Source organism: Schistocerca piceifrons, chromosome 2 (genome assembly GCF_021461385.2).
Source record: "Schistocerca piceifrons isolate TAMUIC-IGC-003096 chromosome 2, iqSchPice1.1, whole genome shotgun sequence".
NCBI classification, from domain to species: Eukaryota; Metazoa; Arthropoda; class Insecta; order Orthoptera; family Acrididae; genus Schistocerca; species Schistocerca piceifrons.
The window spans coordinates 270,469,963-270,542,051 of record NC_060139.1 but is presented as its reverse complement, the minus strand read 5'-3'; the positions used below and the strand labels follow the sequence as shown (position 1 = coordinate 270,542,051).

The following is a 72,089-nucleotide window of genomic DNA, read 5'->3' as shown; positions in this document are numbered from 1 at the left end:
ACTACTTAAACCTAACTAACAAGGAAATCACACACACTCATGCCCCAGGCAGGATTCGAACCTGCCACCGTAGCGGACGCGTGGTTCCACACTGTAGCGTCTAAAACACACATGAAGATCAAGTCTATGTTACCATTGACTCGGAAGAGTGGGGGCTCTACTATAAGACTGAAAGTCCAGAAAAGTTAGTCAGAATTAACCAAGACCGCGCAAGATCATATGTCCCTTCGTAGCCCCTACAAGTACACATGTACATATTAAAGAATATAAATAAAAGCAAATTACCACACTTAATATCTAATATGTATACAACAGAAAGTTGTTTTCTAACCCAGTCCAGCCGGCCGGTGTGGCCGAGCGGTTCTAGGCGCTTCAGTCCGGAACCGCGCGACCTCTACGGTCGCAGGCATGGATGTGTGTAATGTCCTTAGGTTAGTTAGGTTTAATTAGTTTTAAGTTCTACGGGACTGATGACCTCAGATGTTAAGTCCCATAGTGCTCAGAGCCATTTGAACCATTTCTAACCCAGTATATTTTTTTAAAAATTTCCGTTTTCTTTCACACGTAAGACATATTCCACAAACGGCTTAATGTGGAATACATGGTGAATACCAATGGATTTCTTGCCCTTCAAAGTCAGCAGTTCGTACTCATTCTGGTGGGCGATTCTTTTAATCCTGTCGGGCCCATTGTACACTGAGAAAAACTTTTGTCATTTCTGTTTTTGTTTATTCGAAAGCCGAAGAGATTACACCAACACTTTTTGCCCTACACAAAAACTACGTTCTCGCGCTTCTAATATTTCAACATATGTACACGGCTCTGTCCGAGTATTTGTGCGGGTTTTCCGCGAGCCGAATCCGTACGGTCCTTGTTTCAATCTTCCCCTTCTTTTCTGTTTAGGTGATTGGAACTCGGGTTAGAACCACGTATTTCGATTGACTCATCCAGCTGTTCATCAGAATCTCTGTGCCTCCAGCTCGTGTTGTACTGGTGGGTATCGTTTTGTCCCTGCAAATCACTCTGCCGTCCTGAATTTTGTCTCCCATAGTCCGGCCTCCCGGATATTCTATCATGCTCATTACTCCTGTCATTGACATCTTCAACTTTTATAGTTCTGTCTTCCTCAGTTGCGTGTAATATTACGGTATATTGATAATTTTTACTTATGGACCGTCTGACAGCAACTGAATAAAACACAATTTTAGTGCCATACGCGTTTCGTCTTTATTTTCTGCAAGGCATCATCAGTGGCAGGTTGCGTGGACAGTTTCTTACATATTACGCTCCTGTTGCATTTTTGGTGTTGTTCTTCATCTTATGAACGCCAATTTGCGGTTTTTTCCACATTCTACAGCACTATGCACTGAACGCTTGTTTTGGTTTCTGTTGCCGACAGTCGGCAAAGATCCCGAAAGCCCTGCGCCGGTGCAATGCACGTGCGAAGCCAACATTGCTCAACCCCCTACTACCCTTGAAAACCGTGAATCAGCATTCAGTGCCGATTCCAAAATTCCCCCACACTGTCTCAAAACATCATTCGTGCTAATAGAAACCGTTCCCTCCAATTTCGATCAGGGCTTTATGACGTCAACTAGTCTCAGTTTAAGTTGACCAATCGTGCCTCTGCTGTTCAGCTGAGGGCACTGAACTTGCCATTTGACCAGCCATGAAAACAGCATGCCTAGACCACTGATCATCCAGCGCCAGACAGTCGCGCGCAGCAGGGAATGTTCCACAAGTATTCTCAGAATCATGAGGACAAGGCAGTCAGTTGGTGCCAGCATTCTTCATTCCGGACCCACCGGCATAGTACATACATAAATTGCGGTGACAATCATACGTCTCGCAGGTCGCTTCGCCCTGCATACAATAGGCGAAACTCGACTGACGTCAGTCGTTCCGCGGGACGCTTCAGCCTATTGATGTATGACCCTCTCAGTATTCACAGAAATGCAGTCCCCCACTGGAAACACAATGTGACGCGTCTTCCGGCGCTCTCCTTGTACAGGTCACACAGGGAAGTAACCCAACATGCACAGGAATGAAGTGAAAGGTATTTTGAGCTCTCAGTACAAATACTCTCATTACAATAACCTTATTTGGCTGTTACCACACTAATAAAATTGATGAATATGAGAGGGGGACATTCAAAAGAGTGGATGGAGCCTCTCAACTATCCCAGAAAATTTAGACTGAAACTAGATTTAGGGGAACACACTAACTGGCAGTAAATAGCTAATCACACATCAATTCTTACCACACTCGGCGATTGCATGGAAAGGAAAGGGACTGTGCTTGGTAATAATCTCTGAGGAAAGTGGCAACACACGTGCCCTAGAAGTTTTAACTATTACAAGTTATCATTAAAGTTATTCATACTTTGTGAAAGAAATGTTGCTGAGAAAGGCCTCTACTTCACTATACTTGTCAGTTAAGTGTAACCATGTTGTAGCTGTGTGGACGACGAAGAATGTAGCCGACTACAATGCTGAGCTGCCATTGTTGGTGCTGCTGCTGTTCGATGAGAAGAACCCCAAGTCGTCTACAGAGCCACAGATAATTGTGGGACAGGTAAAAGTTGGAACTGCAGCTTCCTCCTCCTGTCCACTCCTACCGCGCTCTCAATACTCATGCGTTAACGAATCAGGCGCGTCTGCACTGGCGCGAGCATAGCTGCAAAACGCGTCGACGGGAGCGCCCAACAAACTCTTCCACACTCTTCCATATCATAGGCTGCTCTGCGTCCTCTCTGCTCGCAACATAACAGAGACTCTCCACACGCAAATATAAACAAGGGCACAGCTACTACCATTTTGTCGTTGCTATCTATACATTTCAGTGAAGTTCCTTTGGCTAATAGTCAGCAGTTTACAATATTTTAGTTATGAGTACAATCAACTATATGCAGTCAAAAAGAAATAGGATAGTACACCGATTATGTACTAAACATAGTTTCCGTAATACAGCATACAGCTTCAGAATAAAAAGTACGGTGCAAGTTATCAACGGATATTAAACGGCGAAAATTTTGGATGGTGCAGAATGTATCTTATCTGTATTTTCGGTGTTACAAGCTTATTAAAATTATAAAAGTCTTATACAAAAGCTTTTCTATCTAAACTGCAATTTACATTAGACAGTTAGGACTAGTTTTTGTTGTGAACAACAACCATCTTCAAATCGTTCAGGTCGTAAATGCAGGTTAGCAGTGAACATTATAAATAGTGAACATCATGGAAAAACGTGCAGACTAAGACAATACTGAAACTGAAAGTATCGCCCAGGGCGAACCAGTCCGTAAACGCATAGTCTTGCGAGACGCTGGCAAAGAAGAGGGGAGGGGAGGGGGGGGGGACGTTGCATAAACAGAATTACATCTGTCATTCATTATAAGCTTTTGTAGAACGTAATACAGCGAGAATGCTTTACGCAACACCATTAAGAATTAAAAACACTTCCACTCCCTGACTGACATGAGAGTAGTCCATCATTTTTTGTATAGTTTTTTTTTAATTTTAATAAATGACATTAATACTGCTGCCTCCTTCCCTTATGAACCTAGGCTTCACAAAAATTTTGGGTGATTCCAGCCCACACGAAGGCTTATCAGCAGTCATTCTCCAGAGAATTACACGCAACTGGAACAGGGAAAGAGGACAGTGACTCTGGTGCACAAAGCACCCTCCGTCACACACCATAAGGGGACCTGCAGAGTATAGCTGTAGACAGACTCATGCAAGGAAATGTTCCGTGATCAGCAGTTGCTAAACAAAGTTTGGAAATAGCACGGAGTAGAAAAAATAGATAGTAAGCTTGTCGAAGGATGTACCTAATTTACACCTGTGGCTGATTTTGGAAGGCAGTCGTTAGACACACACAAGGTAAAACAAAAGCTGAAGTGCACATACGATTTAAACGACAACACAATCTGATGTATCGTATTCCTTAACCTAAAAATAACATGTAGGTATGTGTTTCAGGAAAACAATAAAAAACTCGCTGAGGATGCAGCAACTGTGGTGAAACATGTTTGAATGATAAAATAAAACAACAATTTGTGTACGTGAAGAAAAAGGGACCCATCCTTCATTCATTATTATTTAACAGATGATTTTAAGTGTTAGGAAATAGATTCTGAAAACGTTTCAGTTTTTAAATCCGGTCAATACGAATCAATGAAAATCAAATATTTGTTGCCCCTGGATGCCGTTATCTTCGTAAGTTGTACACTGGGATTGGATGACCGGGCCACTATTTCATCCATTTTGTAATACGGATAAGTTATTGCTATTTTCCTTCAGCTACATAACTGCTGACATTTACAGCTTATGTTTTTTGCCACAAATAATTAAAACACTATACGCTACGACTGCAGTGTTCAGCAGAGCTTCAGGGAGCAGTACAGGGTTCGAATAAATCAGAACAGTTTTGAGGCGCCATGTCACGGACTACGCGGCCGCTCCCGCCGGACGTTCGAGTCCTTCCTCGCGCATGGGTTCAAATCAAATGGCTCTGAGCGCTATGAGACTTAACATTTGAGGTCACCAGTCCCATAGACTTAGAACTACTTAAACCAAACTAACCTATGGACATCACACACATCCGTGCCCGAGGCAGGATTCGAACCTGCGACCGTAGCAGCAGCGCGTTTCCGACCTGAAGCGCCTAGAACCGCTCGGGCATGGGTGTGTGTGCTGATCTTAGCATAAGTTAGTTTAAGTACTGTGTAAGTCTACGGGCCGATGACCTCAGCAGTTTCGGCCCTTAGGTATTCACACACATTTGAACATTTAGAAGAGTTTTAAAATTAATTTCATGTTTTTTCGCACGTTTTTCTCACTATTGATTACAATATAGTATACGCTTTAGACATATGGATATAGGTCTATTGGGAAATTCCTTATACTGAAAATAATTGGAAGTATATTCCACTATTGCCCTCCACGTTAGTTACAAAATAGTTAAATAAAATGTCCTTCACCCAGTTATGGCTTATGCTACTGACTATGAAATGAACTGTGCAACTACACAATCCTATCCTCCTGTCCTTCTACGAAAGTACACTTAAGAGTATGTACTCGTTTTCCTGTGAGTTGTGGTTCCTGCACTGGGCAGGGTGGATGTCTGCAGCGTCTATTTATGTCACTTGCAGACCCACCACAGATTTTCGGAAACGACCAGCCAAGGGCAGTATATAGGTGGAGGCGGATTTCCGGAACCACCAAGGACACTTAACAGTCCTCCCTAGGGGAAGCCAGCAGAGGCTGCGCAGCAAATGCTGCCTCAGGGGAGACAAGCCCGGCTCAGTGATCAGAATTTCATACAGTCAAAGATCAAAAAGTAATAGCAAAGGTAAACGGAGTGGGAGAGGGTGGAGGGAAAAGGGCAGCCTTTAATTGGCTGGCGCATCTTAAGAAGTGCTGACCTAACAGAACGTGCAACGTGTAATGTCCACAGGATTCTCGCTCAGTTCTCTGGTAGTGGTGGTGAAGCTCACTTCTAGTGGAGACTTTGTTGTATTGACTTCTTATGTAGACTTACTGAGCTGAAAGGAGACTGGTACTCCGTCTTGTGAGTCGGCAGATGAAACTCACTTCTACCCATAAATCGATAAACACATTTATGTTTCTGTTATACTTGTGAAGTACTTGAGGAGAGAATTACTAGGAGCCGCATATGTTAAAAGCAGAGTTTATTAGATGTCCTGGTATTTGCCTCTTAAGGACTTAAATAACGTGTATGTAATAATGTACTTAATCACGCATTTTACTGAAGTGTTTACACTCCTAGGGACCAGATAAATACGTGTTGCAATGTAATTTTCATATTTTCAGCCAACTTCCTCTCGCTGCCTGTCGGTCGTTGAATATAGGTCCGACATAGATACAATCAGATGAAATAAGGATATTCTCCTACACGTAAAGTTCGTTTACAAAATAATAGGTCTTTATTTAAAAATTCACCGAAACACCCTGTTCTTAATTCTGAATAATCGTCTGCTTTACTTCAAATACATTACCTTTACAGAAATTTGTTGATTATGTAGCAAAACAGTAGCGTTGGTATCTTCCCCTAAATATGAGCTTCGTCACACCCATGAAAAAGTCTATTGGGAACCAGTTACAACTATCTGACCGAAGCAGTCGTTACAGTGCGGAATATTCAGGTGTGTATGAGAAGGTGGTGCGGGGAGGGAGTTTTGTCTTTGTGTCGGTTCCTATTTCACCTCGTAACATAAGGTAAAAAATTTTTGGTTTCGCCAGAATCAGCAGTCATTTCTATGGTCATTCGAACTTCTGCCTTATTGTAGCTATATTAGAGTATTTAAGATAGGTTTGAACGACGACCTCGAACTGACGCTAGCGCAAATTGTGTGAATCGATTAGTTCCTTTTGCAAAAGATTTTAATTCTTCTGAAATTAAAGCTCACCGATTGGGCCTCATTTGCATGAGCTCTGTTCAGATAATAGTCGAGGGGCATGAAAGCGAAACATTGGTTGAGAAGGGAGTGAGACAGGGTTATAACTGATCTGCGATATTATTCAATCTGTACCTTGAGCAAGCGGTACAGGGAAAAAAATGTAGTAGGAATTAAAATCCATGGAGAAGAAACAAAAACTTTGAGGTTTTCCGACGACATTGTAATTCTGTCAGAGACAGCAAAGGACCTGGAAGAGCAATTGAACGAACGGAATGGACAGTGTCTTAAAAGGAGGATATAAGATGAACATCAACAAAACCAAATGAGAATAATGGAATGCAGTCGAATTAAATTAGGTGATGCTGATGAAATCAGATTAGGAAATGAGACACTTAAAGTAATAGATATCTTTTGCTATTTGGAGAGCAAAATAACTGATGATGGCCGAAGTAAAGAGATTATAAAATGTAGACTGGCAATGGCAAGAGAAGCGTTTCTGCAAAAGAGAAATTTGTTAACATCGAGTATAGATTTAAGTGACAGGAAGTCTTTTCTGAAAGTATTTGTATGGAGTGTAGCCATATAAGGAAGTGAAACATGGACGATAAATAGCTTAGACAAGAAGAGAATAGAAGCTTTCGAAATTTGGTGCTACAGAAAAATGCTGAAGATTAGATGAGTAGATCACGTAACTAATGAGGAGGCATTGACTATAATTGGGTAGAAGAGGAATTTGTGGCACTTCACTAGAAGAAGGGATCGGTTGGTAGGACCCGTTCTGAGGCATCAAGGGATCACCAATTTAGTACTGGAGGGAAGCGTGGAGCGTAAAAATTGTGGAGGTGGATCAAGAGATGAATACGCTATGTAGATTCACAAGGCTGTAGGTTGCAGTAGTTATTCGGAGATGAGGAGGCTTGTACAGGACAGAGTAGCGTAGAGAGCTGCATGAAATCAGTCTCTGGACTGAAGACCACAACAAAGATAGTTCGGATTTTAAGTGTAAAAACAGTCACCATCAAAATAATTTAGTACTGATGCAAGACGGATAAATTTTGGTCCACCGGTGAACCAGACCTTGCCTTACAATAATTTTTTATCGTTTGGAAAAATATTGCTTCATATGCATTTTACTTGCAAAAAATACATTTTTCCGAGTGCCATTTCTGTATTTCAAATTTGTAGGAGTCAGTTCATGCTTTCCACGAAGGTAGATAAATAGGTAAAGTCAAAACAATTATTTTTTATCCACTTACCTTTATCCGTTGTCAGGGTAGGATAGTTTAAAGTCGAGCTATACGTGGCACGTCAAATTTGTTATTGTGTGAGTTGAGTGTGCGGAAACCGTTGAAAGTGTGTCAAACAAAAACAAAAATGCAGTATTACGATAAAATTAAGAACTATCTATTCAAAAATCTAGATTTGTTCAGATTTTATCTGCACAAAGCACTTTTTATGAGTCTTTACGCAGGCCAGTTCTGTGTCTCAAGCTTGGGGGAATCGGTACAAATTTTATAAGAAGGTACACATACATATGTAACTAATGAAGGCCACTATGTAGCTGCCTGAAGTTGCAAGGCACGTAAAATCCTGTTCCACGCGAATTCCAAGAGCTGGGACGATTTAAAATGATTTACATGAAAATAAAAAGAATGTGTTCTCACCGTAAGTATAAGAGCCTTTTGCAAATATCTTCGATCGTTCGTGTTTCACTTGGTAAAAAACGCGCGCTTGAACGTGAAACTGTATGTCGTAGAAATACATTTCTTTTAAACTCTGCGTTTGGGTGTTAATTTAAAAAACTGGTTATTACAGTTCATTACAATTTCGTTGTTTACACGTAATAGTTTTTATGCACCAGTGACTTAAAGTCATCGAAAAATATTAGGACACAAATCAATGCATGTATCGAACCATAACTATGGCCAGCCCTGCTTTAGTAGAAGTACTTCAGTGGCGTTGAGCTTGATTTGTTACCGGTGTGTTCCAACAGCACTTGAGTATTACGTGGATGCTGCTTAAACTCAAATGGGACTCTCTGAAAGGAAAACGTTGTTGTTTTCGAGGAATGCTATGTATAGTATTTAAAGAATTTGTATTTGAAGTTGCCTGCAGATCGATTCTACTGCAGCCAACATAAATTTCGCGTAAGGACCGCGAAGAGAAGATACGAGAAACTGGGGTGCAAACAGAGGCATATAGACAGTGGATTTGCCCTCGGTCTGTTTTCGAGTGGGATAGGAAACGAACTGACCAGTAGTGATATGGGCTACTCCCTGCAGCGCACCATGCGGTGGCTTGCAGAGTATGTATGTGGATGTAGGTACTGCTCGGTCGAGCATTTAAGGCTTCATCGATGACCATGCAGAAAATTAACCTCACACCAGAATCGCTGTACAAAATAATTTTCACAAGAAAGGTCAACTTAAGACTTCCTGGCAGATTAATACTGTGTGCCGCACCGAGACTCGATGTCGGGACCTTCGCCTTTCTCGCGCAAGGTTCGCAGGAAAGCTTCTGTAAAGTTTGGAAGGTTGGAGATGAGCTGTGAGGACGGGGCGTGAGTCGTGCTTGGGTAGCTCACAGGCAGCCGACACGGTAGCTCAGCGTGTTCGGTCAGAGGGTTTAGCTACCTTCTGTAATAAAAAAAACTGAGTGAACGGATCAACGAACAACTTGAACGGGTGTCATCGGACGTCCGCCACGAACAAATTCAACAAACAATATAGAACAAATTGAGATAAAAAAAAGAAAGAGGTAGAGCACTTGCCCGCGAAAGGCATAGGTCCCGAGTTCGAGTTCTCGGACCGGCACACAGTTTTAATCTGCCAGGAAGTTTCATATCAGCTCACACTCCGCTGCAGAGTGTAATTCTCATTCAAGGTCAACTTATTTTAATTGTTACAAACCATTCAACAGCCAAGTTTGCATAAAGTATTTATTTATTTAAGACAACCGGTTTCAACAGACTTTGATGGCATCTGCAGGTCTTAAAAATCTTTTTGTTTTAAAACTTTTTCGCTTTGCGCTGAACCTCCCGCACAAGATGTCAAATGGAGAAAAACCTTGTGCGTGAGTATCGGCGTGAAATGAACACGTTTTACAACAAAAAGGTTTTTAAGAGCTGAACATGACAGCAAAGTCTGTTAAAACCGGGTGTCTTAAATAAAGAAATATATTTTATGCTGTCTTGGCTTCTGAACGGTTTTCAAGAATTAAAACAGATCAGCCTTCTGTACTCTGAAAATGAGCAAATTCTAACTTATTTGCGATTAACAAAAATTGTTTCACTACTTATTCTTAAAAGAAACTGCTATGCTACCTTGTAGAACATCTATTTTCGTGCAAAATAGCCTGAAGTTCCAAAATTTTCGTACAAGATTGGAAAGTCGATAGCGTTATGTCGTGCATACATTGTTTCGCAGTTCTTCTGCTTACTTCAGCCCGTCACACTAAATTTCGATTCGTGGCAAAACAGTTTTTCTAACACCGGTTACTAAATTGTAAATTTTTATTATTGCATTCTTTAAATAGGTAAAGACAAGAATTTTAAGATGGTAGATAATAAGAAGATGGACGCTTTTTGATAGTTTATCATTTGTTGCGCGAATCGTTCACCGTTCACGTAGTCCATGGTTCAATACACGGCCACCTTTTCTCCTGTTTCATCTCAGATGCAACATTCCATTTACCACATCACTCAGAAAATTTTCAAGTTTCGAATCGACAGGTAAGTTAGATTTAACCACTGATTGGTTGAGTTCTCTGTGAGAAGGTCATGTTTTGAGCCATCAGTTTGTTGGTCAACAGACTGAAACCTCAACTAGTTAAATGATCAAATGAATATGTCAGTTATCAAATTAATTAAAATGTCAATTGGTTCCATTTTTGTCTTAGACACTTCCTGCTGAACGTCAGATCTTCGTATGTTGAAGAGCCAGCCTACCCTAGCGCACTGCTGCCTGAACTTCGTGATTCATTATAAAGATGCTTTCGCATGTTACACTCCTGGAAATTGAAATAAGAACACCGTGAATTCATAGTCCCAGGAAGGGGAAACTTTATTGACACATTCCTGGGGTCAGATACATCACATGATCACACTGACAGAACCACAGGCACATAGACACAGGCAACAGAGCATGCACAATGTCGGCACTAGTACAGTGTATATCCACCTTTCGCAGCAATGCAGGCTGCTATTCTCCCATGGAGACGATCGTAGAGATGCTGGATGTGATCCTGTGGAACGGCTTGCCATGCCATTTCCACCTGGCGCCTCAGTTGGACCAGCGTTCGTGCCGGACGTGCAGACCGCGTGAGACGACGCTTCATCCAGTCCCAAACATGCTCAATGGGGGACAGATCCGGAGATCTTGCTGGCCAGGGTAGTTGACTTACACCTTCTAGAGCACGTTGGGTGGCACGGGATACATGCGGACGTGCATTGTCCTGTTGGAACAGCAAGTTCCCTTGCCGGTCTAGGAATGGTAGAACGATGGGTTCGATGACGGTTTGGATGTACCGTGCACTATTCAGTGTCCCCTCGACGATCACCAGTGGTGTACGGCCAGGTTAGGAGATCGGCCCCACACCAATATGCCGGGTGTTGGCCCTGTGTGCCTAGGTCGTATGCAGTCCTGATTGTGGCGCTCACCTGCACGGCGCCAAACACGCATACGACCATCATTGGCACCAAGGCAGAAGCGACTCTCATCGCTGAAGACGACACGTCTCCATTGGTCCCTCCATTCACGCCTGTCGCGACACCACTGGAGGCGGGCTGCACGATGTTGGGGTGTGAGCGGAAGACGGCCTAACGGTGTGCGGGACCGTAGCCCAGCTTCATGGAGACGGTTGCGAATGGTCCTCGCCGATACCCCAGGAGCAACAGTGTCCCTAATTTGCTGGGAAGTGGCGGTGCGGTCCCCTACGGCACTGCGTAGGATCCTACGGTCTTGGCGTGCATCCGTGCGTCGCTGCGGTCCGGTCCCAGGTCGACGGGCACGTGCACCTTCCGCCGGCCACTGGCGACAACATCGATGTACTGTGGAGACCTCACGCCCCACGTGTTGAGCAATTCGGCGGTACGTCCACCCGGCCTTCCGCATGCCCACTATACGCCCTCGCTCAAAGTCCGTCAACTGCACATACGGTTCACGTCCACGCTGTCGCGGCATGCTACCAGTGTTAAAGACTGCGATGGAGCTCCGTATGCCACGGCAAACTGGCTGACACTGACGGCGGCGGTGCACAAATGCTGCGCAGCTGGCGCCATTCGACGGCCAACACCGCGGTTCCTGGTGTGTCCGCTGTACCGTGCGTGTGATCATTGCTTGTACAGCCCTCTCGCAGTGTCCGGAGCAAGTATGGTGGGTCTGACACACCGGTGTCAATGTGTTCTTTTTTCCATTTCCAGGAGTGTATAATAGCGGAATGAAAATTTGACTTTGTATTATTTCATACTATTTCATCACGTGGTTGGTCACCTGGCTTCTTTTAAGAAGCACAATAATTATACATCTATAAAACGCATGTTTGACCATTACCTGCTTTTATTTTAAACCCAATCAACAACCGGTTTCAGTTTTGGACCACATTCACGGATACTATCCCAAGGTACAAATAATTTTATGTAGTATATAGAAAATGTTAACAGTTCTTTGTCAAAGAAGTGCAAAATAACATCAACACGTACAGAATTAAAATGGTTTAAGCCACCAAATTACATTTGTTATTACCTAAATAATGTGTAGAGCATGTCATGAACATACTACACAGGACTGTGTCCTATATTGGTATTCGTAACATGCTCTACACATTATTTAAGTAATGACAAATCTAACGTGGTGGCTTAAACCATTTTAATTCAGTAAGTATTCAAGTTATTTTGCACTTCTTTGAAAAAGAACTGTTAACGTTTCCTATATATTACATATAATTTTTGTATCTTTCGGTAGTATTGTTCAAGACTTAAACCGGTTGAAACTTGGGTTTAAAATAAAAACAGCTGATGGTCAAGCATGCACTTTATACACTACACGATGCCTGTTGGTAGTCACCTTCCACAAGTGTTTAAAATAATTATACAGTGTCATGTTGCTTCTAAATTGGCGAAAGTCTTATGCTGTCCAAACACCATTTGACGAATAGCTTTTTGTTTCTAACAGTAGTGTATCGATACGGAGAGTTTCGCACCATTTCCTAAGTTTCGAAGATGCTGCTTAATATGAACCAAGTGGCAACATCTTTTTCTTGAATAACCATTCTATTTTTTTCCATCGGCTGTTTACCTATGTAATACAGTCATGTCGTAAGTTTATCTACGTAATATAAACTATTTACGTACATTATTAGCATAAATTTCACGCAGTAAAAATATTTCGTTCGGACTCGTACTTATGTTTGCTGCTGTTTTGTGCACTGTTCCGAAAATTTATGTTTGTTTTTCACTTATCTGTGTATGCAGCCTCATCACATAAGAATAAAATGTGTGTAAATGTAAAACAAAAATAAGAAACCATGAAATATTAAACAAAATAAAAAATTAAAAGTATGTAACAAAATTATAAATACACCAAAAACAAAAAAATGAAAAGAAATTTAAAAAAATAAGAAACTAAGCAAAACGCTTCAAACGTGTATGCGTCCTTGACGTGGTTGGGAGGCTTGTGTGGTCTGAAGACACAGCAGGCTATATTGGACAGATTTAAACACACCAAACAGTTAACCACAGAGGAGCAACACTAACATTGCCCAAATCAAGCAGCATAGTTCGATAGACAATGAAAAAACCTATACCGGATCAGTCGTCTCCAAATCAACAAATATCTACATCGGTCATCAAGCTACGGAAGCTTACTGTCAAAAATATGGTAGAGTAAAAGTTGGCAACCAGAATGAAAAATGCTCCTACCATAGCACAAAAAAGGTGAACATCTCCTCTGCAGTGTTAGGGATATAACATAAGGGAATTAGTTTTACGACGTGTCTGGCAGCTTCAAAGACATTTAAATCAAATCATCTTGACATATTCGCCCTTTTTCACTAGTTTAATCTACTTCCCCAACCCAGTGAGCTCTCTTAACTGCGAGATGGTGGCACCCATGCATCTCGTAACTTACAGCTAAAGTCTCTGATCCTGTGCCCAAAATCCAGAGGATTCGGCAGCCATGGCAAACAGTGTATAATGTTTTATGGCTGAAGAGCTTACATGCAAGAGCTAAAAAGAGTTTTTCTGTTGGGATGAAATTCCTGGCGGTGGATTTGTTCTTGGGGGGATGATGAAACAATTTTTGGGTTTCTGGGTGAGGGGGGTTGATATTTCTCGCAGAGGGGGCTATTTCTCCCTCCCCCCCTCCCCGTCTCAATATCACTCCTATTACATGCATGGTGAGGGGTGTAACAATAAATGGACATAAGCGTATCTCTTTCAAGAGAGTGGGATGCATCTACAATAGGAATTATTCGAGATTGGGGGTGCATCTGTTATAAGAAATACCCCAAACGGGGGATACGTGCATTCTAAACTTTAAAGACACGTTTACTCACGCTGCACGACATGACAGGTACCATGTTTGATGACATGATGGCGTGTGTGTGTCATATTATACGGTATGGCAGCATGTATAATGTTACTTTACTTGCCACCATACATTGTGCCACAAGACAAGGGTACTAACTACAACAAGAAAAAAAAAGCGCATATACTTCAAGATACTTTTGACTTAAATTTCTCCGAATTGCCAGATAAATCGGAAAGCTAATATTCTTCTTACATATTCCTAACACTGCCCGGGACATAATCGCCTTTTTCTGCTGGATAGGAGTATTTTACATTCCGATAACTATTTCACTCATTTCGCTGGTGCTGTAACCATGATGACTGATGTTTTGCGACTTTTTGGCGGGTAGTGCTTTTTCAAGTTCTGGGGATGCGAAGGCACCTGGGTGCCGCTGCTGCAGTCTGCTGATTGCGGACCAGGTGGCGTTTCCACGTTACAGCTCCCCTGATCCACCTGCTCTCGTTCGTCTGTGCTCTCCCTTCCCGATAGTGTAGTACCTTTTCGCTTTTTTTTTTACTTGAAACATTACAAAACAATCGAGTGGTAGTAAACATTTGTATTACAAAAATTTTCAGATGACTGTTTCAATCATAAACAACAATCTACTATATCCACAATACATTATATATTATCATTTGGTAGCTCGTTGCTCAATACCAAGACAGTTAAAGTAATGTTATTAAAATAAGGGCGTTACAGGACCTTTCTTCCTTTATCATAATTCTATCCTGTGTGTGTGGGTAATGTGTCCCGAAAGACTTGCAAAATATTATTCCTCGGTCCTGGATTAATATTTTCTTCATTGGAAATTTTCTGTTCAAAGCGTCATAAATTTGAAATTAGGGAAAACAGGTAAGGGTGTGAAAGAGAAGCAGAGAAATACAGTGCTCCCACTATTTGGGTGGGTATTATACCTAATTGCTCGATGTGGAACAGTTTCACACTTCCAAATAAATCGCAAACTAATTACTGTGTTTTGACAGCTGCTGTAGGGAAACTGGCAAGTGGCGGAAAGAGAATATGGTCAGAGGAGAAGGCACTCTGGTATTAAGGCGATATTTCACGGCAAACAGCCAGCGCTGAAATGAATTATGTTTCTGCGCAGGAGCAGGGATATCAGGACGCATTTACACATCCCATTCGTGCCCTCTACTATTCCTGGTCAGAATATTCGTTCTTCCGACGACAGCTGCTAAAATATCGCAACGTTCGTGATTTAAAAATGTACCATGAAAACGTGTTCCATCTCGTGCACTAAATAATCGGTGTCCGTTTCGTTCTATAAATCTCCTGCCAGCTATTCTGTGACAAGGTTTGTCAACGATGCCAACCGCCTCAGATATATTTCTACCATTTTCTATCTTTATAAGAGATGAAATCTGTTGTGCTGACTATATACTCGAAACAGCCAATTAACTATAACTTTTGAAACAGCCATACACACCTTGATATCACATCCAGTTACAAATTATTATCCTTACGTACCACGACTGGTATTGTAAATTAGATCGTATTTATCACTGGAATTATTTCCATAAAGTACAAAAATTGTTCAAATTGGTCTGAGTACTATGGGACTTAACTTCTGAGGTCATCAGTCCCCTAGAACGTAAAACTACTTAAACCTAACTAAACGAAGGACACCACACTCATCCGAGGCAGGATTCGAACCTGCGACCGTAGCAGTCGCGCGGTTCCGGACTGAAGCACGTAGAACCGCTCCGCCACCGCGGCCGGCCATAAAGTACATTATCTTTTAAATTTTCGTCTGTTATATTATTCCCTCTATTTTAATTTCCGGATTATATTTACTACAATTTCATCATCGCGTGTTTTATGTTGACCTGCTGTAATTTGTGATCTTCTTCTTTCAAAAAGCTAAGCCTTATGTCTCTGGCTCCAGCTCCCTCTCTTATTAAATTTTCCTGTAGGTGATACGCATGGGATATCGAAACACTCCATTAATGCGAAAGCTTCCCGTTGTTTCCCAGATACCCATGCGGTTGTCCTTGGTGCCCCATTCTCCTTCAGAGATACCGTAGCTTGTGATCCCAATGGCATGTGGGTATCATGCCTCTACAACACTCTTCCGCCCTCCGAGGAGACAGTTGGGACTTGACAGCTGCAGACCTATTCAAGAGACACTCGGTTGTTCCAATCTACATTTGCTGCAGAAGTATTACACGAGGACTCGTAGGTTGGGCTTTTCCCATCAGTGAGGATGAAATCGTAAGGCATTCCTCATGCATCTCCAGTACCTTTGGTGAGAAATTTCTGATCATATGTCTACACTTTTCTTGCAAGGTCATAGTGAGTCTCTGTAACACAGCCTTCGTTGGCGAGATTGCCGACGAATGACAGCTGTGATTTTAGTGCCCGCCAGAACGTTAGTTTTGGTCCTATTACTTATCTTTCCTTACCTGTCTCATGTTTCGAATGCTTATATTTAGTATATTTAGTGTTTATTATACGGAAGGTTTTCCTCTGCTCTGTGTTTCCGTTACATGGTCACTATCTGGGTGCGACGTTCGTCTACACGCTGAGCTCACGTTCATAGCATATATTTTATATACATTTTTGCAGACAACATCGACACTAGTCTTCAATGGTTTGGTACGCACTGCGTGGCCCCTAGGAAATATTTCTTGACGATTTTGTGTCAGGTGCTTCTTCGGTCTAACACTTTTGTTTATGTACGTACCTCTGACGTTACTGAACGCGAGGTAGTAGCGAACATAACATATTATTGTCGTGAAGGTAAATGCTTTTACAGTGGAATAACTTCATATATTACTTGGTATTCCATTAGTTTTACGTACCTGGGGATTTTTTTTTACTAAAGTTATCTTACTTGTCGCGCGTATGTAAGCTGTGATGTCGTCCGAAGAGCGAGGTGCGGTACATCTCAACGCAATCGCAAGAGAAGGTTGCCACTAGAAGGTACGTCGAAGAATAGACGAGAGGACGCGTGTAGCCACGCCCAGAAACGTTTCGCTACGCTGCCGTATCGGCTCGTCTACTTACGGCCGAGCGCGACACACTACCGCTCTCTCCAAGTCCGGGACCATCGTATGAGAAGACGTCACAGTATTCTAGTAGACCAGTTAATGGGATCAATTTTTTGACCAGCACTCAACGTGAAAGTTATTGTCAAATCTGTTCTAAGTGAGAGAATTGTATTGCGTCTGTATCAAGTGATACGTTAATGTTCGGAGTAAAGTTGTAAACACTCAAGACATTCCTGTTAAAATGAATTTTATGCAGATAAGCAATTCATCTTATCTGTTTAGTAAGAAAGCAAACTATATTTTATGTGCTGTAATATCTATTCGGTCTCCTCCTGGAGAACACCAAAGAACCCAACCCCTGCAGCAATGAGTGTCTTGTAGACCATAAACCGTGGGAGTTTCCACAGGGAAGTGATTCGTGCGTTTCATTGAGGGAGCTGTAGGAAATGCTTTCACTGCAGGTGTGGGGGAGCTGAGGCCCTCTCTAGGACCTACGAATATACGGGAGGAGTAGACCGATAGAATGACGGAAGAGGAAGAAAGGAGGATCTGTGTTCAAATGGCTCTGAGCACTACGGGACTTAACATCTGTGATCGTCAGTCCCCTAGAACTTAGAACAGAGTTGAGAGGAGAGGAACTTCAAAATGGAGTAGGAGATGTGAAGCAAACTCTGCCCGTGAGTAGAAAGGATAGGTGTAACACTAACGTTGGGAAGAAGAGAGTACAGCTGTTAGAGAGTAGTCATGACAGAGGCGTAGGCTCCTTACTACAGGAGAAGTTAGGGAACGGGTGTCAGGGCTCCAGCATTTACAAACTGAGTGCTGAGCTGAATCAGGTGAACCAGGACTTAAGAGTCTTGGTGCAAGGATTTCACAGAAGATGATCAAATAGTGATAATGAATGGGGCAGGGAACAGCTTGGATAGGAACCAACATAAGTGGTGACGTGAGCTAAGCAGCTTCGTTAACCGGTGACATCAATGTGAGAATGGCAGAACTGTTCCAGCGACATGACACTGTTGAACGGAGTCAATCCTTAGCTGGAAATGATGTTGAAGACTGCAGACTGGGAGCACATTGCATTAGTACAAGTGGGGAACATCGTGAGACGGGTCTGCACTAGGTACGCCTTGCATCTCAACATGACTGGGAAACTGAGGTTGGCGGAATTAGAGGGAAAGAAATGAGTAAGGGGCCGCAAATGGTCAAATAATTGTTGCCATTGGCAGGACGGCTGGGCCATTTTTAGAATAAATCATGACAACAGGTTTCCTTCCCTTTAAAGTGCCTCAACATGTTCTGAAAATTCTTGAATGCTTACACAGAAGTGTACCCTCAGCAGTTAAGAGAAATTAAAACAAATCATATGGAAAAATAATACAAAAATTTTCTTAGAATTATCCATTCGTCATCACACAGTCTATTAAGAATAATGTACTTCAACTTGAAACTGAAATGCAGACTCTTAAAGGCACACTGCTATGCGCTACAGAGAACTAATGAAGAGACACTGGAACACAGTCTGCAAGTCACATTCTTGTCCAGCCCACTGAAAGATATGTTTGTATTCTCTATTTGCTCAGCGGGATCAGGACTATGATTATAAATGAAGATTTTGAGTTCTAATTGATAGATATATTCAATAAAGTTTCACACGTCCAACATTGTAATATTCAGTATGTTACTATTGATAATAAATCTCTCTATCTTAAACAGCACTATGAGCAGTTCAGAGACGACCTCTACAGAAAGTTCCTATTAAATTGTCTTTTGCCTGACTTTTGATAATCAAAATAACTGCTCGCCAAAAAACAGGAAAATAATTGTCATCAGTTGCGACGCAGTTTTTGTTAACATTACGAGCTGTACACTAACAGTTACTTCGGCGAAATCTAACGATGCAGGATGGTGTACAGTCCTCACTTTCCATTCTTACTGAAAATTAGCGTTAGTAACAGCCTGTCTGTGACGTCGTCCGAGGCGCGCAGCGCGCACTCTGGGATTTGACTGAGGCTGATCGTACAGTGGCTGGGTGCGAACTGAAGCCTAGTCTTGCATCTGGGGCCGTATTTATACGAGGGTTGGAACTTAAATAGTGGCAACTATTCATTCACAACCAATACAAAAGAGTTACATGCTTGGACCTGTTACTGTCCTTGAAAGTAGTCACCAGCGTAATGTAGGACCCGATGCCAGTGACGTAGAAGGCGTAGCATACCGTTAGCATAGCCTGTTCTGTTGATGGTGCGAATGGAGCGGTCTATTGCCTGTCGAATCTCTGGAACAGTTCTGAAGCGAATGCCACAAAGTGGTTCCTTCATCTTCGGAATGAAATCAAAGTCACAAGGACTTAAGTCCGGGGAGTATGGTGGATGGTACAGTACTTCCCAGTCCCATCGACCGAACAGAGCAGCCACAGCTTGCGCTGTATTCGCCCGCGCATTGCCGTGCAAAATGATAGATGGGTTGCGCAGAAAGTGACGCCGCTTCTTTCGCAAAGCATTATGGGTCGCCGCAAAAAGTCGAAAGTGCGTCAGAGCCCCAGTATGGAGGAAGTTATGGTGATTATCGTGTACGATTGCGATGGTGTTGTCCTAACGCACTACGTTCCTGCACGGCAGACCGTCAGCGCACAGTATTACTGTTCGTTTTTGGAGCATCAGCTGTGACCAGCTATGCGAAAGAGGCGGTGACACTTTCTGCGCAACCCACCCATCATTTTGCAGGACAATGCGCGGGCATATACAGCGCAATCTGTGGCTGCTCTGTTCGGTCGATGGGAGTGGGAAATACTGTACCATCCACCATACTCTCCGGATATAACTCCTTATGACTTTGATTCCGAAGATAAAGGAACCACTTCGTGGCATTCGCTTCAGAACTATTCCAGAGATTCGACAGGCAGTAGACCGCTCCATTCGCTCCATCAACAGAACAGGCTCTGCTAATGGTATACTACGCCTTCCACATCGCTGGCAACGGGTTCTACACAACGCTGGTGACTACTTTGAAAGACAGCAACAGGTGCAAACATGTAACTCTTTTGTGTCGGTTTTGAATAAATAGTTGCCACTATTTAGGTTCCAACCCTCGTATAACGTGGCGCAGCGGTTGGCCAAGAGAACACCTGCTGTCATCCGCCCTATGCCCACAGTAGCAGCCTCTGAACGGCCGCTTTCTCCGACACATAATATTTTATAACACTTTTGTGTATTTAATTTTTTATGCATATAGGTAAGTTGGTTAAAATCACAGAAATTTATTTAGCTCGCCTGCATTTAAATTTTGCCGTCTAGAATTCTCTTTGAGACCTTCTTGCATTTGTTATTACTTACATTCAGCCGGCCGAAGTGGCCGTGCGGTTAAAGGCGCTGCAGTCTGGAACCGCAAGACCGCTACGGTCGCAGGTTCGAATCCTGCCTCGGGCATGGATGTTTGTGATGTCCTTAGGTTAGTTAGGTTTAACTAGTTCTAAGTTCTAGGGGACTAATGACCTCAGCAGTTGAGTCCCATAGTGCTCAGATCCATGTGAACCACTTACATTCAGGCCTGGAAACAAGTTAACGCTCTATTATTTAATAGGTTTCATTATGTGCTGTAATCAAAACTTTCTAGCATTAATGTAACAGATACTTAATCTACTTCAAAATTTAGTTTTCTGCAAATTATTCGAAAACAGTTAGAGGTAGCTCAATGGGGTTACGTAATTAATGTTTTTATATTGAACTGACGCTTCAAACAAATTTTCATATTTCTAAGTCTGATATTTAACACATTCAATTTTTCTTAAAACACGAATTTTGACTAAGATATTTCGTTAATCACGTTGAGACTTGTCAGATAATTTTGGCATACATCTGCACATTGTGACCAACTTTTGGGTTTCTTGATTTATTATTTACAGTCACTTATTTTTTTCTTAAAACGATGTATTTAGGGAAAATTATTGACCTGATCATTTGGAGACTTGACAGTTTGCAAATTAATATACTAAATCACATGCTAACAAAGTTTGGAAATGCAACTTTAACTTTTAATTCCATTCATAAATTGTGGTGCAACGCGTTGTGGTGACGCGGCGCTAGTAGCAGTGAACTAGGGGGAAATCCCGGCACACTCGCTCGCCTCTGTACCTCTCAAATGATACAGCGCTTGTTTCGCCACATTACGGTCACGCGAATGTACAAGGTGCTACTGCAGAACTACGTTAATGGATATGGATCTTGTCTTTCTAGCAGAACTGGCAGTCACTATAGAGGTACAGAATATCTGATGCCAAATAGTGTAGATAAAGGTTTTAAACTGTCATCTGTTGAACTAAGAAAGCTATATATCCACAAAGAGTTAATAATTCTGCAAAGCCAAGAATTACCCCTACAGCAAGGTCAATGGCGTATCTTTTTACCTCTGTCGGTAACGATCTAGTCTTAGAAGGGAACTTAAATACCGGTGTTCTGGGCTTCAAGACACAGTTTGTTTGCTCTCTACCCGCAAGTATGGATGTGATTCACGAAGAAGCGACGAATGATTCTAGTAACGACTCCAAGATAGGAAATGTCACAGACTAAAGTGTCGGGCCCCAGGCTGGGCCAGAGTTGTCCAGAAGCAGCGATACAGAGGGACTCCACAGCAGCGGCCTTGTGACGGCTCCGGTAGGTAAGTCGCTCTTTTCCTGTTGATGGAGCTAATGTTCAAATTTACGGACTCGCTGTGACTTTCAGCAGAAAAGCCAAGATGCATACTGCTTTTTGTCTGGTCTTTAGTCTATGACACGCACATTCAGACAAAACTACGAGAATACGCCTAACATAGAACTGTGACACGGCCTTTTACGAGAACCTCCAACAGCTCCATAAATGGTACGTCGGAAAATTCAAGAAATGTTTCATAAAAAGATTTCATTACAGAAGCAACTGCAGGGAGACAAGGCAACATGTAAACAAAACATAAATTCGAAGAAAAAAAGCCTAGTATCTCACTATGTAGCACTACCGCACCCACAAGTGACGTAGGTATCCTATTATAATGTAAATTAAAATGATTCGGACTCTGTCCTATCCAGGAGATGTCTGTTTGAAATGTTTAACATATAAGACAGTAAGCGAAGCAATGACTACTGCTTCGGATCTGTGCCCGATGGCGTGGTAGCTTCCACTTGCCGCCTCAGAGATTTTCGTAGTGATGGAAACAATTACCAACCGCTGGGTACTACCAGCGTCGCCATTCAGGCTTTTACAACCGGACGGTAATATTGCAATGTGATATTACGAATGTTTTAGTGGGTATTACGAAATTGCTCCATGATTTCGAATGAGAATACTTGCAAGAATGAAGACGCTCTTTCCGCTAAGCATTAATAAGAAATTTTAGAGAACCGGCATTTGTGACATACTGAAGACCGCACCGACTGCCACTAGCGTACATCTCGTGAAGACAGTATAAGAGAAATCAGGGATCGTATAGAAGCATACAGACAGTCGTTCTCCCCTCGCACCCTTTGCATGGTACAAGGTAGACACCATCATGGTAGCTTATGATGTATGTTGCAAGTGCTACTGTGAGAGAAATTGGTGGCGGGCTGCATCAAACCAGTCAGAAGACTGATGACTCAAACTAAAATAAAAAGTGTATGTATGTAGAAGGAAATGTAGAAATGAAATAGGTAATCCGCATTAATGTACACGTAGTTCGTTGCTGTCGTGGTACTTTCGATTACTACTAAAGCCCAAATGAATCTCCTCCATGGCATAATAATGCCCTAACAGGTCTTCATCTTGTAGCACTGTGCGTGTTTGGAGCATCCGATCGCCTGGATGGCAGCATATCCACACAACAATGGACATGGTGTACCAAGAAACGTAAATCACCCAATTAGGCAATAGTTTCCATTGACCCGTAATCCAAACTCGATTTCGATGGCCACTGCTGTCGTAACTGGCGATGGAGTTTGGCTACATGGAAACATGGAGCGGTCACCTGCTTCAGAGCCCGATGTTCAACGATGTGCTCTCAGCAGTGTACTCTGAATCACTTGTGGCAATATTGGCTCATACTCAGTCCCCAACTCGTTCACAGATCACCGCCTCTTCTGCTTTGCAGGGTGGGCGAGTTATGGACCTGCTCGTCCCGTGATGGGCCTCCACGACGGACACCTTATCGCCAGTTCGTGGTTTCACAGTTCTTCAACCACAGTCGATGAGAGATTACGACAAAAGCAAACGAACAATCCACCGCCTTCGCATTTTCCGACATACTCGCTGCCAGGGGTTTTGCCATAAAAATCTGTCCTCTGCTAAAGTCACTTATCTCATTGCATTTCCCGATTTGCCACTCTTATCGTCGCTAAAGAGATCCTTATTCCTCTGCTCGGTTTGTGTAATTTCCTTACCACATCACGTTCACACAGCGCCACCACGTGGCACACAATTTCGTGGTTGTGGTTGTTGGCGGTCATAATGTTTTGTACCATGCGTGTACACTGAGGTGCCCAAAGTCATAGAATAACTCATAATATCGTGTCAGATCTTCTTTTTCCCAGTATAACGCAAATATAACGCAGCAACCCTACATAACAAGGACTCAGCAACCCATTGGAAGCCCGCTGAATAAAATATTGAGCTCTGCTGCCTCTATAGCTGTCCATAATTCCGAAAGTGTTGCCAGTGCAAGATTGTGTGCACGTACTGCCCTCTCGATTATGTCCCATAAATGTTTGATAGGGCACATTTTGGGGGACATGGGCGGCCAGATCAATCACTCGAACTCTCCCGAGCGTTCGTCAAACCAATTTCGAACAATTATGACCCTGTGATATCGTTGTTTAGGAACATGAAGTACACGAATGCAAATGGTCTCCAAGTAGCCAGATATAACCATTTCCATTCAGTGATAGGTTCAGGCGGACAAACGTTTCCTGTCAATGATAGGTTCAGGTGGACCAGAGGACCCAGTCCATTCCAAGTAAACACAGCCCACACCATCATGGAGCAACCACCAGCTAGCACAGTACCTTGTTGACAACTTCGGTCCATGGCTTCGTGTGGTCTGCGCCATTCTCAGACCCTGCAATTAACTCTTACGAACTGAAATCGAGACTCATGTGACCAGGCCACGATTTTCCAGTCGTCTATGCTCGAACCGATATGGTCACGAACCCAGGAGAGGCTGCAGGCGATGTCGCGCCGTTAGCAAAGGCACCGGCGTCGGTCGTCCGTCGCCGTAGCCCATTGACGCCAAATTTCGCCGCACCGTCCTAATGGATACGTCAGTCGTACGCCCCACATTGATTTCTGCGATATTTCAAGCAGTGTTGCTTGTCTGATAGCACCGACAATTCTACGCAACGCCGCTGAACTCAGTCGCTAAGTGAAGACCGTCGGTCACTGCGTTGTCTGTGGTATTCTCGGAATACTCTTCACTCTATGGATCTTGGAATATGGAATTTCCTAAGGATATCCGAAATGGAATGTTCCATGCGTCTACATCCGTTACCATTTCACGTTCGAAGTTGCAAAACATTTTTCCATTAATGACCGAATACAAATGACAGCTCCGCTAGGGCACTGCCGGTTTCTTCCTCATGTACGCGTTACTGTCGCCATAAGTATTGTGCTTATTGCTATGCCACGTCTTTTGTCATTACTGTATTTTACAAAATTGTCAATACTAATGAAAAGTTTTTTACAGGTACAAGAGTGCAGTTATAGGTGTCTAAAGGCACGAAAGGAAACAATAGTTGAGAAGACAGTGAAACAAATTGTGGCTTATCTCCAATGTTTGACAGACTGCCCCCCCATATAATGACTCTATCGGGTTATGGGACACTTTACAAGAAGCTATCGATAATTCAGTTGTTCCCCGTAGACACTGAGAGATGTAATTGTATGTACTGGAATTATCTTGGTATACCTTAATTTTGCTTTATAGTGACGCTTCAGTTTCAGAATTTTAGGACGAAATTAACGTAGTTAGTTTAGAGTACAATGTTTCGCATGGGCACCAAGGTTCCTGATTTTATTTTTTCGTGAATAACACATTGTCTCTTGATGGATTCGCTACCGCGTAGTTGGACATTTTATCGAGTTCTTTCAATCTCACTGCTATAGATAAATTAAATGAGTGCCTAATGCGGTTTTGGAGTTATAAAGTTCCCTATTATTTGTGGACTGTGTTATCCGGTCAGCCACATTGCCTTGTGATGCAGCGATAGTGTCAACGTCTACTGCTTTTGTAGTCTATCGTAAGTGTTCACGAATTCACTGTCTGGAATGCGTTTTATTTTCATTAAAATTTGAATTTTGATGCTAAATTGTCGAGTTTCAAACTTCGTGTGTTTGTCAGTGGTCTAACCCGTATCCATTAGATAACGGTGCCGGCCGGTGTGGCCGTGCGGTTCTAGGCGCTACAGTCTGGAATCGCGCGACCACTACGGTTGCAGGTTCGAATCCTGCCTCGGGCATGGATGTGTGTGATGTCCTTAGGTTAGTTAGGTTTAAGTAGTTCTAAGTTCTAGGGGACTGATGACCTCAGAAGTTAAGTCCCATAGTGCTCAGAGCCATTTCAACCATTAGATAACGGTGAATTGGCTATTTGTATTCACTACTGAATCGTGCTGAATTTCTTCATTAAGTGAATACCTACTCGTATAGTTGAATTTTATCTCTTTTCCTTTTACTTTTAACGTATTTCATGTTATTCTTACGTGATCACTTTCTGAGGACAGAAGTTTACATCTAGTCACTTCAAGCGCTGTAGCTTTTAGCATTAGATTTTTCTCTTTCACGTACATGGAACGACTACCTGTACATTAAACTTAATTTTGCCCTAAGTCTTTTACTGATTCATTAGATGATTATTTCTGCCTGCGCAAAAGCTCACCAGATTATGCTGGAGCATACTATAGCTTTCAGTAATCGGTTGTTCTTTTTCTTTGAGACCAATGACCATGCAGTTTGGTCCCTCCCCACCCCCCCCCCCCCTCATTTAAACCAACCAACCAACATTCCTTTGAAGCAGCATGTATAGCGGGATTCTGATAACGTTTTATTTTTGTTAATTTAACGAAATTTTGCGGATTTCATATCTTCACATTGTACTGACTTTCTTACCTGCCCCACTCTGAAGTAGTTTCAGTAGATACAATGCTGCGGCAGCTTCTGTCTTGCAAACTGATCAGGAAGGATTCAGGATTCATACTCATAGCTCAAAAATGTAACAAAACACATTTTTTTAGATGTGAAATTTTATCATTTTTTCACTTACTACTGGCAGCATTTGTTGCTAAAGGTATACTTTTCTTCCTAAGTAAGAAAGATTCTTCGATGAATTTTGCACGGCATACAAACTATAGTTCCATGTGTATGAAACTCTAGAGTTTATTTAATTTATGAAAAAATGAATGAACTGTTACAATTTAAACTTCATGTTTAGAAAAAACTCAAATTTTATAATTAATTATCTCAATTTTTACCACAGTTTTTAATAGATTCGGAAAATTCTAGAGTTTCATACACCTGTAAGTACTGCTTGTATGCTGTGCAAAACTCATCGAAGTATCTCTCTTACTTAGGAAGAAAAGTATATCTACAGAAACAAATGCAGCCAGTAGCAAGTGAAAAAATGATGAAATTTAACATGTAAAAAGAAGGTATTTTGCTACGTTTTCGAACTTCCACTGCTATGAGTGTGAGTCCTCAATCCTTCCTAGTCATGCTGACAAAGTTTTATGAATTTATTGGTAAAAGTATAGACAATAGAAATTAAAATATCCTGTGGTGCCTCTCCTGCTCCAAGTCGGCCCGTTTGACGTTCTACCCCCCTTAAGATACTTGATGAACATGAAATGTGACTGAATAGATCGATCAGTGAATCAATGAGTGAAAAGGATTCGGCAGTTTTCTGAAGGAGAGAGCACAATCGGTCTGTTGTGCCCTACCTGGTTTGTCTGGGTTGCACACAAATTAGAGTCGTGTTGACACACGTGGCTCTTGTGCTACGTCACAAGACGAGGATTTGCGTAGCACTCACGCAACAAAAGCCTGCTTGGGCCGCCTTTGAAATCCGTACGAAGCCGGAAGGAGAGTAGCGAGCATACGGCCGGTGGATTGTCTCTGTCACTTCGCAGAGCAGCCCCACACAAAGCAAGATGCTCGATAAGAAGCGCCAGAGCAAACACGAAATGATATATTGGGCCCTCTACCTCTTAAAGCGGCCGCCCTGCGTCCGTTGCTCACTCCATAGCCCGCCAGCATGGCGCTACCAAGAGGGAAAGGTAAGACGGCGGCAGCTCCGACATATCCAACTGCTTTTGCACCACTTAATTAACAGGTGGCTTATGCGAATTTTTGTGAATTAGATGACACACTGAGTAACTGACGGTGCCCGTAAGAGACAGTGAGTGATGCTTCATCTAGTGAACAGCAAATGCTTCTCATAGCAACTGCAGTTACGTAAGAGAATATTATCAATAGGCCGGCATATTATACACCAGATTGCCATACACTAGCGATTTAGTGTGTAACTGATGTGCACGATCTATACCTTGTACACAAAAATGTGTTAGGTAACCCTCAAATTATAAAAGAAATATGAGATGGCCTAATAACGCACAAAATTTTACCTTCAGAAAATGTGTTCTTGGAACATATATATGCAGTTTTTGTCAGTAAGGTAATGGTGGAGGAAACCGACTCCGAAATATCTGCTCTATAGTGTTCGATTTGTTCCTGTTGTAACCTCCCCAAAAAATATAAATAAATATTATGGATAATGATTCTGATTTAGTGTAACCTCAAAACAAAATTTATTTACATTTATAACCTCCCTACAAAATTCTTCTCACATTAACCTCCACACAAAATTCATTCACATTTAATTTCCCCACAAAAATTCTTTCTGATTTAATCTGAGCTCAAAATTCATTCACATTTAGCGTAACCTCAAAACAGAAAAATTCCTAAACCTCTCAAAAGTAAAAATTATAATTATGTCGTTCACATTGAGTGTAACGTCCCAATAAAAGAATAAATTCAGTAACCTGGTAATAAAACAATGTAACTAACCTCTCAATTAAATTGTCGCTCATTTGTGACTTTTCAATAATTCACTGTGAATTTAACCTGGTAAATTTTGGACGGCAGCAGTGCTGCGTCATGGCTCTGAAAGATCATTCAGAATAAAAAAGGAAAAAATTCTTACCTCAATGAAGTCGCCGGATGTATCTGCTCTTAAAATAAATTTTTCCGGCACAGCTCTGTGCAATGCTGGCCGATATATTTCTCATTTATGAAAGGAAGCAACTGACTTTTTTTTTCTTGTGCAACAATCGGGATGATCATGGATGGGAGAAATTAGTAAATTCTTTAAATTGAAATGAATGGTTGTTAAAAGTTACTTTTTATGAGCAAGATTATTATTACGAGATTTTAAAAATATTTACATGGGACTTGAGATAACATTACTACATATGCGCGAGACTGCTTTTTACCTTATACAATAATACTCAGGCTCCAGCATCGCTGCACCGCGACCGGGCCAGCCAACACGATACACCATACCATACCAGACCAGAGCAGACTCCAGACTAGCAACAACTTACTGCTACAGCTACACAGTTCCTACTGCAGTCAACACTGCTCTCTGGTCAGAGACCTTGCATATCACAGGCAGCGCATGAGCAATACATCGAAATTACATCTGCTCAGACCTCTTACATAACCGTCCACTGGGGGGGAAAAAATTTGGCAGTGATGGTGAGTCAATTGGACTTGCCATGAGCAACAAATTTCTCTAAAATTTACTTAATTAACTAAGTTTACAGCCACAGAGTATATAAATATATATATATATATATATATATATAAGTGCAGAACATGAAATGAAATAGAGTGCACATGCACTGAGTACAGAACATATCAAGCAATGACAAAATGTATACGCATTGAGTACAAAACACATTAACAAATGACAAAAAGTGCACACGCACTGTGTATATATATATATATATATATATATATATATATACCATTTTACAAGAACTAGGAAAGGGAGGGATTCTACAGAAGCACAACACCAAGTGAGACAATCTGAAGTTCTCTTCCCTGAAGTATTAATCAGTGTAGCCAAGACACTGAAATGTCGTATTAATATTCAATGTTATAATTTTGATAGTACATTAGGTACACCAAACAGTGGGACCATAATAACATCTCCATCGTTCAAGGTGGTGGACAGCATGATGTGTCAACACCACATTCCTGTAAGGTACACCAACGTAGAATTAGTGCAAAAACCAAATATAGTGATCCATGATCATGAGGATAGACAGGACAAACGGACATTGCAGTAATTTCTGTTAATTAGGTCAGAAGGTGAAGGACATTAAGTCTTATGCTAGTCATCATTGAGAATCACACTAGTCTATTAACCGATTTGAGTAATTGTTGGCACTCATTGCCTAGTCACTAAACATTTCTGTACTATGTATGGAGTATTACAGAACATCATTCGTAAGTCATCTGATTACACTAAATATTGGCACTCATTGTCCAGTTAATAAACATTTTTATGCATTGTTCAGAAGTCATAATTCAAAACAGGAGTTAATGAGTGTAGCATCAAGCTACTGGTATTCATATATAATAGCATGTAAGTGACATAAGACAAATTTAAAATATAAGAAACAGTGGCATTCATTGGTCAGTTAGAAAGTATTCACATAGTTTTATCATACAAGAGACATAAGACAAATTTAAAATATAAGAAACAGTGGCATTCATTGGCCAGTTACAAAGTATTCATATAGTTTTATAAAACATTATTCAGTATTATTCAGAACTTATCATTCAAGTGACATAGGACATATTTAAAATGTAACACACTGTAACTATTACTCAAGGTCCGTGGTTAGAAAACATCATTCAGTATTACTCAGAACTCATCATTCAAGTGACATAGGACATATTTAAAATGTAACACACTATAACTATTACTCAAGGTCTGTGGTTAGAAAACATCATTCACTATTACTCAGAACTCATCATTCAAGTGACATAAGACATATTTAAAATGTAACACACTGTAACTGTTACTCAAGGTGTGTGGTTAGAAAACATCATTCAGTATTACTCAACTCATCATTCAAGTGACATAGGACATATTTAAAATGTAACACACTATAACTATTACTCAAGGTCTGTGGTTCAATAATACATAGACATAATGGATTCAATACATCTGAGAAATTTGCATTATATTTAGAACTAGAAATACATTTTAAACTAGTAGCATTATTTGGTTGTATACTGGTAATAGCTGGGACTGGTAATTTTTTTTTTTTTAGTGCTAGCAATGCATTGCGTTGGGATCGATAATTAATTGCTGGGGCATGAAAATATTTGCTTTTGACTTTTGCTGCAAATAAGGATTAGTAACGTCATTCGCCATGAGTCAGCTGTAGCAAGGTTATGAAACAAGTAGAGTATATGTGATCACATTCATGAATGACACACACAAATGGGTAAAAAAAATGCAAGTATTAGAACAGGTTTCATAACTAAGTGTTTATAGCATATTAATTTCATAAATAGCTTCTCCTGGAAAAAATACAAAATGGATTGTTAAGCTGAAAGAAGAAACGCATATTATGCTGTAAAATAGTGAACTTCGAATTAACAGGTAATGAAACGTATACTCAATATGTATGTACTCTAGCCATCATTTCCAAAACATTCAGTCATTATACCATGCGATATAAGACATACTGTCAAAACGAACTGCAACAAATACTTAAATAACTACATAGCATTTCTTAACTAACAGTAAATATATAAACTTCATCATTATTCTCATCTGCATAGAAAAACTTCATTATCCATATTACCATAACTTCATTACTATCATCACCTGCAAAGAAAAACTTCATTATTCATATTAGCATATTCTTCATATAACTATTCATCATCATTCATTATCATCTGCGAAAGGACACTTCATTATTCATTATTCATATTACCATTTACTTCATACAACTATTCATAGTATAGAGTTTCTTATTTCTAGCATATTTCATCACTAAAACTAAGATGTGTAGTTCTGTCTGACAGCCTGCATCAATCGCCTCGTGTTCTGAAATAAAAATTAGTTAAGACTGCTATCATACGATGTGTATAGCATATTCTTGTTAATGTTTGTTAATTCTGATCCATTTACTCTTCATGACAAGGTATTGCATTTTATTTCGTTCATTCCGAAGGTGAAATTCCCATTTCATAGTAATCCACTGTGATTTGTTTAAGTTATTTCTTTTACACGTTATTGCTTTCTGAAAATGATGAATAAGGATTAATATCTTGCATTTAAATCACATACACATTAAATAAAAACTTGTTTCTAGTGATATAATTAAGCATACAGTATAGCATGACAGAAAACGTATTATGTCAAAAACATAGACAGTTTTCAAGTGCAAAAAATGTACGCAGAGTATCATAATGTAGTAGCAAAAAAAAAAATGTAAAATAGTCACGATGTTGAGATGTCATAAGGCAAAATGTCAAAGTCTACTGGTGTTTGTTATATTTTAAAGATTTCGTAGTGCATACAAAAAAAAAAAAAAAAAAAAAAAAAACAGGAAAACAATCCTACATACACGAAAAATGGAAAATGTGCACGGTCTGATATATAACGACAAGGAAAGCGACCTGCTAACCTTACTTTGCCGGGCACTTGCCAAGAAGAAATACGATAATCATCAGTAAGTAGTCACATAGATGGAATTGCATTAGTGGTCATATAAAAATCAGAAAATGGCATTACAGTGTGATAAATCATAAAGTATGTTCATTCAATAAAGGGTTTAATATTGAAGACATGGTGATTGCCTTTACTTTTTCTGGTTCTCAGAGTTTCGACATGTATTACATTGGGGTGAGGAATACTGCGAATTCTGTATGGACCTGCATATAGAAGCTCAAATTTACTGCATCTACTCATTCCTCTGTTGGATAAATAATGTGTGCGTACTAAAATCTTCTGTCCAATGTGAAAGTCACGGCGTGTACAAACCTGTTTTTGCTGTCTTCTCCGACGCTCTACGGCACGTTTGATGTTGTTCAGCGCAATGTCAATTATTTCATGGTGTCGTAGTCGACGAGTTGTAGGAAAGGATAGTAATTCTTTAATTTTGTTAGGTGGTTCAACATTTTTCAGTATAACAGTCGGAGATAACATAGTAGATTCATTTGGTACGGAGTTAATTCCATCCTGGAATGACAGTATGTGTGTGTCCCAATCAATATGTCTTTTATGGCAGTATATTCTACACAGTTTACCAATTTCTTTCATTAGTCGTTCACAAGGGTTCGAAGATGCGTGATACTTGGATATATAGATCGGAGAAATGTTTCTTGCTCGTAACATACGTGTCCATATAGCAGATGGAAATTGTGGTCCATTGTCGGAAATTACTTTCAATACATGCCCTACATGAAATAGAAAATGTTTCACAAATGCATTCGAAACAGATTTAGCAGTAGCTTTGCGTAACGGAGTGAAGATAACAAATTTCGAAGTGAGTTCAAAGGCGACAAAGATGTAACAAAAACCTCTATTAGATCTGGGAATCGGACCAGAGATGTCTACAGCGGCCATGTGTCTCAATTTAACAGGTACAATGGGATGTAACGGAGGAATATGTAAAGTCGTGTCTGACTTAGCTTTCTGGCAGATTTTACATGACGCTAAAACTCGTCGAATACGTTTCTCCATGTTGGCAAAATAACAGTTCTGTCTCAGTATAAGAAATCATTTTCTGGCTCCATAATGTGCGTAACTTAAATGAGTATACCAAATTAATTTGTTAACAAGCTCGTCAGGAGTACATAGTAACCAATTGTTGCTGTCAGGGTGAGAGCGGCGAAACAGAATGTTATTGCGTACAGTGTAATGGTTTCTGATGGTAACATTATTCCTATCTTGCCAAAGGTGTTTAATTTCTTTCCATACGTTGTCTTTATTCTGCTCTTGTGCTATATCTCGTAATGACGACGAAATAAAATTTTCGAATCAACTTGTTGAATATACATGACGCTAAAATTTGCTTGGCAGAAGTTGGTTGCGATGTCTTGCTGATTGTTGCTGAGAGAACGGGATAATGCGTCTGCTACAATATTTTGTGTACCGGGAATGTGAACAATTGTAAAATTAAATTCCTGTAAATAAAGTTTCCATCTGCTTAACCTGTCATGTGTAAATTTTGCTGAAAGTAAAAACTGGATAGCTCTATGATATGTGTAAACGGTCGTATGTCTTCCATAAAAAAAATGCCGAAATCTCGTAAATGCCCATACAACACATAATGTTTCAAGTTCTGTAACAGAATAATTAGCAGGTGACAGAATGCGACTCGCAAAGGCGATGTTTTTAATTACTGTAGTACCGTCTTCTTCAATTTCCTGAAAAATGTGTACGCCTAAAGCGGTGTTAGAACTGTCGGTGGCAATGGAAAAATTTCTAGTAAGATCTGGATGTGATAAATGTGTTGCATTCAACAAAGCTTGTTTCAGATTGACAAATTCAGAATGTGCTTGGCTATCCCAGGACCAAATAGTGTTTTTATCCGTCAATTGACATAATGTGTGGGTGTCTAAAGCAGAGTAATGAATAAATTTACGAACAAAGTTAATTAAACCCAAAAAGCTGCGTAGTTGTTTCTTCGTCGTAGGAACAGTAATGTCACGTAAAGCTTGAAGTTTTTCCGGGTCAGGCGCTATGCCTTCTGCCGAAATTACATGTCCAAGAAATTTTATAGCAGTTTTACCAAAGTGCGATTTACTGAGATTAACTGTGAGTCCTTGTGCACGAAAAGTGCGTAACAGTTGTTCGAGAATCAAATTGTGTTCAGACCAGTTAGCTTCTGCAATAATAATGTCATCTGCATACGTTGTGATTCTGTCTTTTAATTCTGTCGGAAGTATAGTATTCAAACCGCGAATAAATGCTGCTGAAGAAATAGTTAAACCGAACGGTAATTTGCAAAACTGGTAAAAGTCACCAAAACAGAGAAAAGCTGTGTACTTTCTGCCGTTCGGATGGAGTTGAATTTGCCAAAATCCCGATTTCAAATCTAACGTGGAATAAATAGCAGTACCATGAAATTTCTGTAGAAGTTTTTCTAGTGTGTGTGGGCGATCTGTTTCATTAATAATAATGTCATTGATGTGACGCGAATCAAGTACGAGGCGAAGTGAACCATCGTTTTTCTTAACAATATGGAGCGGGTTTATGTACGGACTAACTGCCGGTTCAATAATTCCTTGGTCAAGCATAGCTTGCAATTCTTTCTTAACTTGTTCTCTGTGAATATACGGAATGGGATAATGTTTGGCTTTAAACGTGTCGTGCTGTTTAACTTGAAATTCATACATAAATCCGGACATAGTACCAGGGAAGTTGTCAAAAACTGGAGCTTGCTGTAAAAGAATTTTGTGAAGTTGAGAACGTTCGTCGTCTATATTTGCATTGCTCTGTTTAACTTTATCAGAAATCATCTGTATAACGTCATAGTCGGCTTCGTCTGGAGTATTATAGTTGTGTACGTACGTATCTGTGAACAATGTGGAATGACAGTCTATGTTACGTGATGCAGAGATGACCTCTGTACGATTAATTGTTTGTTCTTCTGCAGATAAAGAGTGCTGAAATTCTAATGCCAGTCGTACATTTTCATCCTTTAACATTAAATAGGAATTTTGAAAGTCAATTATTGCGTCGTGTTGTATCAGAAAATTCGTACCTAAAATAACGTCTGTTCTCAATAAAGGAACAATCCAAAAATTTGAGTGAAACGTATGACCTGCAGTACAAAATGGTAAGTGTGTCTGTAACTTTACATCTACTCCTTTACCAAATATTGCTCCTTTTACTTTAGTTTTGCCGAATGGTAACGTAGGATAGGTATTCTCTTTGTTACATTCGTTGAAAGTTACCTCATTTATAACTGACATAGGTGATCCACAATCGATTACTACTGAAAATTTGGATGATCCAGTCTTTACTTCAATGACAGAGTGTGAAATGGTTTTTTGAATAACTGGTTTTTCCTGCAAAAGAGTGTCTCGGATGTCGTCAAAGTAATAACATTTTCGTGAACAAGATTCTGTGTGTCAAAAGTATTGCTTGCGTTGCTGGAAGATGCAACCTGTACTGTACTTAGTCAAATTCTATCTGACGTGCTATTATTTGCGGGAGGATGCTGTGGCATTTCGACTATTTGTAATGTTCTGTTATTTCTTCCTGACGTATTATGTTCGGGATGATACCGACTGTCTGGTTCATTCATGATAATCTGTTGTTGCGGATGATTCTGTTGCTCATAAGACCGACTATTATTAAACGTATGCTGAAAATTGTGCTCATTACTTTTACGTCTGTCATGATAGTCATTTCTATATGGTGCATTGCGATGTGAGTTAAAATGATGTGTTTTCTGTACGTACTGATTTCCTTGTTGCTGTGCGTTACTATTTGGCGGTGCCGACGCTATACGTGTAGGCGGCGAAACATTAAAGCTTGGTTGACCTTGCACATTACATTGTTGGTTAGGTATGCTAACCGGTTGGTTTTGTTGCTGTTGTTGGGAAAAACCTCTATTGTTACCAAAATGTGGTTCCTGTTCCTTTTGACGATACTGATAATTAAAATTTTGTCAGTTATTAAAGTTCTGGTGGTTGTCGTTCCTGGAGCGTCTATTACCTTTGCTATTGAAATAGCGTGGATGATCGTAATTACTGTATGTTTGTTGGCCTTGGTTACGATGTGAACAATTTTTGTTTATGAAAGAATAGTCTGATTCCTGAACTTCCAAAAGCTGTAACAGATCTCTGAATACCGAAATATTTTCTTTCTGCTGTCCTGTTAAAAGTGATACTCTTAACGATCGTGGCAATTTAGAAATACATAACTGGATAAGTGCAGATTCACTGTATGGCTGATTTGAGTATTGGTTTTGTTGGACCATGTGTTCAAAAAATTGCGTACAGTTGAAAAATTTGAGTTCTCATAATTCGGTAAACTAATTAATTGATCCTTGATTCTGCGCTGTGTCGTCTTCGACCAATACGCTGACAGAAAAGCATTCTGAAATTCTTCCACTGAATAGCATTGTCTCGCGATCGGTCTCATACGAGTTGCCGGTTCGCCTTCCAAAAAACTGCAAATAAATTCAAGTTTGTGTGTTACAGGCCAAGTTAGTGGAAAAGCAAAGCTAAATTGTTGTATCCAATCCAAGGGGTGAATCTGTGTTCTGTCATTTTTAAATACTTTAAATTTTCTCACAGATAGAAAGTGCTTGTAATCAAAATTTTCGTCTCTGAATGTCTGAACAGGTTCAGGATTGTATGCTAATCTGTTTGTCTGTGACTGTTTGGAATCTAAGTCACGTACTCTCTGTAAATTACCTAAAATATACAGGCTGTGTGAGTGTGAGAAATGTTTGGGATGTGGCGTATGCTGTGCCGTGTTAGAGGCTGAAATATTTTTCATCTCTGTCACTTCTTGCTGTAAAGTTGACAATTTTCTACGTAATGTATTATTAGACGAACCTATCTCACTGATCGTCTGCTGTAAATTTTGGAATTCGGGAGTTTGATTAAACGAAACTGGTGAAGTATCGTCTGATTTGGTGTCATTATTACTTTCGATAACGTCAATACGACTGGCCAATTCATCATATTTTTCAGTCAGTACTTTTACCTGATCATCGTTTTTAGTATCAGAAGCATTAATTTGTTTTTATAATTTACGTGTGTTTTTGTTCAATTTTTTAACGTCTGCTTTGATGGCATCCGGATCCTGTATTAGTTCCAACTTTTCAAGTCTGTTGGTCATTGTCTGAAACTCTAGTGTGTGTGTGTCTGTTTTTGTTTTAAGATCGGAGATTTCATCATGCAATTCGGTGTTCAACTGTCAGATTTCGTCCGATACTGTAGCAATATTGTTGTCTACGTATGTTTTTGCTTTTGTAAATAATTTACGCTTATCTTCCTGTCTCTGTGCAGTAATTGTTTCCATGACTTGTTGCTTTACTTTATTCTGTTCCTGTATAAATTTACTGTAACGCGTTTCACTGTTGTGTAGGTGGTGATTAAAACGTTCGTCAATTTGGCTGTTCTGTTGGTCAAATTTCGCGTTTACTTTTGCATCCAGCGTGCGTGAAAGTTCTGCTGACATTAATTTAAACTCGTCGCGTAACTGTGTTGCGTTTTCAGAGCATTGTTTAGCGACTGCACTAATTTCATCTCTAAGTAATTTAGCTGTGGCTGCATGTGTATTACTTCATTCTTGACCCACAGATCTAATTTCTTCACTACTGTTCCTAGCACAGGCCTTAATTTCCTCACGTAATTGTTCTTTAGCATCATGACATTGCACGGCAACGGCTGTAATCTGTTCACTAGGTTGTTTGTTCTGTTTATTAAGGTTGTCTTGTTTTTCATTAAGTTGTTTGAAATTGTCGTCTTGTTCTTTCTTCCACTGTTTGGAATTGTTGTCTCGTTTTTCATTAATTTGTTTGTTCTATTCATTAATTTGTTGTTTGAAATTTTCATTAAGTTGTAGCAATAATGCCATAACTTGATCCATGCCAATATTACCTACTCTATTCTCTGTGCTGTTTGATGGCGTACCTGCAATTGTCACGTTTTGTGTAACCATTTGGTCATTCTGTGATTCTCGAAAAGGTTTGCCAATCGGATGTGCACTGTGGGTCACTACCTCGGAATCAAATAAATCTGATGTATTTTGACTACATTGCTCATCTTCGTGAGAAAAATTTATCTGTTCACTATGCAAATTTTGCAAATCAGGCGTGTCAAACCGGGCAGCGTTCATTGTATCGGAACGTGCCGCGTCATCAATTGTTACATTTACTGTGGACATAATTGAATTTGTTTGTTCATCATTAGGATCAAAATCATTACTAGTGGTCGGTACGCACTGATTATCAGTAATTAGAGGGTTATCGCTATTACACTGAGTGTCTCAAGTATTATCGATCAAATTATTCGGGTCGGCTATTTCACTCGTTGCACATCACGATGTACTGTTAACAGTTTTTCGCGACATTTTCCAAAAATCAAAATTAAGCACAAAATGAAACAAAGACAAAGCAAAAATGGAACAAACACAATTACAACAAAGAGCAATAAATTGCCGATGATCTGTGAAAGAAAGAGTGACAAATTAGTAAATGCGTTGCGCCAGATGCAAACTACATTTAAGTAAATAAGAGCAGATATATGACTACTTCTCAGAGATTCACAAAAAAATACGATCCTGGCCGGTTGTCGCCAAGTGTAACCTCCCCACAAAATAAAGTAAATAATATGAATATGATTCTAATTTAGTGTAACCTCAAAACAAAATTTATTTACATTTATAACCTCCCTACAAAATTCTTCTCACATTAACCTCCACACAAAATTCATTCACATTTAATCTCCCCACAAAAATTCTTTCTGATTTAATCTAAGCTCAAAATTCATTCACATTTAGCGTAACCTCAAAACAGAAAAATTCCTAAACCTCTCAAAAGTAAAAATTATAATTATGTCGTTCACATTGAGTGTAACGTTCCAATAAAAGAATAAATTCAGTAACCTGGTAATAAAGCAATGTAAATAACCTCTCAATTAAATTTTCGTTCATTTATGACTTTTCAATAATTCACTGTGAATTTAACCTGGTAAATTTTGGTCGACAGCAGTGCTGCGTCATGGCCCTGAAAGATCATTCTGAATAAAAAAGGAAAAAATTCTTACCTCAGTGAAGTCGCCGGATATATCTGCTCTTACAATAAATTTTTCCGGCACAGTTCTGTGCAATGCTGGCCGATATATCTCTCATTTATGAAAGGAAGCAACTGACTTTTTTTTTCTTGTGCAACAATCGGGATGATCATGGATGGGAGAAATTAGTAAATTCTTTAAATTGAAAGTTACTTTTTATGAGCAAGATTGTTATTACGAGATTTTTAAAACATTTACATGGGACTTGAGATAACATTACTACATATGCGCGAGGCTGATTTTTACCTTATACAATAATACTCAGGCTCCGGCATCGCTGCACCGCGACCGGGCCAGCCAACACGATACACCATACCAGACAAGAGCATACTCCAGACTAGCAACAACTTACTGCTACAGCTACACAGTTCCTACTGCAGTCAACACTGCTCTCTGGTCAGAGACCTTGCATATCACAGGCAGCGCATGAGCAATACATCGAAATTACATCTGCTCGGACCTCTTACATAACCGTCCACTGGGGGGGAAAAAATTTGGCAGTGATGGTGAGTCAATTGGACTTGCCATGAGCAACAAATTTCTCTAAAATTTACTTAATTAACTAAGTTTACAGCCACAGAGTATATACATATATATATATATATACATATATACATATATATATATATATATATATATATATATATATATATATATATAAGTGCAGAACATGAAATGAAATAGAGTGCACATGCACTGAGTACAGAACATATCAAGCAATGACAAAATGTATACGCATTGAGTACAAAACACATTAACAAATGGTGTGAGTACTTACTTACTATTCCTAGTATCGTAACCATATCTGAAACGTAATTATGGGGGTAGATGGGTGCTTTTGAGTTGATTAATTTGACATATCGCTGTCACCTTGAAAGCTTACTACGTACTAGAATGTGACATTTACTGTGTTTGCCTAACTTTCTCGCACTGCAGGCTGCATAATACTCTTTGTACCAGCCCAAGGACTGCGTCGGTCTTAAAGCGCGTGATAATAACTGGGTCAGAGGCTTTAGATAGGAGCACAGAGATAGAGCTGTAAGCCGTAAGCAGCTACTCCTCTCCGTACGTTAAAGTGACACTTTTGCGATACGACGAGGTTTGAACGATTTCCAGAAAGGAGAAACCACGAACTGTCTCCTGCCTGAATTGGGGAACCGTAGACGGCTAGGCTGCGACCACCATCACAGTGCTCCTTCTCTGGGCATGCGCACTCGGCACACTGCGGGCCAATGGCTGAAAACGTTATGAGCCACACTCGTCATCCAGTGACATCACTGTTCTTAAGACCCAATTCTAGTTAATGGCACGTATTTCCCACGGTTAAATGGTTTACAAAACCAAAAAGTTTGATCTTGGCAAATCAGCATCAACTGTAATGTAGCCAGCTATAACCGAAGCAATCTAACCCGTCATCATAACACTGTCCCAATTCACTCATCGCTCGGCGTGCGCCGTGACACTGAATAAACAAACACTGTCTTAAATTTCACGACAACCGTCAAGTTATTTACTTACACTTTCAAAATTAACTGCGTGAATAGTAATCGGAAAAACCATGTAACATAATTTATGACAATGAACTTGCTCAACAGACTACGTTCCACTCATAAACCAAACTTTATACCGTTTGCACTAAATAACTGCCAAAGATATGTGCATGGTGAGGGAGGGCAAAAGAAAAAGACACTCTCACAACTTCAAAGATACTACAATTCATTTCTTATAATAACTCCATAGGTAAAAGATACATACTGGGAGTGGTTCATTGCGGCGTATCTGTATTTAATTTTATAAATATTACTTAATGATTTGTGATTCAATGAACTGATAAGATAAAGTAATGAAAAGAAATTTCATTTTAAATCATTGCTCCTCATAATGTCGTTTACTTCATGTTATGGGTGGTCTATAATAATACATTACACGCAAAAGTGTAACAATGGTCTAATTACAGTAGAAAGTTTAATTTGCTGTTGTTGTTGTTCGCCTAGGACATCGTGTATAGTTCCCATAATGCTCTACTAATACTGTTGACATTGTTGCAGTTTTTTCTGTTGGTATTACTGTAATTCATACAACAACAAATAATATTTATTATGAAATGTAGTTACATTATGTGATCAAAAGTATCCGGACACCTGGCTGAAAATGACTTACACGTTTGAGGCGCCCTCCATTGGTAATGCTGGAATTCAATATAGCATTGGCACACCCTTAGCCTTGATAGCTTCTTCCATTCTCGCAGGCATACGTTCAATCAGGTGCTGGAAGGTTGCTTGGGGAATAGCAATCCATTCTTCACGGAGTGCTGCACTGAGGAGAGGTATCGATTGCGATCGGTGAGGCCTGGCACGAAGTCGGCGTTCCACAAGATCCCTAAGGAGTTCTATAGGATTCAGGTCAGGGCTCTGTGCAGGCCAGTCCATTACATGGATGTTATTGTCGTGCAATCACTCCATCACAGGTCGTGCATTATGAATAGGTGCTCGATCGTGCTGAAATATGCAATCGCCGTCCCCTAATTGCTGTTCAGCAGTGGGAAGCAAGAAGGTGCTTAAAACATCAACGTAAGCCTGTGCTATGATACTGCCACCCAATACAATAAGGGGTGCAAACCCGTCCATGTAAAACAGAACCACACAATAACACCACCGCCCCCGAATTTTACTTTTGACTCTACAAACGGTGGCAGATGACGTTCACCTTGCATTCGCCATATCCACACCCTGCCATCGGATCGCCACATTGTGCACCGTGATTCGTAACGCCACACAACGTTTTTCCAATCGTCCAATGTTTACTCTCCTTACATCAATCGAGGCGTTGTTTGGCATTTACCGGCGTGATGTGTGGCTTATAAGCAGCCGCTCGACTATGAAATCCAAATTTTCTCTCCTCTCGCATAACTGTCTCAGTACTTGCAGTGGATCCTGATGCAGTTTTGAATTAATGTGTGATGGTCTGGATAGATGTCTTCCTATTACACAGTACGACCCTCTTCAAATGACGGCTGTCTCTGTAAGTCCACAGACGAAGTCAGCCTATATGCTTTTGTGCTGTACGTGTCCCTTTGCGTTTGCACTTAATTTTCGCCTCGGAAACAGTGCACCTAGGCATGTTCAGCAGCGTGGAAATCTCGCCTACAGACACCCAATCACCTGACCACGTTCGAAGTCCATGAGTTCAGCGGAGCACCCCATTCTGCTCCCTCACGATGTCTAAAGACTAACGAGGTCGCTGATATGGAGTAGCTGGCTGTAGGTGGCAGCACAATGCACCTAATATGAAAAACGTATGTTTTTGGGGGGTCCGGATACTTTTGATCATATAGAGTACTTAGAAATCGCGTTTGGCCTTTTGACTTTTGTATTTCCAGCCAAAACGTTGAAACTGGTCGGTTGATATATCTGTGACGTCACGAGTCACTATTTTTATCTTCTCGGATGCTGTAGATCTTGTACATTTCCAGCAATATCTCGTTGACGAGTAAACGAATAAGAAAATTGTTTACACGAGTTACAAGAGCTCCAGAATAAGCTTCTGCTGAATAGAAAAAAAGTTGATTTTGTCTTGGAGGGAATGAGGAGTGAAGGAAATCGGTTTCTAGAGAAATCCATTGCCTTTAAACTACCGCCATCATGTTAACCATTATCTTTGACGTCTGAGCAATTTTTTTAAGTTATTGGGCCTGCACTGGGACCATGAGGAACTCCATCCGAATAACCCCCTACAAGGTAGTTACGTATCTACATCTTTTAAAATTGTAGGGGAGTGCGCATCGCAGGATTAAAAGAAAGGCTATTTCATTTTACATTTTTGTGGTGCTGGGCCCCTGTCGGCAGCCAATGTAACCTGTACATAAACGCGACCATGAGGTATGATCCTCATTACAATTAGTAAATGTCAAGTATTGATTTACTAAGTAGACAGTAATGTGGAACGTTGGGAAATGCGTGGGGTGTGAATTTTGTGCAGTGCAGTGACTAGAATTCCGACACTGAATAAATGAATGGGTTCCCTTAAAAGAGTGGTGCCCTGCAACGTCAACCTCGGACTAGGAGAAGCTTCAAAGAGCAAGGTCCCGAGACTTGCGGGAAAAGGTTAATGCTCAGAATTTCATGTGACATGTAAGATAGTTTAATGGTGTCACATTGCCTTCAACTTTCGCCATAACACTGCCGAACACCATTGTAGACGTGTCACACGATGGGAAGATTGTCACGGCGCCCCTGTATCCACACCTCACCACTGCTCTCGACGCCCCTCGATGGTCCATCGTTGAAATCAAGCGGTTTTCTTATAGCTGGCTAAGGGAAACATTTCACAGATATAACACAATAGTGCAGCGAATAATACATTTTTCGCCTAATTAGTTCTGTAACCGTGTATTAATTGAGACGTAATTTTTGTTATATGTACCTTTTACATTTTATGTTGTCATAGTATTAGATGTGAAAGAATTAATTCAAACGAACTAATTAATTAATAAAATTTTAATTATGATGTAGTAAAATCGCTGGCCGAGTAAGGGACGTCTACTATTATAAAGAGTCAAAGAACAAAAACATGGTTCAAATGGCTTTAAGCACTATGGGACTTAACTTCTGAGATTATCAATCCCAGGACTTAGAACTACTTAAACCTAACCAACCTCAGGACATCACACACATCCATGCCCGAGGTAGGATTCGAACCTGCGACCGTAGCAGTCAAGCGGTTCCGGACTGTAGCGCTTAGATCCGCTCGGCTACAGCGGCCGGCGTCAAAGAACACGTTTGAGGTAAGGAGTATTGTCACTCGGCCCGTAAGCGAGGGGTCGGGCACAAGTAGTTGGCGGAGAGAGTTCCTGGCGGACAAGTGGCCAAGTGGAGACGTGGTGCACGTGATTCTAAGGAACAAACAACAAGAATTTTTCGTGTATGGCCAGGCGTATTGTGTGGTTGTAAAGGGGCACAGCACAATATCATCAATAAGATTTAATATTAATGAAGAGTACTGTGGCCGCAAACTTGTTACATGCAGCGACGATAAAGAAAAACCGGCTGTCGTACATTGTCAACGAATAATGGCTCACATCGCACCAGCAGCAACTCATCAAATGAACATCCGACCCGTTTCATCTTTTGACTGTGCAATTCTAGAAGGGGTAGTAGTTATTATTAGATAAAGAAGAGACTGTTTAGTGCAGTGTAAATTAACTTTATCCTAACAGGATCCTATCCAATCACCATTACTGACTCCAAAAATACCGCCAACGAAAGAACAGTAAAATAAGGAAAGTGGTGAGCTTATTTAATTCCGGTAATTACGATAAGGAGGTGCAATTTGCAAAACTGATAACTATCCAAACGGTAGTGCTGCGCAACGAATAAGTACTGGCTTGGATATGGGGACTTCTTGTAAATTTCGCGCAGCTATGACTGTTATCACATCGGATGGAAGACGTGGACAATTTTGAAATTTAGTAAACGATTCTGAAAGACAGATTTACGATACCATGCCCAGGCGAGAAGGTACGGCCTGGTGGACACGGCGTACAGGTGTGAAGTGATCAGGGAATTACAAGGCACTGACATGCTGTGGAGGCCCAATACGTTGCTGTTACAACAGCGCCTCGTAACCCGTGTGTAGAGGCCGAAGAGGGCTGAGGGAAGCTGACGTAATTATTAAAGAGCACTCGAATTGTCCCCTCCGGGTAACTACGTCAGAGGCATAGGGAAAAGACGTATAAATAAGAGAGCCTAGAGGCTCAAAGGGGGCAGTCGTCTCGCCATTCTGTCTGCGTGTGGAACCAGAGAGAACGACGATTGGTTAAGCTGCAGGCCAGCCACGACGATCTTCTAGTGATGGATATCGACGGCCAACCGGTCCGCTGAAGCAACTTCCAACCTCCGCACCACGAACGCGCCATAGCTGTGGCGGGGCGCGTCGCAACTTGGAGCTGCACTGGTGCCAGGAGCGAGAGGGCTGGTATCCTCCGCTCACATGGTGACATCGTCCGGCGGACTGCAAGCTACCATCCGCAGGAGCAGGACCGGGGCGCGATCTCTTGCCCCCCAGGGTGCAGAGCTGTCTGCCGCTACTGACCGAGCTGCCCTGGGCAGTCGGTCGGAGCTGCTAAGGCTATCGGATGTTTCCCTTCTGTGCTCTACATTGGGTCCACGAGCTGCTCTTGAGGGGCAACCGGCTGTTACTGGGCTACCGGCTCAGACAAAGCGCCGCAGACACTCAGCCACGGCGCTACGTCTAAAAGGCTGGGCGGCCGGACGCCGACGCAGCACATCTACATCTACATTTATACTCCGCAAGCCACCCAGCGGTGTGTGGAGGAGGGCACTTTACGTGTCACTGTCATTACCTCTCTTTCCTGTTCCAGACGTGTGAGGTTCGCGGGAAGAACGACTGCCGGAAAGCCTCCGTGCTCGCTCGAATCCCTCTAATTTCACATTCGTGATCTCCTCTGGAGGTATAAGTAGGGGGAAGCAATATATTCGATACCTCATCCAGAAACGCACCCTCTCGAAACGTGGACAGCAAGCTACAAAGTGATGCAGAGCGCCTCACTTGCAGAGGCTGCCACTTGAGTTTGCTAAACATCTCCGTAACGCTATCACGCTTACCAAATAACCCTGGGACGAAACGGGACGAAACGCACCGCTTTTCTTTGGATCTCCTCTATCTCTTCTGTCAACCTGACCTGGTACGGATCCCACACTGATGAGCAATACTCAAGTATAGGTCGAACGAGTGTTTTGTAAGCCACCTCCTTTGTTGATGGACTACATTTTCTAAGGACTCTCCCAATGAATCTCAACCTGGTACCCGCCTTACAAACAATTAATTTTATACGATCATTCCACTTCAAATCGTTCCGCTTACGCTTCACTGTTACGTACTCTGCAAATATGAGCACAGTTTGCAGTGCACAGAAGAAAAAAATTGCGTTACTCTGAATTAATATGTTTTTTTGCAACAATCATTTAAATTAGGCTTTAACTATTTTGCTGTTCGTTGTTATTCTTCAACTAGTTGTGCCTCTTAAGCACATCGGCTCTGGCGCTCTGGCGCCGACCCATGGACGCACACCGCGCGTCCCCTCCTGGGGATTAGCGGAAGGTCCACTGGATACCTTCAAAGCAACAGTCAGTAACCCACTTGCCGGTGTTTCTCTGCACGTTGCGGCGTGAGTCACCTCTCTCTCCCAAATCATACCTGTCAGTCGGTGTGACATATTACAACCCCTGAGATCGGGGTACTGAACTTTTCTGTTTAATAGAACAACTAGTTAAAGAATAACGACGATCAGCAAAATAGTAAAAGCCTAATTTAAATGATTGTTGCAAAAAACATATCAATTCAGAGTAATGCAGTTTTTTTTTCTGTGCACTGCAAACTGTGCTCATATTTGCAGAGTACGTAACAGTGAAGCATAAGATTACTTATTCTTCGCTTAATAAGACATCATAAACTTTCCAGAAATAACTTGCTGTGATAGAAAAATAGTACTCATGAGCATCTACATCCCTTACATTAGTAGCCGTTAGCACTGCAGCGAGTAATGCAAAGTTATTCATTAAGCGAATTGATTTGCAAACATCTTTTATGTGCATGTGCTTAGTGATAACTGTTCTTGTGGTTTCGTGATTAACTTTAATTCACGGTATTAAAAATTTTACATCCAAGCTTGAGTTAGTACTTCTGGTTCTGTTCTCGCCTGATTACAGTTCAATGTCCGCCCTTGGTAGCTGAGTGGTCAGTGCGACGGAATGTCATATCTAAGGGCCCGGGTTCGATTCCCGGCTGGGTCAGAGATTTTCCCCGCTCAGGGGCAGGGTGTTGTGTTGTCCTTATCATCATCATTTCATCCCCATCGACACCCAAGTCGCCGAAGTGGCGTCAACTCGAAAGACTTGCACCAGACGAACGGTCTACGCGACGGGAGGCACTAGCCACACGGCTTTTCCTATTAAGTGATAGTTTGCTCTTACAATTAGTAGTCATACGGTAATTTTTGCTCATACAGTGAGATGTCGACCGTTCTTAACTAATCTGAAATAAAAAAATTATAACGGAATCATTTATTTATTCCGAATTTGGCTACTTCTTATTTTAATTTCTTTCGATCATTATTGTGCAGTCGCCCGATAGCGATTTGGTTTAACTTTATCTGCGCTCACCTGGAAATTCAGTTATACTTCGGAATACTAGTGTTTCCTAAACAACAGGCTTATGCAGAAATAAGCACAAATAAACAATTGACGACCGAAATTGTTAAAAGGAATTCGTTAAACTTCGGTTACACGATAAATCAGTCTAATCTAAAAGCCGTAAATTCAACTAAATACCTACACTCATGCTCATAAATTAAGGATAAATGCAGAATGTGGTGTCACACAACGAGGAACTACACAAAACTGGCAATAATAGCATAGGCACATAGGGAACACACACGGCAGAGATCTGTAAGTCCACGGTATTGGTGATAAATTGAGAAAACCGTTCCGAAAAAAATACGCAACAAAACGCCACTGTTTCCTGCGCATGTACCCCGACATCAATATGGGATATGATCACCATGTACACGTACACAGGCCGCGCAACGGGTTGGCATACTCTGGATCAGGTGGCCGAGCAGCTGCTGGGTGTAGCCTCCCATTCTTGCAGCAGTGCCTATCGGAGCTCCAGAAGTGTCGTAGGGGTTTGAAGACGTGCAGCGATTCGTCGATTGAGAGCATCCCAGACGTGCTCGATGGGGTTTAGGTCTGGAGAACAGGCAGGCCACTCCATTAGTCTGATATCTTCTGTTTCAAGATACTCCTCCACGACGGCAGCTCAGTGGGGCCGTGCGTTATCATCCATTAGGAGGAAGGTGGGACCCACTGCGCCCCTGAAACGGCGGACATACTGGTGCGAAATGACGTCCCGATACACCTGACCTGTTACAGTTCCTCTGTCAAAGACATGCAGGGGTGTACGTGCACCAATCATAATCCCACCCCACACCATCAAACCACGACCTCCATACAGGTCCCTTTTAAGGACATTAAGGGGTTGGTATCTGGTTCCTGATTCACGCCAGATGAAAACCCGGCGATAATCACTGTTCAGACTATACCTGCACTCGTCCTTGTACATAACCTGCGACCACTGTTCTAATGACCATGTACTGCGTTCTTGACACCAGGCTTCACAGTTTCTCCTGTGACCAGTGGTCAGTGAAATGCACCTTGCAGGTCTCCGGGCAAATAAATCATATCTGTTTAGTCGTCTTTAGACTCTGTGTCTGGAGACAACTGTTCCAGTGGCTGCGGTATGATCCCGAGAAAGGCTGCTTTCAGTACTCCGTGGCCGTCGGAGGGCACTGATGGTGAGATATCGGTCTTCTTGTGGTGTTGAACACTGTGGACGTTCCGTACTGTAGCGCCTGGACACGTTTCCTGTCTGTTGGAATCATTGCCATAATCTTGAGATCACACTTTGTGGCACACGGAGAGCCTGTGCTACGACCTGCTGTGGTTAACCAGCCTCCAGTCGCCCTAGTATTCTACCCCTCATAACGTCATCAATATGTGTTCTTTGAACCATTTTCAACACACAGTCACCATTAGAACGTCTGGAAACGTCTGAACACTTACTAGCTGCACCGTACTCTGACATGCACCAACACATCTCTGCTTATTTGGAATGCTGCCAGCGCCACTGAGCGATGACCGCAGGTCAAATGCACCGCATGCTCATACCCCGAGGTGATTTAAGCCCGCAAACCGCCCACCAGAGCGTTGTTTGACCATGTATCAGCATCATCCTTAATTTATGAGCACGAGTGTAGGTATTACAATTACGAACAACTTAAACTGGAAGGAACACGCTGAAAATGTTGTGGAGAAGGCTAACCAAAGACTCCATTTCTGGCAGGACACTTAGAAAATGTAACAATCTACTAAGGAGACTGCCTACACTAAGCTAGTCCGTCCTCTTCTAGAATACTGCTGCGCGGTGTACTATCCTTACCAGATAGGTCTGACCGAGTACATCGAAAAAGTTCAAAGAAGGGCAGCATGTTTTGTATTACGCGAAATATGGAAGAGAGTGCCCCAGAAATGATACAGGATTTGGGCTGGACGTCATTAAAAGAATCTTCCCACGAAATTCCTATCACCAACTTTCTCCTCCGAATGTGAAAATATTTTGTTGACACCGACCTACACAGGGAGGAACGATCACTACGATAAAATAAGGGAAATAAGAGCTCGTACGGAAAGATATAGGTGTTCGTTCTTTCCTTGCACTGTACGAGATTGGAATAATAGAGAATTGTGAAGATGGCTCGATGAACTCTCTGCCAGGCACTTTAATGTGATTTGTAAAGTATCCATGTACATGTGGATGTAGATGAGATGAAGGACGAATGTGAAGTTACATGCGGATTAATATATTGTCATTCATTGCAGATACGGAAATAACTCAGTAAAAATTATTTGTAGTGTAGTTTTAATGCTATGTTACAGGAGATAAACGAGAAATACATTTTCATTCCTCCTTTTCTGGTTAAGAAGGAAATAAACTTGTTCACAAGCTGCCTTTATTTTCGAACTAAAGTGAAATATTAAAAAGTATTTCATTTTCAGAAAGACATGTAGTTACTACTTCTTAAAAGTTGCGATCCTGCATAGTGAGATTTTAGAAATCCACTATATACAAGATGATAATATGTACGATAAAATACATCATTTTTTATACTAGAATCATACGCGGATGTGTTTACTCTACTTACTGAACTGAAGTGCCACTATCTTGCCCAACAACATACGTTTTCCATTACTGAACTGAAATCCCGAGTGAGTGGACGGAAAAAAGGAAACCGAAAGAAACATATTAACGCCGGCAATCTCGAGATAAATCTACTGTAGTTACAACTAATTTCATTCTCAGCTGCATTAACACATTCCTATTGATTTGTTGCAGGATGCCTGTCGTGCACCACCGTGCTGTGGTACATCACTTTCGTGGGCTGTGGAGTCAACTACATGATCAGGAGCAACATAAACATCGCGATTGTCGCGATGGTGAAGAAACGCCCGTCAGACGGGAGTGCAGTGGCTAGCGAGTGCTACCATTTGGATTTCAACTTGACCGGAAACTACTCCCTCAACGAGAGCCTTTCTCAGGTCGAACTGATCGACGTTGATGATGAGGTAACTGTTTTATGAGAAGTAACCAGAAATGATGATAAAAAATTTAAATACCAAATGCTCTAAATTCAGTTTCCGTCTGTTGTCCACATCTTCAAAATATGTAAATCCAGACTGCAGTAATTCATCAGTCCAGTCCTAAAAATATGTACATCCTGACTGCATGCATTATTTCCTAGACTATGCTCGGTTCTGAGTGCGAACAACAGGGGCAGACCAGACGATTTGCAACTCTGCATTCCGTAAACCGCTGTGATATTCATGTCAGACGGTACTTCCCATTGCATCAAATGCTGAGGACTTCTACCTGCCCGTTCGCCTACGCAGAAAGAAAAAGATGACTGTTTAAATGCGCACGTGTGTGTTGTATATGGTTGTATTATCGCCCAGATTCCTCAACCGGTTTCTTAGATTTTTGTGAGAAGTCTTTCTGGGACACACGGCGTGGTCAGGTGTTTGCTGAGGAGTTTAATGGTGCCAAAGTGCCAGCAAACAGTGTCATGTGATGCTTAGTCTGCAAATGGCGTCGGACAGGATCTGTTTTGAATAAGTAAAAAAAAATTTCGTAACATGCCCGCGCACCAGAAAATGTGGCTGCTGTTCCCCGCTCAGAGTTCTAGAAAATCAGCCCAACGCCTGTGGCAAGCGATCGGCATATCACATCGATCATGTAGACGAATTCTCTATCTGGACCTGCACATGTATCGGTACCGAACGTTACTGTACATCCATTAAAACCAGCAGATGCTTCTCACCGCCTCCAATTTTGTGAGTCGGTGTTCACTGTGATAACAATGAATGACTTGGACATCAACTGTTCTTTATGTCTGAGGAAGCCTGGTTCCGCCTGAGTGATTATGTCGACTCACAGAATCAAAGCGTCTGGGTAGTGGAGTATCTGTGTAACTTCCACGAAACACTGTGCATGATCAGAGCGTTGGAGTTTGGTGTGCAATGTCTGCTCACTGTGTTATTGGTCCTATCTTCATTCATCAGACTCTGACTTTGGCGTGTTATGTTGCCAACATTTTGAAACCATTTGTGGCAGCATTAACGGAAGAGAAAAAATCTATAGTTACTTCCAACAGAATGGAGCAACTTCCCACACAGTCGACCTAGCCTTGGAGCACATTTACACAATCTTCACGTGTGACAGAGTAGTTTGCAGAGCCCTAGCTGGCTACCCAGGTCACCTGACCTGTCAGTGTGCATTTACTTTGAGTGAGGAGCCCCCAGCTCTAAGGCGAATCGCAACAACCTCCAGTCTTCCAGAAATGCAGTAGAGCATTTCGGATTAGATTGCAGCAATTCCAGCAGTACAGTTTCGATCTGCCTTCAGCAACTTGGGGACCATGGCCCAAATGTGCCAAGAGATGAATGGTGGTCACTTTCAACATGTGCTGCAGTCTGGCTAGTAATATATTTCTTTTCCTCAGCTGTGTTTCTTTTCACCCTCGAACTCTGTTCTCTGGGCTAATTTCATTTGCGCCATCTGCATGATTAGCGTATTTCTGCCATGTCAAATGACACGGTTACTTCTCCAGCCTATAGAGAGTCATTTTGAGTATAGCAGAGTGCTGGAGATGCCAGAGGGTGATCGGTGCAGTCACAAGACTGTCACGGGTTCCGCCATGGCAGACCTAGTAGCAAGCATGGGGGACTAAGTTTCCAGTCAGTTGTAACAGGTGTAACCAGCATCGTCTCCTGGAGGCCAGGACCATCGATGTGGGGAGACTGACAACTCCAACATCTTCAGGCCCAACCCATCATTACGGATGCCTCAGCTACTGCACCAATCCGGCCCCTGGCAAAGGGCGCCCTTTGCCAGGGGCCGGATTGGTGCAGTAGCTGAGGCATCCGTAATGATGGGTTGGGCCTGAAGATGTTGGAGTTGTCAGTCTCCCCACAATGTTTAACAGGTGAGTTCGGATAAGAGTTGCGAGAGAAGGCTTTGAGAATCTGATGTGCTGCCGTTCTGTCAACCAGACGCCACTACGGGCTGTCTGGGGCTTGGTCGCTGAGTGAAGCCAACTGGTGATGTGGTTGCTGTCTTTTCTCGGCTGGACAGACAGCAGTCCTAGTCGAGGCAGAGAAAGGCTCTTCTGCTTGTCAAGGCAAGCACTGTCTGAAAGCTCTTGAGCTAACGGTTGCATGCTTGTCACTTTTGTGGCTGATACAGTGCACTGTACAGATGGTGCATTGAGTGTATTTGCCATTGACTACATTGTGCACAGAAGTCTGTGGTTGTCGTGTGACCAGATGTGGTTTCTATCGATGATTCAATGTGTGCGTGACATAATTCTACTGACAATTCACTTTGTTACTCGTCTAATATGAACAGTCAATTGTTTGTGCTATTGTGTAAGGATCTATTATTGTTGCGTGTAGCTTGTTGTGGTGGTCTAGGGGTAGCGTCTTTGATTCATAATCAAAACGTCTTCGGTACTGGGTTCGATCCCCGCCACTACCTAAATTTTGATAAATAATCAGCATTGGCGGCCGAAGGCTTCCGGCAAAAGAAGTCAGCCTCATTCCGCCAACGGCCTTGTCAAAGAGGGCGGAGGAGCGGATAGAGGTTCAGTGCACTCTCTTGTCCTAGAGGTGGGAAATTGCCCCTAAAGGCGGAAGAATCAGCAATGATCAACGACATGAGGATGCAGAAGGCAATGGAAACCACTGCATTAAAGAAACGTAACGTGTATCCACAGGACATGTGGCCTGTAATTGAAGAAGTGTCATGATGATCTCTCCATTGGCAAAAGATTCCGGAATAGTCCCCCATTCGGATCTCCGGGAGGGGACTGCCAAGGGGGAGGTTACCATGAGAAAAAGATTGAATAATCAACGAAAGGATAACGTTCTACGAGTCGGGGCGCGGAATGTCAGAAGCTTGAACGTGGTAGGGAAACTAGAAAATCTGAAAAGGGAAATGCAAAGGCTCAACCTAGATATAGTAGGGGTCAGTGAAGTGAAGTGGAAGGAAGACAAGGATTTCTGGTCAGATGAGTATCGGGTAATATCAACAGCAGCAGAAAATGGTATAACAGGTGTAGGATTCGTTATCAATAGGAAGGTAGGGCAGAGGGTGTGTTACTGTGAACAGTTCAGTGACCGGGTTGTTCTAATCAGAATCGACAGCAGACCAACACCGACAACGATAGTTTAGGTATACATGCCGACGTCGCAAGCTGAAGATGAACAGATAGAGAAAGTGTATGAGGATATTGAAAGGGTAATGCAGTATGGAAAGGGGGACGAAAATCTAATAGTCATGGGCGACTGGAATGCAGTTGTAGGGGAAGGAGTAGAAGGAAAGGTTACAGGAGAATATGGGCTTGGGACAAGGAATGAAAGAGGAGAAAGACTAATTGAGTTCTGTAACAAGTTTCAGCTAGTAATAGCGAATACCCTGTTCATGAATCACAAGAGGAGGAGGTATACTTGGAAAAGGCCGGGAGATACGGGAAGATTTCAATTAGATTACATCACGCTCAGGCAGATTCCGAAATCAGATACTGGATTGTAAGGCGTACCCAGGAGCAGATATAGACTCAGATCACAATATAGTAGTGATGAAGAGTAGTCTGAAGTTCAAGACATTAGTCAGGACAGATCACAATATAGTAGTGATGAAGAGTAGTCTGAAGTTCAAGACATTAGTCAGGAAGAATCAATACGCAAAGAAGTGGGATACGGAAGTACTAAGGAATGACGAGATACGTTTGAAGTTCTCTAACGCTATAGATACAGCAATAAGGAATAGCGCAGTAGGCAGTACAGTTGAAGAGGAATGGACATCTCTAAAAAGGGCCATCACAAAAGTTGGGAAGGAAAACATAGGTACAAAGAAGGTAGCTGCGAAGAAACCATTGGTAACAGAAGAAATACTTCAGTTGATTGATAAAAGGAGGAAGTACAAACATGTTCCGGGAAAATCAGGAATACAGAAATACAAGTCGCTGAGGAATGAAATAAATAGGAAGTGCAGGGAAGCTAAGACGAAATGGCTACACGAAAAATGTGAAGACATCGAAAAAGATATGATTGTTGGAAGGACAGACTCAGCATACAGGAAAGTCAAAACAACCTTTGGTGACATTAAAAGCAACGGTGGTAACTTTAAGAGTGCAACGGGAATTTCACTGTTAAATGCAGAGGAGAGAGCAGATAGGTGGAAAGAATACACTGAAAGCCTCTATGAGGGTGAAGATTTGTCTGATGTGATAGAAGAAGAAACGAGAGTCGATTTAGAAGAGATAGGGGATCCAGTATTAGAATCGGAATTTAAAAGAGCTTTGGAGGCTTTGGAGGACTTACGGTCAAATAAGGCAGAAGGGATAGATAACATTCCATCAGAATTTCTAAAATCATTGGGGGAAGCGGCAACAAAACGACTATTCACGTTGGTGTGTAGAATATATGAGTCTGGTGACATGCCATCTGACTTTCGGAAAAGTATCATCCACACAATTCCGAAGACGGCAAGAGCTGACAAGTGTGAAAATTATCGCACAATCAGCTTAACAGCTCATGCATCGAAGCTGCTTACAAGAATAAAATACAGAAGAATGGAAAAGAAAATTGAGAATGCGCTAGGTGACGATCAGTTTGGCTTTAGGAAAAGTAAAGGGACGAGAGAGGCAATTATGACGTTACGGCTAACAATGGAAGCAAGGCTAAAGAAAAATCGGGACACTTTCATAGGATTTGTCGACCTGGAAAAAGCGTTCGACATTATAATATGGTGCAAGCTGTTCGAGATTCTGAAAAATGTAGGGGTAAGCTATAGGAAGAGACGGGTCATATACAATATGTACAACAACCAAGAGCTAATAATAAGAGTAGACGATCAAGAAGGAAGTGCTCGCATTAAGAAGGGTGTAAGACAAGGCTGTAGTCTTTCGCCCCTACCCTGCAATCTGTACATCGAGGAAGCACTGATAGAAATAAAAGAAAGGTTCAGGAGCGGAATTAAAATACAAGGTGAAAGGATATCAATGATACGATTCGCTGATGACATTGCTATCCTGAGTGAAAGTGAAGAAGAATTAAATGATCTGCTGAGCGGAATGAAGAGTCAAATGAGTACACAGTACGGTTTGAGAGTAAATCGGAGAAAGACGAAGGTAATGAGAAGTAGTAGAAATGAGAACAGCGAGAAACTTAACATCGGGATTTATGGTCACGAAGTCAATGAAGTTAAGGAATTCTGCTACCTAGGCAGTAAAATAACCAATGACGGACGGAGCAAGGAGGACATCAAAAGCAAAAAAGACATTTCTGGCCAAGAGAAGACTACTAATATCAAATACCGGCCTTAATTTGAGGAAGAAATTTCTGAGGATGTACGTCTGGAGTACAGCATTGTATGGTAGTGAAAAATGGAATGTGGGAAAACCGGAACAGAAGAGAATCGAAGCATTTGAGATGTGGTGCTATAGACGAATGTTGAAAATTAGGTGGACTGATAAGGTAAGGAATGAGGAGGTTCTACGCAGAATCGGAAAGGAAAGGAATATTTGGAACACTGATAAAGAGAAGGGACAGGATGATAGGACATCTGCTAAAACATGAGGGATTGACTTCCATGGTACTAGAGGGAGCTGTAGAGGGCAAAAACTGTAGAGGATGACAGGGATTGGAATACGTCAAGCAAATAATTGAGGACGTAGGTTGCAAGTGCTACTCTGAGATGAAGAGGTTGGCACAGGAAAGGAACTCGTGGCGGGCCGCATCAAACCAGTCAGTAGACCGATGAGCAAAAAAAAAAATCTTGGAATGGTAGAAGCAATAGTAGTAGTAGTGCTGTGCTGTGCTGTGATCTTAGTTAATCTAAAAGATATTTTGCCATCTTACGTTTTACTATTGAAGTTGTGTCAGATATAGTAACTGACTATGACGGAGGCTAGTTATGTATATTAGGATAAAGGTTATAGTCGTATTAGCCAGCCGCTGTGGCCGAGCGGTTCTAGACGCGTCAGTCCGGAACCGCGTGACTGCTACGGTCGCAGGTTCGAATCCTACCTCGGTCATGGATGTGCGTGATGTCCTTAGGTTAGTTAGGTTTAAATAGTTCTAGGTTCTAGGGGACTGATGACCTCAGATGTTAAGTCCCATAGTGCTCATAGCCATTTGAACAATCTTTTTTATAGTCGTAATTCATCTGATACATTTTCGTACATATTGTGAAGAGCCCAATTATAAGGGAATGGTCTAATCCAACAAGTGGAAACATGCTCAGGAACGTTTTATACAGAAATAATGCACCGAAAGAAAGACTCTGCTAAAGTTTTACCTGCCATGTCATATGGTAAGTACTATACAAAAAATGTTGAGAGTTAACAAATTCGTAGTTCGCCAGGTGATTGGGAAAATGTACACCTCTGCCGGGGTTTTAGCACACTGTGAATGAACAACATGGCAGGCAATATCCTTTGTTCACGGCGCGTCAGTAAACAGATAATACGACTCAGGGCGACAGTAATTTGTAAAGTGACCTTAATATCCATTGTAATTACCAGTTTCTTTTACATTAGAGCATGGCGTAACAATGGAGATAAAAGTGAATTAATATTCACTGTACTTAACGTTCAGTGTTAAGCAGTGCAGAAATACGTTTGTGCTTCGTAAAATCTGTCAGTGAGCTGTAAAAAAAAAAAAAAGAAGGACCTACACGAAGTAGTAAGTTCGCGCCGAAATCAATCACGCGAACTGTGAAAGAAAAACTCAAACATTTGCAGTACTGCGTGGCCCCCAAGTCCCATTACCACCATTATCCCTCTACCCCCATTAATAATCATCATAAACGCCTAAACGTAAATGAATACCATGAAAAACAGTTTTTAGAGGGGTTTCCTTGAGATATGAAATACGTAGAGTTGCTCCTGAGGGGCACAGAATCGTTACTGATGGACATCTACGTGAATGGGTCCTCGGAATCGCAACTGAGATGAACTCTTCTGCGACCTGTTTAAGTAGATTCAAGAAATCATACAGTATATGAAGTCGCCAACGATCCAAGTTTACTTCGAGTAAAGGTGTGGTGTAGATGGCATTAATTCGCAGCTGACGTGAAAATGTAACTTGCTGTTGTTCCCACTTCGACTGTGTCCAACGCCTATGGTCAGATTTCGTGAAATAACTGCGAGCAAGCCGCCGCGCTTTACCATTTCGAAGCGAAAACAGACAGATTCTGTGTACAATCTTTTACTGCTCTGACACATTCATATACAACAATGACAAGTATAACAGTTTCTGCTGCCGGCCGCGGTGGCCGTGCGGTTCTAGGCGCTTCAGTTCGGAACCGCGGGACTGCTCCGGTCGCAGGTTCGAATCCTGCCTCGGGCATGGATGTGTGTGATGTCCTTAGGTTAGTTAGGTTTAAGTAGCTCTAAGTTCTAGGGGACTGATGACCTAAGATGTTAAGTCCCATAGTGCTCAGAGCCATTTTAACCATTTGAACAGTTTATGCTGCTTTATAACTGTTTTCAGATACCTGCATGCGCTCTAACTGTTCGATGCGCATTTCTGACATGGTTTTCACATCTTTGGAAATGTTATTTTTGACTACGTTACGATGATTTGAAAATGGGCCTCGGCCCAAAACTAGTCATCGAGTGAATAAAAAAGTAAAATTGGAGACTTTGGATTGGTTTTCTGTTCTACTGATTAAAGTAAGTTACTGGCCTACAGCTACTCCAGCATGCTTGAATTCCCCCCCAAAAAGAACTGTTTACTGGCAAAAATCTTACTATCGTCGCAACCAAAACCTGGAAAAAAAATAAAAGAAACTTTTTCAACATTTGATTCGAAACAATTTGTAACCAGTTACTGAAATTAATTCGTTACTTTCACTGGAGTCCGTCGAAAGTAGATATATCCATGCCTCTCACTTTCAATAGGCCGACGAAAAGAGTGTTGACATAGTTCAGAGTCCACCTGGAACCGCCAGTCAGTGTCACGCTGTATAAAGAATTCGTACCACTGTGAAAAATGTTTTAAGGAAATTGTCGGAAAATATAATTTCCGATAGCTCATTGTCATTTATCACAAGACTAGTCTCAAATTTCAGTCATTTCTGCATCATCAGTCTACATCAGGACGCTTTACGAATTGCTTTACGTATGTTCTGAACACAGCACTATAAGCAGAGCAGCGGCCAGGACCAATTGCTACTCCATCGCAGTTCTGTCCACATAAAACTTTTAATTGCTGTGGAGTGCCTAAAAACGTTAATTTGCCTTCCGAGCCTCGTGTAAGAAAAACGTTTGTCTTCATCTTCATTGAGACGACTGGCGAACAAACGTGGAACTCATTGTTAACAAAATATAAATTATTCTAAAAAATATCAGTAGAACTGTGCTACTGGAAATGTTGCGAATTGATGATTGTATAAGATATATTTCATTTCGATAAATTTCATCTCATGACTGATGGAAGTAATCAGTAATGTAACATCAAACACTGTCTTGATGTATTTTCCTCTCCTAGACAACTTTTTAAGAATTACGTATGCAAAACATTAATGGTACGTGACTTTTTTGTACGTTTTAAGTGCTTAAAATTCCCCTGTGTCATTGCGGACATTATCACTGCGTGGCGCTGCGCTCTCTTGTCACGGCCGACCGGAAACTTGTGGTAAAGTCTTATGGGACCAAACTGCTGAGGTCATCGGACCCTCAGCCTACACACTACTTAATCTAACTTAAACTAACTTACGCTAAGGACATTACACACATCAATGTCCGAGGGAGGCCTCGAACCTCCGACGGGGGGAGCCGCGTGAACCGTGGCAAGGCGCCTCACACCGCACGGCTGTCCGCAGCTCGTGGTCGTGCGGTAGCGTTCTCGCTTCCCACACCCGGGTTCGATTCCCAGCGGGGTCAGGGATTTTCTCTGCTTCGTGATGACTGGGTGTTGTGTGATGTCCTTAGGTTAGTTAGGTTTAAGTAGTTCTAAGTTCTAGGGGACTGATGACCGTAGATGTTAAGTCCCATAGTGCTCAGAGCCATTTGAACCATTTGAACCGCACGGGTACCCCGCGGCAGCCGATCGAATGCTACGCAGGAAGGCCTGTACAAACTGCTGTCATAAACAATTCTTAGTGCTACAAAAACAAGTAACTTCAACAATTTTTGAAAACTGCTTACAGTGCATATTAACAGCTAAAATTCTGACACTGCATTTTTTTTCGTTGTATTTTTCCTAGATGAAAACATTTCTATGTGGGAAATATCCAGTTTGGATCAATCCCTCGATAGCACCTTTTGGGCTGCAGAAATATTTTGCCTTGTTGAAAGGGTATTTCTGTTCTGCTCATTTTAAATAAATTAACTGATAAACTGACACACACACGTGCACAGCTCATAGCTTCAACCCCACTCCTGCTCAACCCTGCACCACAAGAGTTAAGTAAGAATTTTCTTCCAGGCAATTTCTTAAATAAAGGGTGTGATTTACAAGCTACACACGGTCGACTACTGTTTCTGGAGAATACTGCAGTCTCAAATTGCCAATACACACAGGAAAACCACGTAACCACCACACCTAACGTGATGCAGATGTTGTATCTCATGCTGTTGGTTTTAGCATCTACATACACATCAGCTGCCTCATCCCAAGTGAGAATCGCTTAAAGTTATTACTGCTAGTTTACACTCGCCCATTCTGGGAACTCACGTAAGCTGTGCATTCATAGTTTACACGTGTCACTTGTAGCCACGAAATGTAGATGGAGCATACCGCAGTCACGTGTAGAACACTGAGGCACATGCATGTATGCACGTTTATGAGTTTTGAGCAGCACAGTGGAGATCAACTCAGTGCATTACACGTCGGAGCCAAAGTTCGTTTGACAACAGCCTTCCTCACCTTCTTCATACACCACGCTACTGAGTGGAGGGTGGCAGGAGGCGAAGAGGTGTTGAATTCTTAGTCATAATGAATATATAGAGACTAAGTTGATCGTATCAAGGTTGTTTCATATGTTCTCTGTTGCCATAGCCCTCGTAGTTGCCTTTATGAATGCAGCACCCAGTTCTGCCATTTTGTATTCAGGATACCTACGGCCTATAGCTTTTAGTCTACAATAATCAGCTGGTGGTGTAGTGTGGCCACTATGAGGCTGATACCTGAAGCTTTATCTTTCACTATAGTAATTGAATATGCAAACCACATCATGTGGATTATGCTAACAACCATCAGCTGCAAACGAGTCTTCGAGCCATGTTGACAGACCATACGATGTTCATAAGTAGCATTGCTGTATTGACGATTGGCGACATGGAGCACTCTGCTCAGTTGCAGTGAGAAAGCGGGTTTACTTTCACAGCCATTAGACAGGTGGCTGTACGTAGTGAATTCCTGTGCTCAACAGTATTTTAAAAGCGATTAACGATGAAACATCCACATGCAGTGACACACACACACACACATATACAAACTTTGCAAGTCACAAGATTGCGACGAAACGTCATTTGAGCTCTGTATTATGCTGTTATGTTGAAAACTTTGCTTGAACCAATTTCTGTCATCTTTTTCAGATAAGATTTGACTGGGACGAACATCAGCAAAGCGTTGTCATGGGAGCATTTTTCTGGCTGTACTGGGCAACGCAGGTGCCTGCAGGAATGATGGCTCAATACTTCGGTTCGAAGAAAGTGTTTGGTATCGGCAACCTTATGGTTTCCATAACAACACTGCTGATACCACTTTCTGCATCACTTGACTACAGGGCTCTGGTAACCCTGAGGGCTTTCCAAGGAGTTTGTGGGGTGGGTACACCATTTATAAGAAGTAGTGTTAAAGCAGGTGGCTAATTACACACTAATATGCTGATAATACAGCATGATTTTGGTGAATGTAGACAGACTGCAGAAAACGATGATGAGCAAGGATGGTCATATGGACATATGACCAGTAATACATTCCAAGGGATTTCCAGCAGCTTGGAAGTGGATGTAAGACATCTTTGACTGTGTAGGTTTCAGTGACTTAAAGTACACTGAAACAATAGCAGGTTAGTAGGAATGTTGTGTCTGTACCAGTGTTTTAGCTTCACAGTCAACAGGATAGTGAGCTGCAGCAGCATCATGTTGTAACGACATGACCCTTCCTACCACAAAAAGCATGTCTTCCAGCAATGGAGGCACTATCTCCCACAAGAAAATGCAGATATACCTCGCATGTGAGGTGTTACGGAAGGATGGCTGGTCCCATGTTGAAGCCACCAATAATCCCTGCCCAAACATTGAAGCTGAACCGGTGCCGATGGTACACTACCAATATACCATAGGGATTCTTCTTAGCCCATAGGTGGATGTTGTGAAGGTTGACGATACTGCTGCATGTTATGATAGTCTCACCAGTGAATGGGATAGGTGACAAATCCCAGCATCATGGTGGCCTACACGTTGAACCGGCGACAAAACCATCGCCTTAAAGCTATGTCTGTAGGTAATGAGTCTTGCATGCATCGTAAGTGATACGGATAGTGGAAACTGTTGTGTAGAAAGTTTTGTACAGTCGTCTGGATTAATCCTGGTGTCCAACCTCCTGTCTGGAGCTGATACCAGGGTCAGTGTCAGAGATCATATTATCTCCAAGTTTCCGTGGAACACATACTAAGAGAGATGGTGCAGTGGTGAGTACGCATTCTGGAGGATGGCAGTTCAAATCCCCTGGCCATCCAGATTTAGGTTTTCTGTGATTTCCCTAAGTCGCTCCAGACAAATACCAGAACGCTTCCCTTTAAAAGGCACAGCCGATTTCCTTCCCCATCCTTCCGTATTCTGAGGTTATGCTCCATCTCTGATCACTTCATTTTCAATGGGACACTAAAATCCAATCTTCTCCTCCTCCCATGAAATGCATTTCCGGTCATATATTCATATGACCTGTTTGCTCAGAGATCGATTCTTGCAGTTTGTTCCCATTTAGCAAAATTAACCCATGTATGTACACTAAATGAACATCCTTTGTTCTAACAATAAATATAGACTTTGAAAAGAAATATTATTTTATTTTTACACTAGAAACATTCAGTAAACAGGATAGAAATATAAACTTCGTGGTGGAATATGAAAACAATCGAAGCATCAATTTTCTAAACCTTAAAATCAAGAAATAAAACAATTCACAAACCTTCGAAGTTCACAGAAATACAACTGCAACAACTACCACTATACACAGCTCATCTTGCCACCCCATGTTGGACATGTATGCAGAGCATTAGTTAACAGAATCAGCAGTATACAAATGGATTAATATCCAAAGTTTGGTGAGCTCAGTGCAGTCAAGCAAACAGCTACATCAAATGGTTACGATGACACACTAATTGACAGCTTCACTAAAAAAAGAAAAGCTCTATTAAACCAACATTCAGATAGAAAATGAAAAGGAAATTCACTACTTGCATTCCTTTCACAGGCAAACTCTCCTACCACATAGCAAACATTTTCAGTCGGCATAAGTTTAACTGTGCCTTCACAAGACATAACAAACTACAAATACACACACACACACACACACGCACACACACAAACACAAACACACACACACACACACACAATATTAACACACACACAAATGAACATTCACAACAAGGAATTTACAAAATAATATGTAGTACCTGCAAACATTTTCAGTCTGCATAACTTTAACTGTGCCTTCACAAGACATAACAAACCACAACCACACACAAACACACACACACATACACACACAAACACAAACACACACACACACACAATATTAACACACATACAAATGAACATTCACAACAAGTAATTTACAAAATAATATGTGGTACCTGCATAGCCCTCTATGCAGGTGAAACCGGGCGAGAATTCCAAGAAAGATACAGTGGTGCACTGACAACCATAATAAATCAGCAAGAGCCACCCACACAAAAATTACAAGCCACACATTCCATGACAGTGCACGTGATCTTTACATATGACATAAATGGATAAGGAACAACAAATAGATTTATATGGAGAACTGGAATTATTTATTCACAGCACATTACATGGAGATACGTTACTAAATGATAAACTTGAAAATAATAATAGTAACTTCTTTAAAAACTTCTCTAGTGTTCAATGCGTATTTCATTAAAAGAATCTCCCTTGCATACTAGTGGGTTTTAACTGTAGAAACCTTTTAGTTTAACTTTTAAGACTCTTTATTTTAATGTAAACAAATCATTGTGAAAGTGTTAAGTTTTGATGTACTTAATTCTGTGCTCTTTGTGCCAGACAGTGAAATTACCAACAAAAATGTAATTAAGTGCACTAACAAGATGATCAATCATGCTTATCACATAATGTAGATATTATAGGATGTATATCTCCCTGAAGAGGTGTCTTTTGCTACGCGTAACCTCACTATCACACAAAGGCAAGGAACTAACTTCATACTAATTACAATGTAAAAGTAACTGTAAATGCATCTGATGATGGCAGCATGCTACCGAAGAGCGCCATGCTAATAAAATATTAGCAACAAATGGCCGTGCAGTATGTATTATTTCATAAAAGTCTTAATATACGGTCGCAGCCCTCAAATAACATCCATATAAAGTGAATAAATTTAAGTTTAATATAATTTTATATTTTTCACAAAAACAGTATTTACGAGGGCCATTCTAAAAATAAAGAGCGTTTGTTTCTCCAGAAATTTTTATTCAAGATAATTCAACAAATCGTTTTGCAACTATTTTGATATCTTAACTATTTTTCTACGTAGTGCTGTTTACATTAAGACATTTGCCGTAGCACTCCACAAGCTTTCCTAAGCTTTCTGCATAGCAATTACGCTAAATTCTCAAACCAGTTAGTAATATCCTCTTTGAGTTCGTTGCCACTTCCTTAATGCTTTCCATAAAAAAATCCATCAATTTGAAAAATTCGTGATGATTACTCGGTGATACGTCAGACTATAGGGCGAATGTTTCAAAAATTTCCAAATTAAACCGTTGAATCAAATCATTCATCAACGCACCGGTACGTGGGCGAGTATTATCGTGAAGAAATACGAGTACAACTCCGCTCTACGGCAGTTCACTACCTTTGTTTTCAGGCGACTCGTGTTTTCGTGAAGACTCTGTCAGTATATAGCCTGTTGCATTTATGGTCTCTCCTCTAGGCATGCAGTCGGTGGACTAGGAAGCACTGCAGCCATAATTTATTTGGTTTCCGCAATTTATCTGGCACTTAAATGTTTCTTTTGATATCGTGAATGATGGCATTCGATGGCCTGGCACTTTTATTCTGGCCTTCGATAAGAAACGTAAAACACGTCATCAGTAACACTGTGGTTCAAAGACTCCCAGCCTTTCTTGCCATATCCAGTGAGAAATATCGAACATTCGTTGTTTCTTTCGTTCGGCTGTCGAAAGTCGAGGAACCGAAGCGACTCACACTTTTCTATGCTCCTCCACCAACATTCTGATACAGAACCGATAGTGAAGATTCAGGAAACCACAATCCCAGTATGTCAATAATGAAACGTCTATTCTGCTGAAATTTTTCCTCAGTCCTTCAATTTGTCAGTCACAGCTGAAGGTCGGCCTGATGGTTCTTCATCAAGAATATTCGTTCCACTACCATTCAACATTACACACCACAATCCAACCGAAATCTAATTCACCGCATTTACCTCTAAACTTTGATTACCTGGCTGTAAATGTCGATACGGCTGATTTTCTTTTCAATTTAGAAACTGTATTACACTACGAATTTCACATCTTGATGGATTATTAACTTTGGCACATAACGTAAGATCGTGCGAATTATTAGTGCGTTATCGTTCCTGGTCGCTGTTAGCTATACTGGAGCCAAAGCTTGGGAAGATCTGTGACGTAGCTACTGAGAACTGTGATGCTCGCCAGAAAAACTGCCTTACTTTTAAAATGGCCCTCGTAGGTGGTTAATGGCTCTATAAACCATTTTGTTCCTTAAGAAAGTTCTTGACGAGAAATAGCACATGTAATTTTGTGTCGTTAGGGCTTCTGCTTTCCATCTCTCAGCTACATTATCTCGAGATGGATACCAACCAATGAAAGGGGGAAATTTATGAGCGCATTCATGGGTAAGAGCAAATTTGACTATTTTAGCATTTGGTGTGAAGTGTCTGCAAAACTGTGTTTCTCATCATTTACACTGTTGAGTACGTTACGTTATAAACTGTAAATTTATTGCTTTTATGCTTCTTTACGTTCGGTATATCATTAGTATATGTTAACATGCTGTGAGGAAATTACTTTGAACAAATTACAGGGAAGCATGTATATGCAGGGTATATGCAAAAACTTTTGTTTGTATTTAAATAGCTATTAAAGCTTATAACTCTATTTTTCCAACATGGAACACAGCAGCACAAACATTTTCACGCATCTTATTGCAACTGAGTGTGGGCATATTTTGTAGCTCGACATGTATCGAAAAGGTACTCCACGTCTCGCCACATGTTCACAAGCACGAGAGGCATTATGGCCTCCACTGTAAAAAAATGGTTCAAATGGCTCTGAGCACTATGGGACTTAAATTCTGAGGTCATCAGTCCCCTAGAACTTAGAACTACTTAAACCTAACTAACCTAAGAGCATCACACACAACCATGCCCGAGGCAGAATTCGAACCTGCGACCGTTGCGGGCGCGTGTTTCCAGACTGTAGCGCCTAGAACCGCTCGGCTACTCCGGTCGGCCCTCCACTGTACTGTCGATCAGTTGTGTGAGGTCTACCAGATCTCGAACCCTTGCTCAGTAAACGATGTTACTGATAGCCCTTAAGCGTCGAAACCCAGCGGAACTGAACAGAATACCGAGAGATCCAGGCGACGAAACCCGGTCTACCGATCCAAAGCTTAGGTAACGTGTTGCAACATACACATGATACTGGGGGGGGGGGGGAGGGGGGTGCTCGCCAACATGTCGAGATTGGCGTGCCATGTCACTGTAGACGCCGTAAACACATCATGTTTATGGAAGTCCAACCACACATTAATATTCTAGTACGACCCTTTCGTACTCAATTACTTCTCCGGGTGTTTCCCTTCCACATATTCATCAGTTATAACCGTTAACTTTGCAACAGACATGAAAGACCTGAATACCACTTCGTTGAGGTAATCGTTGTTTTCGTCTATATGATGCATCATTTCCGTAACAAAATCAGATTGTCTGTAGTGATCCTCAGGCTTAATGTGATGAAAAGCTGAAGTTTGTAACCACCCAACCAGAGATATTTGTGCACAATGTCGTGCACCGTCGAAAGGGGGACGATTTGTTCCCCTATTGGCGTGTCTAATGGATTTACGTGGGCTTCTAGTGAATGATTCGGACACACATTCAACAAACAGTCTTTTCATTCACAGAGTGTCTTAGGATGTTTTACAGAATTTGCAATGAAATTTGCAGTTTCTCTAAGAGTTTTCCCCACTGAATTTGCATGTTGCAGTATCCTGGTTCTATTCCCTTCTTGTACGCACACACTTAGCGCTGTTCATAGTATGGTGAAGATCACACTTTTAGTGTGTCTCCACTGATTGCGTATTCATCCAACTACAGAAAATAACGATTTTTTTTTCGTTATAAGCATTTATTTGTATACATCTACAGCCCGAACACTCTGCATAGTACACTGAAGAAACATAGAAACTAGTACACCTGCCTAATATCGTGTAGGGCCTCCATTAGCACACAGAAGTGCCGCAGCCCGACGTGGCATGGACTCGACTAATGTCTGAAGTAGTGTTGGAGGGAACTGAAACCATGAATCCTGCAAGACTGTCCATAAATCCGTAAGATTATGAGGGGTTGGAGATCTCATCTGAACAGCACGTTGAAAGGCATCCCAGATATCCCCAATAATGTTCATATTTGTGGAGTTTGGTGGCCAGCGGAAGTGTTTAAACGCGGAAGAGTGTTCTGGAGCCTCTCTGTAGCAATTATGGTCGTTTGGGGTGTCGCATTGTTCTGCTGGAATTGGCCAAGTCCGCCGCAATGCACAATGGACATGAATGGATGCAGCTGATCAGATAGGATACTTACGGACTGGTCTCCTGTCAGAGTCGTATCTAGTTATGTAAGGAATCCCATATCACTCCCACTGCACACGTCCCACACCATTACAGAGCCTCCACCAGCTTGAACAGTCCCGTGCTGACATGCAGGGTCCATGGATTCATGAGGTAGTCTCCATACACAGATACGTCCATCCGCTCGATTCAATTTGAAACGAGACTCTACGGACCAGACAACATGTTTCAAGTCATCAACAGTCCACTGTCAGTGTTGACGGGCCCAGACGAGGCGTAAAGCAGTCATCAATGGTACACAGTGGGTCTTTGGCTCCAGAAGCCCATATCGATGATGCTTCGTTGCATGGTTGGCACACTGACTCTTTTTGATGGCCCAACATTGAAATCTCCAGCAATTTGCGGAAGGGTTGCACTTCTGACACCTTGAACGATTCACTTCAGTCGTCGTTTGTCCCGTTCTTGCAGGATCTTTTTCCGGCTGCAGCGATGTCGGAGACCTGATGTTTTACCGGATTCCTAATATACACGGTATACTCGCGAACGGTCGTACGAGAAAATCCCCACTTCATCGCTACCTAGGAGATTCTGTGTCCCATCGCTCGTGCACTGACTATAACACCACGTTCAAACTCACTAATGTCTTGATAACCTGCCGTTGTAGCAGCAGTAACCGAACTAACAACTGCGCCAGACACTTGTCCTACATTAGCGCCGCTGACCGCTGCGCCGTCTTCTGCCTGTTTACATATCTCTGTATTTGAATACACATTCTTACACCGGCTTCTAGGCGGTTCAGAGTATAAACTAATATACCAAAACCTTATGACCACGACCTACTGCGACGATAATGCTACCTGCTGGCGCTGCGCGCACGTGACGCGGAAAAATAAGTGTGTAAGAAGGTAAGCGGAGGCGAATGTGGAGAAACGATTCCCGCGACGATACAGCCCGAAAACGAAAAAATCCACCGATCCAGGTGACTTGCACCGAGGACAGATGCTTATGCTCTTGGCCTGGGAGGTACCTCGAAAAAAGCGAAGTAGGTCGTCTCTTCTCATGAAACTGTCGAAAGCGTTTGTGAAAGTGGTTGAAGGACTGTGAAACCACGTGTAGGTGGCAACGTTTCCGACATTTACGCCTTATCTACATCTACATTTATACTATGCAAGCCAGCCAAAGGTGTGTGGTGGAGTGCACTTTACGTGCCACTGTCATTACCTCCCTTTCCTGTTCCAGTCGCGTATGGTTCGCGGGAAGAACGACTGCCGGAAAGCCTCCGTGCGCCCTCGAATAACTCTCCAATTTTACATTCGTGATCCTCTCTGGAGGAATAAGTAGGGGGAAGCAATATATGCGATACCTCAACCAGAAACGCACCCTCTCGAAACCTGGACAGCAAGCTACAAAGCGATGCAGAGCGCCTCTCTAGCTGAGTCTCCCACAAGAGTTTGCTAAACAAATCGACAACACTATCGCGCATACCAAATAACCATGTGACAAAACGCGCCGGTCTTCTTTGGATCTTCTCTATCTCCTCTGTCAACCCGACTTGGTACGGATCCCACACTGATAAGCAATACTCAAGTATAGGTCGAACGAGTGTTTTGTAAGCCACCTCCTTTGTTCAAAATGGTTCAAATGGCTCTGAGCACTATGGGACTAAACATCTATGGTCATCAGTCCCCTAGAACTTAGAACTACTTAAACCTAACTAACCTAAGGACATCACACACATCCATGCCCGAGGCAGGATTCGAACCTGCGACCGTAGCAGTCGCGCGGCTCCGGACTGAGCGCCTAGAACCGCTAGACCACCGCGGCCGGCCACCTCCTTTGTTGATGGACTACATTTTCTAAGGACTCTCCCAATGAATCTAAACCTGGCACCCGCCTTACCAACAATTAATTTGATATGATCATTCCACTTCAAATCGTTCCGTACGCATACTCTCAGATATTTTACAGAAGTAACTGCTACCAGTGTTTTTTCCGCTATCATATAATCATACAATAAAGGATCCTTCTTTCTATGTATTCCCAATACATTACGTTTGTCTATGTTAACGGTCAGTTGCCACTCCCTGCACCAAGTGCCTATCCGCTGCAGATCTTCCTGCGTTTCGTTGCAATTTTCTAATGCTGCAACTTCTCTGTATACTACAGCACCATCCGCGCTAAAGACGCATGGAACTTCCGACACTATCTACTAGGTCAATTATATATACACTCCTGGAAATTGAAATAAGAACAGCGTGAATTCATTGTCTCAGGAAGGGGAAACTTTATTGACACATTCCTGGGGTCAGATACATCACATGATCACACTGACAGAACCACAGGCACATAGACACAGGCAACAGAGCATGCACAATTGTGGCACTAGTACAGTGTATATCCACCTTTCGCAGCAATGCAGGCTGCTATTCTCCCATGGAGACGATCGTAGAGATGCTGGATGTAGTCCTGTGGAACGGCTTGCCGTGCCATTTCCACCTGGCGCCTCAGTTGGACCAGCGTTCGTGCTGGACGTGCAGACCGCGTGAGACGACGCTTCATCCAGTCCCAAACATGCTCACTGGGGGACAGATCCGGAGATCTTGCTGGCCAGGGTAGTTGACTTACACCTTCTAGAGCATGTTGGGTGGCACGGGATACATGCGGACGTGCATTGTCCTGTTGGAACAGCAAGTTCCCTTGCCGGTCTAGGAATGGTAGAACGATGGGTTCGATGACGGTTTGGATGTACCGAGCACTATTCAGTGTCCCCTCGACGATCACCAGTGGTGTACGGCCAGTGTAGGAGATCGCTCCCCACACCATGATGCCGGGTGTTGGCCCTGTGTGCCTCGGTCGTATGCAGTCCTGATTGTGGCGCTCACCTGCACGGCGCCAAACACGCATACGACCATCATTGGCACCAAGGCAGAAGCGACTCTCATCGCTGAAGACGACACGTCTCCATTCGTCCCTCCATTCACGCCTGTCGCGACACCACTGGAGGCGGGCTGCACGATGTTGGGGCTTGAGGGGAAGACGGCCTAACGGTGTGCGGGACCGTAGCCCAGCTTCATGGAGACGGTTGCGAATGGTCCTCGCCGATACCCCAGGAGCAACAGTGTCCCTAATTTGCTGGGAAGTGGCGGTGCGGTCCCCTACGGCACTGCGTAGGATCCTACGGTCTTGGCGTGCATCCGTGCGTCGCTGCGGTCCGGTCCCAGGTCGACGGGCACGTGCACCTTCCGCCGACAACTGGCGACAACATCGATGTACTGTGGAGACCTCACGCCCCACGTGTTGAGCAATTCGGCGGTACGTCCACCCGGCCTCCCGCATGCCCACTATATGCCCTCGCTCAAAGTCCGTCAACTGCACATACGGTTCACGTCCACGCTGTCGCGGCATGCTACCAGTGTTAAAGACTGCGATGGAGCTCCGTATGCCACGGCAAACTGGCTGACACTGACGGCGGCGGTGCACGAATGCTGCGCAGCTAGCGCCATTCGACGGCCAACACCGCGGTTCCTGGTGTGTCCGCTGTGCCGTGCGTGTGATCATTGCTTGTACAGCCCTCTCGCAGTGTCCGGAGCAAGTATGGTGGGTCTGACACACCGGTGTCGATGTGTTCTTTTTTCCATTTCCAGGAGGGTATTATGAAAAGCAATGGTCCCATAACACTCCCCTGTGACACGCCAGAGGTTACTTTAACGTCTGTAGACGTCTCTACATTGAGAACAACATGCTGTGCTCTGAAACTTCCTGGAAGATTAAAACGGTGTGCAGGACCGAGGCTCGAACTCGAGACCTTTGCCTTTCGCGGGCAAGTGCTCTACCAGCTGACCGACCCAAGCACGACTCACGCCACGTCCTCACAGCTTTAATTCCGCCAGTACCTCGTCTCCTACCTTCCAAACTTCACAGAAGCAGGAGAGCTTCTGTGAAGTTTGGACGGTAGGAGACTAGGTACTGGCGAAATTAAAGCTGTGAAGACGAGTTGTGAGTCGTGCTTGAGTAGCTCAGTTGGTAGAGCACTTGTCCGATAAGGCAAAGGTCCCGAGTTCGAGTCTCGGTCCGCACACCGTTTTAATCTGCCAGGAAGTTTCATATCAGCGCACACTCCGCTGTAGAGTGAACATTTCATTCTAGAAACATCCCCCAGGCTGTGGCTAAGCCATCTCTCTGCAATATCCTTTCTTCCAGGACTGCTAGTTCTGCAAGGTTCGCAGGAGAGCTTCTGTGAAGTTTGGAAGGTAGGGGACGAGTTACTGGCGGAATTAAAGCTGTGAAGACGGATCGTGAGTCGTGCTTGGGTAGCTCAGTTGGTAGAGCACTTGCCCGCGAAAGGCAAAGGTCTCGAGTTCGAGTCTCGGTCCAGCACACCGTTTTAATCTGCCAGGAAGTTTCACATCAGCGCACACTCCCCTGTAGAGTGAAAATTTCACTCTATGCTGTACTCTGTTTGCTAAGAACTCTTCAATCAAGCCACACAGCTGGTCTGATATTCCGTAGGCTCTTACTTTGTTTATCAGGCGACAGTGCATAACTGTATCGAACGCCAGCTGGAAGTCAAGGAAAATGGCATCTACCTGGGAGCCTGTATCTGATATTTTCTGGGTCTTACACGATCGCTGTTTCCGGAACCCATGTTGATCCTTACAGAGTAGATTCTGGGTTTCCAGAAATGACATGATACGTGAGCTGAAAACATGTTCTAAAATTCTACAACAGATAGATGCCAGAGATACAGGCCTACAGTTTTGCGCATCTGCTCGACGAACCTTCTTGAAAACTGGAACTACCTGTGCTCTTTTACAATGATTTGGAACCTTCCGTTCCTCTAGAGACTTCTGGTACACGGCTGTTAGAAGGGGGCCAAGTTATTTCTCGTACTCTGTGTAGAATCGAATTGGTGCCCCGTCAGGTCCAGTGGACTTTCCTCTGTTGAGTGATTTCAATTGCTTTTCTATTCCTTGGACACTTATTTCGATGTCAGCCATTTTTTCGTTCGTGCGAGGA

At 42.0% G+C, this 72,089-nt stretch overlaps 1 protein-coding gene across 1 annotated transcript; it reads left to right on the top strand.

The window, feature by feature from the left end:
• The first annotated feature begins 27,245 nt into the window (after window positions 1-27,245).
• On the top strand, window positions 27,246-60,851 carry LOC124775321 (sialin-like). The gene is made up of 3 exons (XM_047250154.1): window positions 27,246-27,267; window positions 49,808-50,037; window positions 60,576-60,851. The coding sequence occupies exons 1-3, from the start codon at window positions 27,246-27,248 to the stop codon at window positions 60,849-60,851; spliced, it is 528 nt and encodes a 175-aa protein (XP_047106110.1).
• The last annotated feature ends 11,238 nt before the right edge of the window (window positions 60,852-72,089 follow it).

Coding starts and splice junctions, on each gene's coding strand:
- LOC124775321 (XM_047250154.1), top strand. CDS start 27,246: ATGGCGCTACCAAGAGGGAAAG. Junction 27,268..49,807: donor GGCGCTACCAAGAGGGAAAG/GTAAGACGGCGG, acceptor GATTTGTTGCAG/GATGCCTGTCGTGCACCACC. Junction 50,038..60,575: donor TGATCGACGTTGATGATGAG/GTAACTGTTTTA, acceptor CATCTTTTTCAG/ATAAGATTTGACTGGGACGA.